The sequence below is a fragment of the Crassostrea angulata genome, chromosome 10, assembly GCF_025612915.1.
Source record: "Crassostrea angulata isolate pt1a10 chromosome 10, ASM2561291v2, whole genome shotgun sequence".
NCBI lineage: Eukaryota > Metazoa > Mollusca > Bivalvia > Ostreida > Ostreidae > Magallana > Magallana angulata.
Genome location: NC_069120.1, coordinates 18,443,504 through 18,498,479, shown reverse-complemented (window position 1 = coordinate 18,498,479; position 54,976 = coordinate 18,443,504). Strand labels below are relative to the sequence as shown.

General features: G+C 34.1%; 2 protein-coding genes across 2 annotated transcripts in view; both read right to left on the bottom strand.

Moving 5' to 3' along the window:
* Positions 1-5,814: 5,814 nt before the first annotated feature.
* Positions 5,815-12,162, bottom strand: LOC128164978 (uncharacterized). The gene has a single exon (XM_052829111.1). It carries the CDS (start codon positions 12,160-12,162, stop codon positions 5,815-5,817), a length of 6,348 nt encoding a protein of 2,115 aa, XP_052685071.1.
* A 29,246-nt stretch (positions 12,163-41,408) lies between these two features.
* Positions 41,409-54,976, bottom strand: part of LOC128167382 (relaxin receptor 1-like) — a 19,500-nt gene continuing 5,932 nt past the window's right edge. Inside the window, exons 3-13 of the mRNA XM_052833080.1 lie at positions 51,937-52,020; positions 51,397-51,641; positions 51,222-51,306; positions 51,030-51,128; positions 50,751-50,912; positions 50,197-50,295; positions 47,054-47,325; positions 46,538-46,622; positions 44,373-46,391; positions 44,098-44,225; positions 41,409-42,179 (exon numbers count right to left, since the gene is read on the bottom strand). Coding sequence (XP_052689040.1) covers positions 42,150-42,179; positions 44,098-44,225; positions 44,373-46,391; positions 46,538-46,622; positions 47,054-47,325; positions 50,197-50,295; positions 50,751-50,912; positions 51,030-51,128; positions 51,222-51,306; positions 51,397-51,641; positions 51,937-52,020 — 3,308 coding nt within the window. The 3' untranslated portion in view covers positions 41,409-42,149. The remainder of the gene's footprint in view (positions 42,180-44,097; positions 44,226-44,372; positions 46,392-46,537; positions 46,623-47,053; positions 47,326-50,196; positions 50,296-50,750; positions 50,913-51,029; positions 51,129-51,221; positions 51,307-51,396; positions 51,642-51,936; positions 52,021-54,976) is intronic.

The following is a 54,976-nucleotide window of genomic DNA, read 5'->3' as shown; positions in this document are numbered from 1 at the left end:
CTTAATTACGTAACACATGAGAAAATCGATATACTGCTTGGCTTCATAACTGTAAGATAAACATATTTGCTTCTATAATTTATTACAAAATATCCCTCAGTAAAGAACTATAGTAAAAAGACTTTAGAGCCCTCTAGGTCCCTAATATTAGAGGCCAGCCCCTTTTTCTTGGTATCAAATGAAAGGTCATTTGATTATAAAGACATTTTGTTCAACAAGTGTTCAGAAATTCGTTACCATTCTTGAGATATCTGAGAAAGAATGTTTTAGCGGCCGGTCCCTTATCTCCTTATTGGGGCCGCTGAACCTAATTTGTTAGGTTGCATGGTGTTAAGTACATCATTTTGAGCACCTTTTCTTTTATACTGCATTTCAAAATATTTTTCCGTTTTGAGATATAGGTGGTCAAAGTTTTGGACTTCTGACCCCTAAAAACCCCTGATTACGTAACATATGAGAAAATCGTTACACTGCTTGGCTTCATATTTGTAAGATAAACATATTTGCTTCTATAATTTATTACAAAATATCCCTCGGTAAAGAGTTATGGGTAAAAGACTTTAGAGCCCTTTAGGTCCCTTATTTGAGGGGCCAGCCCCTTTTTCCTGATATCAGCAGAAAGGTATTGTAAATATAAACTTTTTTTACATTACATGTTTTAACAAAATATTTTCCAGAAAAGAGATAAAGAGAGAAAAGCACAAAAAATTACGACGCTTTTTTAATGTCAATTTTCGAGCCATAGCGAGCTTTGGCGCCAGTAGTGCTAAACATACAAAACAACAATCATGCAAAACTTCAATCTTTCGTTTACCAACCGTAGAAATTTGAGCTCAAAATCTCTTATAGTTTAGGAGAACGGCCGCAGACAAAATACCCATATAAAAAATAAAAAAATCTCAATATCTCCAAAACGGATGTGACGTCATCAGTGCAAAAAAATTGCTATCAACTACAGACCACTATCTATCACATCTGAAAATTTGATGGAGATCAGTTGAGCCGTTTCTGAGAAATCGCGTGCACAAAAATGGGAAGAAAAAAAAAGAATAAAAACTAGACACGATCTCGTTGCGAGCAACGAGGAGGTCTTCCGTCTGATTTTAGAAATTGAGATTAATGTTCGATCTTGATTTTGCTATTTAACAGCTATACATGATTTAAAACAGGAAAAGAGGATCTTCATTTTAAGTGATACTATTTTGTTTCAGGTGTAAGAGTTTTGTTCAACAAGTGTTTAGAAATTCGTCACCGTTCTTGAGATATCTCAGAAAGAATATTTTAGGGGCCGGACCTTATCTCCTTATTGGGGCCGCTGAACAAAAATTGTAAGGTTGCATGTTATTAGGTACATTATTTTGAGCATCTATTCTTTTATACTGCATTTCAAAATATTTTTTCTTTTTGAGATATAGGTTATCACATTTTTGGACTTTTGACCCCTAAAATCCTTAATTACGTAACACATGAGAAAAATCATTATAATGTTAAGCTACATAACTGTTAGATAAACATATTTGCTTCTATAATCTATTACGAAATACCCCTCGGTAAAGAACTATAGGAAAAAGACTTTAGAGCCCTCTAGGTCCCTACCGTTAGGGGCCAGCCCCTTTTTCTTGGTATCAGATGAAAGGTCATTTGATTATAAAGACATTTTGTTCAACAAGTGTTCAGAAATTCGTTACCATTCTTGAGATATCTGAGAAAGAATGTTTTAGGGGTCGGTCCCTTATCTCCTTATTGGGGCCGCTGAACCAAATTTTTTAGGTTGCATGTTGTTAAGTACATCATTTTGAGCATCTTTTCTTTTTATACTGCATTTCAAAATATTTTTCCGTTTTGAGATATAGGTGATCAAAGTTTTGGACTTTTGACCCCTAAAAATCCCTGATTACGTAAGATATGAGAAAATCGTTATGCTGCTTGGCTTTATAACTGTAAGATAAACATATTTGCTTCTATAATTTATTACAAAATATCCCTCAGTAAAGAACTATAGTAAAAAGACTTTAGAGCACTCTAGGTCCCTAATATTAGGGGCCAGCCCCTTTTTCTTGGTATCAAATGAAAGGTCATTTAATTATAAAGACAGTTTGTTCAACAAGTGTTCAGAAATTCGTTACCATTCTTGAGATATATCAGAAAGAATGTTTTAGGGGCCGGTCCCTTATCTCCTTATTGGGGCCGCTGAACCAAATTTTTTAGGTTGCATGGTGTTAAGTACATCATTTTGAGCATCTTTTCTTTTATACTGCATTTCAAAATATTTTTCCGTTTTGAGATATAGGTGGTCAAAGTTTTGGACTTCTGACCCCTAAAAATCCCTAATTACGTAACATATGAGAAAATCGTTATACTGCTTGGCTTTATATCTGTGAGATAAACATATTTGCTTATATAATTTATTACAAAATATCCCTTGGTAAAGAGTTATGGGTAAAAGACTTTAGAGCCCTCTAGGTCCCTTATTTGAGGGGCCAGCCCCTTTTTCCTGATATCAGCAGAAAGGTCTTGTAAATATAAACTTTTTTTACATTACATGTTTTAACAAAATATTTTCCAGAAAAGAGATAAAAAAAGAAAAGCACAAAAATTCACGACGCTTTTTTAATGTCAATTTTCGAGCCATAGCGAGCTTTTGCGCCAGTAGTGCTAAACATACAAAACAACAATCATGCAAAACTTCAATCTTTCGTTTACCAACCGTAGAAATTTGAGCTCAATATCTCTTATAGTTTAGGAGAACAACAGAAGACAAAATACCCATATAAAAATTAGAAAAATCTCAATATCTCAAAAACGGATGTGACGTCATCAATACAAAAAATTTCCAATCAAGTTCAGACCACTATCTATCACATCCTAAAATTTGATTGAGATCGGCCGAGCCGTTTCTGAGAAATCGCGTGCACAAAAAAAGGAAGAAAAAAAATAATAATAACTAGACACGATCTCGTTGCGAGCAACGAGGAGGTCTTCCGTGCGATTTTTTGAAGGTTATATGACCTTGACTTTGATATTTGACCCTTTATCTCCTTATCGGGGCAACAATAAAAAAATTGAAGGTTGAATTTTGTTAGGAACATCATTCTCAGCATTTTATTCTATATTGATTTTCAAAATGATGCTTTTTAAAACATTTGTTCTGTTTGAGGTATGTTACAGACCCTGAAACGTACTACTACACCAAAAAAGCGTGCGACTTTCGTGCGAGAAACGTTTCGTGTAAACCGTTTAGCGTTTCGTGTAAACCGTTTAGCGTTTCGTGTGAATCGTGAAGCGTTTCGTGTAAACCGTTTAGCGTTTCGGGCAAAGCGTGCAGCGTTTCGGGCAAAGCGTGTAAATCGTTTCGGGCAAAGCGTGCGAGAACCGTGTGAAACGTTCATCAGATTTCATTCGGAACTCTCTGATAATTTAATTGTTTCAAAATAGCGCTCGTGTTAAACATTACTTAAAACTGTTTGTGATTGGCAAAACTCCTTAGTAGATATTCTCGTGAAAAAAATCTATAAGAAATGATATACATGTACTTATCTTTTTACAAAATTGAATTAATTCTAAACAAACAAAAGAAAAGTACGCGTATTGAAAGAAAACTAGTTACTGAGACTATTCGGCTGTGTACAACCAGCACACATAACCTCGGACATCGGGTAAGACCTGCACCTGGCTGAACCTGTCAATCAAACTCTGTGTATTCGTTTTCATTGGATGGTCACGCGTGTCTTTTTTTGTCATTAGCCAATGAAAATTTAATGACTTCAAGGTAATCGGAATCAGTATTTGATGATGCACACAATTGATATGATAGATTATTTAACATTAATTTGAACAAAGATAAATGTAAACATAGAAAGAAACTAGACACGATCTCGTTGCGAGCAACGAGGAGGTCTTCCGTCCGATTTTTAGAAGGAAATAAGACATCATCGATATGGAAAAAGGAGTGAAGTAATACTGCTTTATTGTATCGTTTTTATAAGTTCTCTTACATTGCTTTTTTAAATATTTGCATTTCTTCCAATTAAGATAGAAAAGATTAAACTTGTTTACCTCTGGTCCCTAAAAACGCTAATTGGGTAACGCAAGAGAAAATCATTATATTGTTAGGATATATAAACGTATTATACCTAATTTAGCTTTAACAACCTTTCACAAAATGACTCATTAAAGGGCTACAGATAAAATATTTTATAGTCCTTTGGTCCCCTAATTTAAGGGTCCAGCCCCTTTTTCTTGATATCAAATGAAAGGACATTTAATGCTAAACAAATTTGGTCAACAAGTGTTTAGAAATTCCTTACCGTTCTGGAGATATATGAGAAAGAAGGTTTTAGGGACCGATCCCTTATCTCCTTAAAGGGGCCGTTTGGCGAAATTTTGAAGGTTTGCATATTGTTAAGAACATCATTTTGAACAACTTATCTTCTGTACTGCATTTTTAATTTTTTTTTCTTTCTGTGATATGAGTGATCAAAATGTTGGACTTTTGGTCCCTAAAAACCCTCATATTTGGTTCTAAAAGATTTCAAAAAATATCTCTCTGTAAAGGGCTTCAGATAAAAGACATTAGAGCCCTTTGGTTCCCTAATATGATAGACCAGCCTCTTTTTCTTGATATCAAATGAGATATAAACTTTTGTTATATTACATGTCTTAACAAAATATTCAATCTAAAACTGTGTATCAATGTTTAAAACAAATAAAAAGAAAGACAAATAAGCCGGAAAAATATATGTACTGGTATATTGAACCTATGTAAACAAAAACCGGGCACGAGCCTTGTTTACATGACAAAGAATTGCAAGCCCTGTATCTTGATAATAACTCTACGAATGACTCTCAAATTTTATATGATCATTAGAAATACATGTCTATAGCATTGTAAATAATGAAAACATAAAAATAGAATTTGACCAAAATCGTGACCATGCCCCTTTAATCTCAATTTTTGGGTCCAAGCGAGCATCGACCCCTTTCAAGTCAGATCAAAATGAAAATAAAATTACAAATCCCTGATCTTTTGTCTTCTATAGCTGAGAGTTTGAACTCAATATCCAGGGACAAACCACCCTTCTAGAAATCGCTAAAACGTCAATTTCTTAATAAAGGAAATGATGATATCAATATAACCACTATCTATTAGGTCTAAATGTTTCATAAAAATCATTCGAGCCGTTTCTGACATATCGCGTGCACAAAATATATAAGGAAACAAATGAACCTTTCTCTCTTGGTCGCTTGTTTGAGGAACCATTCCTTTTTTCTTGATACTGAATAAAGGGTTTATAATTCTAAACACAATTTGTTCATCAAGTCTTTAGAAATTCGTTCTTGAGAAATCTGGTATATATTTGGGCTCTTTTAGGTCTTAAATTGTAATCTCAATTGAATCTTTTTTAGCATAAGAAGTTCAAAAGTTTGTCAAACAATTCATTTTTATACATGATTTCATAAATAATCCGAAATACTGTTTTGAACCACATTTTTTAGTCGTAAATGTTAATTTTTTGTTATACAATACAGATGAGAAAATTATAACATATGTAAATATCATTTGCAAGATCTCGAGATGATGGTGGGCGTTAAATTTATCAATTTTAAAATTATATGCAGATGTTTGCAAATCGGATGTCGACAATTGTGAATTTAATTAGAATGCTTGGTAAACATTACTAGTACCTTCCTGAATTGGGCTTTTACTTGCAGTGGGTATTTACATTTAGAATGAATGCCCACAATATTTAAGACTTAATTGCTGTCAAAATCTTTATTTTTTGGCGCAAAAAGGAGTTGAAACACAGTTAATATTTATTTTCTGGAATTGATGTTCAGAATTAATGCATCGTGGTAGCTGTAGTATGTTGACATTTTTACCACTTCTGCCTTTAAAGATGTTGACACATATACATGGTCTAAAATAGTAGCTCCCTCTGTTGTTTTGAAATCAACAATCTGCTTACAACCTTTATTAATCATAAAATTCTGAATAGGGCCTGCAGACGTTGCATCTTCGTTGAAATCTCCAAGACAAACAAAGTATTTACATTGAGATCTGTAATACGCAATCACTTTTTCGAGTTTCGCTAAAAACTGAGGAACACCCACAGAGTTCGGGCGATAGACAACGATAACTGCTATATCTTCTGGCAAACATTTTACACAGATACCCTCTACATTCTTTACAGGAAGGAAACTGACAACTTTGTTTACTGTGGTTTGGTTAATGTAAACAGCTACTCCACCACCTTTTGAGGCACGTAATTTTGAAACTTGGGTATTGGTATCGTCATAAGAATCTTGCCTATTTGTTGGATAGAAATTGAAACCGTTGATATCAAACATATTGACATTTTGTCCAGATCTTAGCCAAGTCTCTGTTAGGCAGATAATATCTGCATCTTTGCATCGGCTTTCCTTTAAGAGATCTCCGAAATGTTTACCGAGACTTTGAATGTTGTGAAGATAAATTTTAATGCCAGTCTGAGATGTTTCAAAGTTTGGTAGTTTTAATTTCGGCATTCTCTGCAATGCTACGTTGACTTCTGGATCAGCGTATATCTTTTTTTGCAATATTTCTGGTTTGTTCGATTCAATGAATAATCCCTGCTTTGACGTTACTCTACTCAACGCAACATAACCCTGTCCTGGTGAAAAAGTTCGGTCTAAATTAACTACCACCTTGTCAACTGTCATTCCTTGTACTTTGTGAGCTGTACAAGCCCAAGCCAATCGTAATGGAAACTGATGTCGAACAACATTTTTTGTTTTTTGCTCAGGAATATCCTCTTGGACTTTTTCAATAAGAACAAGGTTTCCATTTTTACTTCTCTGTCCAGTTTTCTTCCCAACATTTATATTTTCAAACAGTACTCCCACTGCAACAACAGTATTTTGTGCATGTCTTTGACCATAAACAAATTTTGCTACAGTGCCCATAACTCCATTTACAAGGCCATCATCTACATTGCTGTTTCTTGTGAGCATGACCTTTGCACCGAGACCCAACAATAAGGTGCTTGGAAGACTATCTGTTCTAGACCTACTGATAGGTTTGCTTCTGAGGATGAGTTCGCCAGTAGTTCTATCTTTTGTGAAGTCTTGAGCATTTATTTCAACAAGGTCTTCACATTTCCTCCTGAGCATTGACAAGTTATAGGCATTGACTTCATCATTTGTTGAGTAGACGTGGAGAACATCTTCAGGTCCCTGTCGTACACATTCATTTAGGATAACGTTGGTTGGTTCTTCCAATTGTTCTTTTAATTCTCTAGTTCGAAGTGTATTCAATGCATTTGCAAACGGGATGTCTTCACGTTGTCTCATAATTTCTTTTAACTCCACAAGTTTGAAAAGGTCTACCCAATAATCAAAAGGATAAAGAGCGTTGTCTTTATAAAGTCTTTCATCTTTGCGCTGCTTCACAGGTGGAAGTTGATAGAAATCGCCCACAGCTATCACTGACACTCCTCCAAATGGTTCCTTGCATTTCTTTATCTGTACTAATCTTTCATGAACATAGTATAATAGTTTTTTGTACACCATTGAAATTTCATCAATAACCAAAATTTGCAGATCACCAAGTTGAACTCTCATTTCACTTAGACTCTGCTCTCTCAGTGGTTGATAAGGCAAAGACATATGTTTTGGCAGTGAAAATAAATGGTGAATTGTATTGCCTCCAATGTTAAATGCAGCCGTTCCTGTAAATGCTGCAAGAAGCACTGAAACACTGTCAGGAGTAGGCATTGTTTTTCCAAGTAAACGTGATGCCTCATAATGTATGGCTTTAATTAAATGACTTTTGCCTGTTCCCGCTCCACCAGTTATGAAAATGTGCATTAATTCAGGTTTTTGTCCGAAACTTTTCTTCAAACACCACTCACGCACCAAGTAAAATACTTTCATTTGAGTGTCGTTCAAATTTTGAAGAATATTTGTCATTTCTTCTTTTGACTGTGTATCCTGTTGTATGTTGTAGAGAATATCAAAATTAGTTTCTGGTTGCATGTCTGGCAATTCTTCAGCAACATCCAAATTCAGATCAGTTCTCTCTGCAGAACATTCGTGTCTCATTAATTCTGTCTCAGGACAGAGGTTAGCCCAAGCATCTTCTGGATCTCCAATGTTTTCAAAATTATCCTCTGCTTCTGCTATTGCATCTTCATTCTTCGCATACCGTAGTCTGTTCATGTCAACAATTGACTTGACCGATTGTAACTTTTGCTTTCCTGAGATTCGAACATGTCCATTTTCGTAAAATGTCTCATACAATTCGAAACCTGGAGGTTTCAATTGATTAATACACCAGTGAGGCAAGAACAGCTGTAACAAAGACTGGTAATATTTCTCTGACATTTTATCTGGGTTAAACCTTGGGTATCTTATTATTGCTGGTTTTGTACGTGTTCTCTTTTGAATGAAACCTTTCGAATTTTGCAGTTCAAATACATTTTCATTGTGAGTCTTTGGAACCTGGGATTTAGCGAGTACTCTAAATTCTGAGCAAAATTCTGCCAGGCACATTTTTTGAAACAATGGTTCATTTGGCCGGCTTTCATATCTTTCAACAATATTTGTCATCCAGATATCTTCTTCATCGTTGTCTTCGTCAAGATTCCCTTCATTTACCTTGTTCTGCTTTTTTTTAAGTTGAGACAATGGTTTTGTCAGCCTAGTAGGATTGTCTCCTATTGGTACAAATACTACTTTCCTTGAACATTCTTTCATTTTCAAGTTACATACGCGATAGACAGCCTCCTGTGCGCTGACTTCTCTATGATTCAAATAAGCAGAACCAACTTTCTTCAGGGTTGTACGAGCACTTTCATTACCTTCTTCTGCCTCTATTTTGGTTTGTTTCAACACCATTCCCATTTCTCTCTCCGACTTTGATATGTAAGAGATAATGTAAACGATGCAACTAAACGGATCTAAGACAAACTGTATGTCCATATTGGCATCCCAGCATTTTAAAAGGCACGGATTGTACTGATTGATCCAAAGTTCACGTGGGTTTCTTTTAAGAACAACTGACCTCTTTTTTGCTAATTGTCTGTGTGCGTCTATGTACTGTTCTTGTGTCAAATCTATTCGTTTAAAAATATCTTCTGTATTTTCAGATTCGTTTGATCCATCTTGTACTTCACTCCAAACTCGCAATAATATTTCTTTAGCATTTGATTGCTCCTGTTTTAAATCCGTAGCTTCTGCATCATCTTGCAAGTTGTCTTCATCATTTGGAGAATTTATAAAGGTACATACAGATGGAGGTCTAGGAAAGTTAAATCTACAATCTGTCCCTCTTTTCCTGCAAGACTTTGAGTGTTTTCTGCTGTGTTGTTGTACAGCTAATATCACATCTCTTAGATCCAAATCTTCATTCTCAGAGGGCACTGCGCAGCTAACATATTTGTCAATAAATTCACAAACCGCATCTTCTCCATCTTCATCGAGTTTCGGGGCATTTTCTACCCAATATAAACAATGCATGTGAGGTGACCCTCTTTGCTGAAATTCGACTCTTTGGAAAAAATCTGATATTTTCCCAATTGGCTCTGATGGTGAAAAAATCACTTCTGTCTGAAAAACGTGAAATCTATGCTCAAACATTCTTGCAACGGTAACGGGATTGCTTCTTAGCACCTCATTTTTTTCAGACCAGTCCAAAACACACGGATCTCTTAAATCATTGTGTTGTCTCAATATTGTTGCAACTGCATCATTCCATCTGTGTTCTGCAGCTGAAAACGAGCAAAACCAAGTTGGTATTCCTAACTGTCTTAGCATAGCAAATAGATCTTTTTGAGCAGCTGACCAATATGCTGGCGTTCCCCGTATCGGTTGCATGAATCGCAAAGCCTCATCATTTTTCATCAACTTTGAAAGTAATTCAGGGTTTTGTACCATATCTGCTGTCATATTGTGACCACTAAGAATGCCTTTGACCGATTTTCTGATTGATATTTGCGTTTTCTCTATTACTTGATTCAAATCAGACATATACTGACTGAAGAAAATATAACTGCTGTCTTTTGCAAATCTGTCATCTGAATTCATAAGGCGGTTGTTAAAATATCTTGACAGTGTTATTCTTGTGTCTCTCTTGTCATTCCACGAGAAGTGTCCACTAGGGAAATGGTATGGAAATGTCTTTGCCTCATTGCCTTGTGTTTGCAACATCCTTACTGGATTGTTTCCTTCTGCTGGAGCGATATTATAAATATCATCAAAGTAATGATCAAGAACTTCTTGTGCGATATCAACTGGTTGTAAACAGGTATCTGTTGCAATGTGTTCTTCATCATCTTTTGATAAGATATCAGCACTTTCGACCATTTCCTGACAACTGTCATCGGATTGTTTCCAGTTTGTGTCAATTGTTACATTTTCATACCATTCATTGTTCCGTTTCAAAAATTCTAATGCCTCTGATACGTGATTTGGGTTAACGAATTGATATTCGATGTAACCTTTGTAGTTCAATTTTCTCTTTAGTTTGACTTTCAGCAGCAGATCTTCTCCAGGTTTCAATGGTAAACTTGTAACTTTTCTTAGATCTGATGGTACACAAACAACTGGCCCATGAATGTTTTTTTGACTCCCGTGTGGTAAAGCCATAACTTTCATAAACGGAATGTGTATTCCAATCAGATGTCTCTCAAGGCTATTTAGTCGTTTTAATTCCTCTGGGATTTCTTCAAGCGCCATTTTGTTAACTGCTGCTTCTGCTGGAATGTTACCACTTAAGATTTTCCTGTGACATGTAAAACAAATCCATAACTTAGACTTGATGCAATTTTCTGGACATGTTTCTATGCATGTGTGGCAATGTTTATCCTGAATACATAATTCAGCAACATTTCTTGCTTGGTCATTTTTGGCATATGAGTGTCGATTACATCTCTGGACTTGATTATGAAACATGAGCCGATCACAACAGCAACACGAATAATCAATGCCTTGCATAGCCTTTTCTTTAAATGCTTTCACAATTCCTTTTTCATTTTTCAATTTAGAATGTTTGGCACTTCTCTGATTTTTTACACTCTCCTTTTTTAGTGCTTTAACTCTTGGATTGGAATCATATTGAATTCTGCTAGAAACTTTTGTTTTTGACCTATATATCTCATCTTTTTCGTATCTTTTAGCTGCAGTTTTAAGTTTTTTTTCTCTAAAGTTTTCATTTGTCCTGTATCTCTTTGAACTCTCAGAAATAACTTGCTCTCTGTATAGTTCATCTGACTTATACTTTTGCTTAATTTGGCTCTTAACATTTTCTCTGTGTTTAGCATCCGATTCATATTTTCGAATACTTCTCAATTTAGTGTCAGTTCTGTATTTTTCATCAGAAGCATATCTTTCCAAACTGTTTCTCTTAAAAGCTTCCTTATACTCCTCGTCTGCTGCATATCTATCAGTAATACTTTTATTGCTTCTGATTTTCGTTTTGTTTTGATACTCAATATCATTATGGTATCTTTGTTTGCTTAGCAGTTTCAAATTAGCTTGGAATTTTTCACTGTTTAAATATTTTTCAGAACACGATTTCAGTTTCTTGTCTCTATATTTTAAATCTTCCTGGTATCTTTTCCTTAAAGATTGTTTTCGTTTCTCCACATATCTAGTCTTGTTCTCCGTTTCTGGTAATGTTTGTCTGATTCCTCGTAAACGCATTCGACTTCGGTATCGCTTTTCATACTCATTTACAATTTCATCATTTTGCTTTTGTGTCATGTCTGACTCATGCCCATTTACTGAAAGGACGACATTGTAATGATTTTGCTGGTGGTGGTTTAAATAAATTGCACCAGTTTTGCTTTGCTCTGAAGGTTCTACATCACTGACTGAAAATCTGATCCAACGCCCTCCAGAGAGTGTATATATATCAACATTCAGTAAGTGAGCTGTAGCAAATATTTCAACCTGAGTAGCCCACGTTCCCGTTTGTGACATGTTGGATGATTTAAGATGATTATCAATAGACTGTTCACCATTTGTGAATGGTTCAAATAACTCTTTGTTTTCAATGATATGCTGACAGACAGCACTGCGCATTACGTTGTAAAAATCCTCCGAATTTGTAAGGCAGAAAGAGACAGCTCTAAAAAAGCAGTTGCCATCACCTAAAATCTCTTTTTCCTGTCTTGGTGTTGTCATAGTTGATATAGAAAACTGTATTGCAGCAGAATCGCTAATGTAAGGTACATTCACCTTTTGACAAAGGTTTTTTTTAAGCTGGTAGTCAGAGGGGTAAAACTGAACTGTATCTGATCTTGGGCGATAAAAATCAAATCATCTTTTCCATCATCAGTTTCAAAAGAACTTTCAACCGGTATATTTGTCTGTTCAAAATGTGTAACGACATCTCCTGTCTTATGCAAACTGCTGTCATTTCCTATGTAGTTCATTTTGCAGGAAACACCAGTCAAATTACATTCCACACTTTTTGAATATCCCATTGAAAGTGCTAGATTTTGAATATGTGAAAATACTTCTTCTACACTCTGAAGCAAAACTCTTGTGCTCTTTCCAAATATACTTAACATTCCTTCAGTAGACCTTGAGTGGGAGTCAAAAGAAAAGAAGCCATTTTGTAATTTTCCTATTAGCAAAGTATTTCCACCAAAGCAGACAAAAAAGCCGTCAGTGTCTGTAAGAGCAATCTGAATTGCTTCATCAAGTGGTAATGCATTAAATGCTGCATAGTTTATCCCATCATCAGCCATTATAACACTTGCAAGTGACTCATTTGCATGAAATTCATACGACTGGTTGAAACATTCAAAGAGGTGTGGCAATTCTTCGACAAGCAAGTACCTATCACTGATGGATGAGCTTCGTTGCAAAAATGTGTACAATTCATCTCCAGTCATCAAAACTCTATCCATATCCATTGTTGTCCAATTTTTTGCATTTTTAAGTTTGTGATATGCCAATCCTGCCAGACAATTTGCAACACATTGTGTTCCAGAGTTTTCAAGAAATAATGGATCAGCCTGATGAAATGAACCTTGAACAGAACAACTTATTTGATTGTTTCTTACATTTAATGTCTCCAAACACTGACCTGCATTTGTTTTATCCATGTTACCTTCAACATAGTTCTCTGCATTTGGTCCCACCAATTTGTCTTCAAAGTCACCTTCAGAAATTGATAGTGTTTCAGTCATATCATTCTCATATTCTATTTCATTGTTTTTCATATATATCATTGTTTTCCTTTCAGTTTCCTTTTTGTTTACCGTCAAGTAGCCCTCATCTTTTGTTTTCCTGCTGGTCCCTCCATACATAGAGGTTTCCAGCTGCGCCTGACCTGCTGGTCCAGACACGTGCACGGTGTCCGGTCCAGGTGCCCTCGGTGGAGCACAAACCCTTTCTAGGGAGTCAGGGGACGGTGCCTTGTCCTGCTCACGGACAAACAGACTTCCCCGAGGAGATGGCAACCTCGGGGCAGGTGAATGCATTTTCACTCGAGGCGAGGCCTGCACCCTGGCCAGGGGTTTTTCCTCTTTAGGTGGAAACCCCATAGAACCAAACCCCGGAAGATTACCGGGAGAAGCTGTGATAGCTCCATCCTCTGTCCCGCAGGGGACAGAGGACTCTGACATTATCTGCACTTCTGAGACATCTTGAGGAGCTTGTTTGGTTTGTCTCTGCTGTCTTTTCTTGTCTCTGTCTTTTTCTCGTTGCTTTCTAGCATTTACAGCCCTCTTTCTTTTAGGCATCTATAATTAAAAAAAAAAAATTAATACATACTTCTAAATGTTATTGGAACATAAACCCTCACTTGTCATTTTGAAGAACACCAATTGATCACACATATGTAATAGATGATGAGGACGTCATGAACATTTGAAAGAATTAGACAGATAAAAGAAGATTTTTTTCCAGTGTTTTCCTTTTTGCATTGCGATACCGACATGCATTGAAGATCACATACCATGTCATGCATGACACAGTGCCGCCACGTATCCTTATTTAAATCTTTAATCCATCTCTCAATGCTGAATTGATGAACATTACCTATCACAAGAAATGGGGTACTCTATATGCAATACTTTAATACCCAAACAATTACTTAAATCAACAGCTGGTATTTCTTGAATAAATCATTAGAAATCAAATCCTAAGATATTGTACACCTCTGATATATTTCTAATTGATCTGCAAAAGAACAAATTCCCATCTTGAAAAGTGTAGGAGGACTTATCAGTTCAATAGCGGTACTCTCTATGCAATATCTTGACAAAAAATTTACCAATTTCAACAGCTAGTATTTTTTAAATAAATCATTAGAAATATAACTCCTAGCAATAGGCACACCTCTGATATATGTCCATTCGCTAAAGTACAAATTCCTAACTTAACAAGAGGCCCAGGGGCCACATCGCTCACCTGAGCAACAATTGCCTTAATTGTGATCAATTTAGCATTTCAGTATCAAAATATCTTGACAACTAAGTACATTAGATCTTGCTAAAAAAATTAAAAATCTGTCAATTTTTATCCACCTCTTTTTTTTGGGTAAATACCAAGCCTATATTTGTTGTTGTACCTGTAAAAAGATTTTTACCCCCCCCCCCCCATTTCATGGCCCCACTTTTCTCTAGGGAATCATGGTTTCATCGAACTTAAATCTGCATAACCTGTGCTTTCACACCAAGTACTGAGTTTTGGACCGAAAACTTTCCCAGAATATTTTTAAAGATTTTCTCTGTATATTCCTATGTAAAAATTCAAACCGCCATCACGCCCCCCCCCCCCCCCCCCCCAGGGACTGTGATTTTGCAAACTTGAATTTACACTACCCGAGGATGTCTCTATAGAAGTTTAAGCTTTTCTGGCCAAATAGTCTTTAAAAAGAAGATTTTTAAAGATTTTTTCTATATATTCCTATGTAAAAATGCATCCCCCCTTGTGGCCTCACCGTACCCCTGGACTATCATTTAAACAAACTTGAATCTATACGGTCTAGGGATGCTTCCATTCAAATTTGGGCTTTCTTGGCCTAATAGTTTTGAGAAGATTTTTAAAGGTTTTCTCTATATATAAACATTTATCCCCCATTATGGCCCCGCCCTACCCACAGGGACCATGATTTGAACAAACTTGAATGTACATTATCTGAGGATGGTTACACGCCAATTTGAGCTTTCTTGGCTAAATAGTTTTAAAAAGATTTTCACCATATATTCCTGAATAAAAATTTATCCCCCAATTGTGGCCTCACCCTACCACCGGGGACCATGATTTGAACAAACTTGAATCTACACTATCTGAGGATGCTTCCACTCAAATTTGAGCTTTCCTGGCCTAATAGTTTTTGAGAAGAAGATTTTTAAAGATTTTCTCTATATATTCCTATGTAAAATTGATCCCCTCATTGTGGCCCCTCCCTACCCCCGGGGACCATGATTTGAACAAACTGGAATCTACACTATCTGAGGATGGTTCCACTCAAATTTGAGCTTTCCTGGCCTAATAGTTTGTGAGAAGAAGATTTTTAAAGATTTTCTCTATATTCTCTATATATTCCTACGTAAAACTTGATCCCCCCATTGTGGCCCCACCCTACCCCTAGGGACTATGATTTGAACAAACTTGAATCTACACTACCTGTGGATGCTCCCATTTCAATTTGAGCTTTTCTGGCCTAATACTGTAGATTGGCAAATAATCACAATGGTTTTAATTTCACTATTTGCGATTCATCATTTCTCGCAAAATTAAACCCACCGTGATTACAACCATTAGTTTTTAATGCTTATGTTCTGATTAATTGATTTTCTATCAGCATGAAATTAAAATCATCGCGATTGGTACTAAATTAGAAATCATGAAATTTTAACACCGTGGAATTAAAATGACTTACAGTAGTTGTTGAGAAGAAGATTTTTAAAGATTTTCTCTATATATTCCTATGTAAAACTTTATCCCCCTATTGTGGCCCAACCCTAACCCCGGGGACCATGATTTGAACAAACTGGAATCTACACTATCTGAGGATGCTTCCACTCAAATTTGAGCTTTCCTGGCCTAATAGTTTGTGAGAAGATTTTTAAAGGTTTTCTCTATACATTGCTATTTAAAACTTGATCCCCCTCTGGGGCCTCTCCTTAACCCAAGGGACCATGATTTGAACAAACTTGAATCTACACTACCTGTGGATGCCTCCACACAAGTTTAAGCTTTTCAGGCAGAATAGTTTTTGAGAAGAAGATTTTTGAAAAATACCAACAAATTTTCAATAATCCTCAATTATCTCCCCTTTAAAGAGGGCGTCGCCCTTCATTTGAACAAACTTGAATCCCCTTCACCTAGTGATGCTTTGTGCCAAATTTGGTTGAAATCTACCTAGTGGTTCTTGAGAAGAAGATGAAAATGTGAAAAGTTTACAACGACGACAGTTCCCCACGATGTATCAATAATTTCCTCGGGAAAACACTGCATTTACATATCACATGAGTTCATTTATCGCTGAATCTCTCACAATTTGAGGGAATAGTTTATAAATAGAATTATTATATTTTCATGTTAAATACTAAAATCTGATTGGTTTAGACGCAGTTGGTAATCCGTTCTATTACCCTCAGCGTTATCAACACACTTGGTAACAGGTAACACAACGAATTGTTACATGCACGTAAATTATGCGCGTAAGGTTCTCCGTAGAATTCACTTTATTTCTATATAAAAGCAGTAAAATAGACCATTCAGTAAAATAAAAAAAATAGTGCCTGTTTTGGAGGGTAACTATTGAAATTGACACCCCTCGAAAACCATTGTCAACCTCATACCTCCCGAAAAGGGACTATTTATATAATATAACCCTTTGGCACCTAATACAACTTACAAATAATATATTTGCATAAAAAATTAGATGACATTTTAAGTCACATCAAACATGCTTACTGATATCTATGTCACATGATATGCTTAGTATATACAAGGAGCATTATGGAAGGTAAAGAGAGTTCAAACGCGGTAAATATTATCACTTATTATGTGAAGGACCACTGGACTTTTGAATTCTTTTAGAAGTTAATTATGTGTGTAGTTAATTACATTTGCTGTCCTTTCAAATGTAGATTTTGACAAAATAGTTATACATTAACTAGCTATACAGGAGCCACAATTAATAACATATTACAAAGCTTACCAAGACACAGCATTACTTTCATTAAGCCACATTTGTCATATTATATCAAAATAGTAGTTAATTAATGAAAACTTTATATAAGATAGACACCAAATCATGTAAACATGTATTATGATACATGATTACATGTTATGTTTATCATATGTATCAAGATGTAATTATAATCGGGACAATTATAAAGTATCCCAAACGAATGAGGCCATCATTGGGAGTAGGGATGACCCATATGGTCAAATTTTACAGACAAAAAGAGTTACAACTTGATTATTTCTATTTCTGAAGTTTCATGATGTTCCCCAGGTGTCCTTTATTATACATCAGGTGAACCAACATGACCCAAGGAACAAGAAGACATGTGGTTAGGGGTGTCGATCTTAACCGTTTTCAAGATATTTGGGCACTTCCTGTTTGAGGATGGTGAGGACCACCCCCAGGGCCAATGACCTACATACCATTTGTTGCCCCTTGACACCTGGAAGAAGAATACATATGGTTCAGAAGTGGGAATCTAAACCGTTTCCAAATTATTTGTGCACTTTCTGTTTGAGGAGGGTTAGGACCACCCCCGGGCCCATGGCCTACATACCATTTGATTCCCTTTAACACAAGGAACAAGAATATATATGCTTAGGGGAGAGGATATTGACAGTTTTCAAGATATTTGTGCACTTCCTGTTGAGGGGGGTCAGAACCAATCCCAGGGCCCATGACCTACAAATTATTTGATGGCCCTTAACACATGTAACAAGAATATATATGGTTTAGGGGTGGGGATCTTAACCGTTTCAAGATATTTGGGCACTTCCTGTTAGAGAGGGGTCAGGACCACCCCTTGGGCCCATGACCTACATACCATTTGATGCCCCTTGACTCGAGGAACAATAATAAATACGGTTTAGGGGTGGGGATCTTAACCATTTTCAAGTTATTTGTGCACTTCCTGTTTGAGGGGGGGGGGGCGGGGGTCAGGACCACCCCCAGGGCTCATGACCTACGTACCATTTGATGCCCTTTAAGACATGGAACAAGGATTTATATGGTTTAGGCATCAGGATTTTAACAGTTTCTGAGATATATGGTCATTTCCAATTTCAGAGGGGGGGGGGGGGGGGATGGGATGAGCCCAGGGGTAAGATCTAATAAACCCTTTATACTGCTTCTAACAGTCAATTTATGATCTAAAAACTTTGTCCGTTTTCAAGTAAAACCATTTACAATAAAGTCCAAGATTTTTCCAATAAGGTTCAACCCCAAATGAGAACAAGAGGCCCATGGGCCACATCGCTCACCTGAGGAACAAGAGGTATGATAAAATCAGCTCAATGGAGTCATAATACAAACTATCTGGACAATGTACAATAATTCATGTAAATCCTGTATAAATAAAATCCATTTTCCCTTGGATATTCTTATGTTTATAATCATTAGTCCCTTTTCTAACAGGATGATTTTATAGTCATATCATATGTTGAGTATTGCAGATCTAAAAAAGATCCCTAACAATAGTTTATATATGGGATATAAACGTATACATCAAACTCTGAACCTTCTCGTGAGGCCAAAGAATTGTCCTGGGGCCAAAATCTTAACAATTATAAAGAATCATCTGGCTGATTAGTTTCTGAGAAGATTTTTAAAGATTTACCCTAAATATTCCTTTGTTAAACTTTGACCCCCCCCCCCATTGTGGCCCCACCCTACCCCTGGGGATCATTATTTTCACAACTTTGAATCTACACTATCTGAGGATGCTTTCACACAAGTTTCAGCTTTCCTGGCTGATTAGTTTCTGAGAAGAAGATTTTTAAAGAATAACTCTGTTTATTCCTATGTAAAACATCGACCTCCCATTGTGGCCCAAACCTACCCCCAGGGGTCATGATTTTCACAAATTTGAATCTACACTACCTGAGTATGCTTCCACACAAGTTCCAGCTTTGCCGGCGAATTAGTTTCTGAGAAGAAGATTTTTAAAAATTTACTGTATATAATCATATGTTAAACTTCGATCCCCCATTGTGGCCCCAACCTACCCCCAGGGGTCATGATTTTCACAACTTTGAATCTACACTACCTGAGGATGCTTCCACACAAGTTCCAGCTTTGCCGGCGAATTAGTTTCTGAGAAGAAGATTTTTAAAAATTTACTGTATATAATCATATGTTAAACTTCGATCCCCCATTGTGGCCCCAACCTACCCCCAGAGGTCATGATTTTCACAACTTTAAAATTTACACTACCTGAGGATGCATCCACACAAGTGTCAGCTTTCCTGTCTGATAAGTTTCTGAGAAGAAGATTTTTAAAAATTTACTGTATATATTCCTATGTAAAACGTCGACCCCCTATTGTGGCCCCTCCCTACCCTCGGGGGTCATGATTTTCACAAATTTGAATCTTCACTACCTAAGGATGCATCCACACAAGTGTCAGCTTTCCTGGCCGATTAGTTTCTGAGAAGAAGATTTTTAAAGATTTACTTTTTATATTCATATGTTAAACTTCGACCCTCCATTGTGGCCCCACCCTACCCCCAGGGGTCATGATTTTCACATCTTTGAATCTACACTACCTGAAGATGCTTCCACACAAGTTTCAGCTTTCCTGGCCGATTAGTTTCTGAGAAGAAGATTTCTTAAGAGTTACTCTATATATTCATGTTAAACTTCGACCCCCCATTGTGGCCCCATCCTCAGGTGAGCTAAAAAGATTTAGTTTACAATTCAATAAGTGGGTTTCTGGAAGAACAGATTTTGAAAATTTTCGTAATAAATATTGACAATTTTTTATACTTTTTTAAACTTTAGCTTTTAAGATCTGTGTACAAACATAGAATTGTGAGCAAATCTCTGTATCTTGCTTATAATTCGAAGCTTAACACTCAAATATGGTTAGTAAATAGAAATTGTAAACAACATGCACTACATGTATAACAAATAAAGAACACAATTTATTTTTTCGAAATGAATCATATATATATACATGGATATACCTACATATTTCCGTAAGCGATATCAAACTCTATTTAAACTGAATAAACTAGAGAAAATGCCGAGCATCTCAACAAAACCTATTGCAGTAATCTACCATTACGCAAAAGATAATGCCGAATTACCGATAGAATGAATTGTATTTCAGTACCCCTACATCAGACTTTGCTTAATATGCGCAGGTAAACAGTTAACGTAACTGTTTGATTTACCGAAGTCTCTGATTGATTTGATACGAAAAATCACGAAATACAGACGATAGTTTCCAGGTTACAAAGCATAAATAATGAAAACGAAACGAAACTCAGAACAAGCTAACACCAACGTCATGTGTGAAAACTGTCAACGCATTGAATTATTTAGCCTCAATTTACTTCACAAAATCGGCACCAATATATTTTTCATGTTTCAAAACTTCCCTTCATACGCGAACTGTTGCACAACAAGCAAATTCATCATAGTCAGATCGACCCTTTTTCGTATAATGTCATGGCTGCTTTAAACAAAGAACCTCGTTTTAGAAGTATGGAATACGAGTCTTGGTAAAATGGGTATGCAAACCCGGGCCGTGGCAAAATAAATGCCGGGGCAGATCGGCAATCGTCAATTCCAAATACGCATTATTTTGCAGCAATATCTACAGCAAATACAAATATACTAATCCATCAAATATCCTGAAATTTTAATGAGATTGGCCGATTAATAACTGCCAATCTTTTGTTTTGCCCAGGCCAAGTCTTGCCTACCCATTTTACCGGATGCCGAGCCCGATTGAAATACGCCTTTCCTTTATCATTATTTTCGTAATAACTTCGATTTGAAACAAAATTACCCCTTAATTTTTGCAATTTATATTTTCCTTCCCATAAGGTAAATTTATGCTAAACTACGTTGAATTTGCCTCGGTAGTTCTTGAGAAGAAGATTTTTAAAAATACACCCCCCTTTTTCTACAGTTTCAAGGTTTTCTCCGCTTTGAATACAGATCGGACTTTAATTTTTGCAATTTATATTCGCCCTCCCATAAGGATGCTTTGTGCCAAATTTGGTTGAAATTGGATAAGCAGTTTTAGAGAAGAAGTTCAAAATGTAAAAAGTTTACAGACGGACAGACGGACAGACGGACAGACGGACGGACGGACAGACGGACAGACGGACAGACGGACGACGGACAAAATGTGATCAGAATAGCTCACTTGAGCTTTCAGCTCAGGTGAGCTAAAAATCAAACCAGCGTGCACATCTAGATATGCAGGTCTATCGTATTCTAGGGTTTTGTACAATTCTATTCAGCTATCTTTGAGAAATGCGACGAACAATTTCAGAGTGGGAAAGAAGCAAAAGGGGAAGAAACCGTACAAAATCAATTAGTCTCCAAACTTTATTTAGGAGACTTAAATATCATTCTGTATTATATGATACAATATTTATCAATATATTATTATGAAATAAAAGTGTATCCTATGATACTATATAATACTGTGTCATATGATATTTTATGATACAATATAGTAATGTATGACATTGAGTCATAATATTTCACCACATCAAGATATTGTTTTATATCGAATAATACAAATTGGATTTGTAAATTAATACTATATTGTATCACATGATGACATCATATGTCTATCTACTGGCTATGAGGGCGATACCAAGTTCATTGTCCCCTTTGAAAAGGAAAATGGTGAACAGCTGCTGTCTTAGGGGACAATAAACTTGCTATCGTCCTCATTGGCATAACCAGTAAATAGGTTGATAATGTTGTAAAATATGATACTTGTACAACAAAATATGATACAACATTGTATTTAATTCATTCTTTAACCAGGAGCAGGAGCTTTTCTCAACTTGAATTGTTCCAAAATCTTAAAGCTGCATAATGTGATCTTTTGGTTAATACAATATCAATTTTTTTTCGTACAAACCAATTATCATAGAAAGTTAGACATTCGCCTATATAATATACACCAACAGAATCAGTCTATTTTAGTCACCCAAATGATTGGGTTTATACAACATGCTCCAAACACCTTAACCTAATCCAGCATTCAAATTCTATAGCTAAGATTTAGCATTCAAGCCTGTAGTTCATAAGTATCATAAAACAAATAGCAATCCAAGTATGATGAATTTTGGAGCAGTAGAAACTTTAATATGGTCATCAAAGGGCACCTGCTCCAAATCTTTAATCAGCTCAAGCAACTAAAATTTATGGACCAGTTCAGCTTTTCATAATAAGGTCAAGGGAAAAAAGCTGTATCTCACATATCCAATGCTCCCCCATTACTTTACAATGCTACATATAATAAATCGCAGAATATGCAATGAATCTACATAATAAATTGAAAAAGAGAATAACTTACAAAAAATAAGATAAAAAATTTATGCAAATATGCACATTATTCTATTCCTTGTCTGCCACAAAATTCTAAATTCCAAACATCCAAATTCCCAGAGAAAACAGAAAACGGAATTTTTTCTTCCTACTTTAGATATCTAGATAATATAGAAAACAGTAAAAAAAATTCCTAACTTAGATATTGTGTCCTAAATACCTATAGAATTTCAACAGATTCCTTGCAGTCAATATGGAAGACTTGCAAACTGTTCATCTACTAATTATTTGGACCAATTAGAGGTACTGTGAGCCAGTGCAAGAGTTAAAAGATGATACCTAGACACCCACCCCCTGTGAAGTTGACCAAATGAACTCCGTCAAAATCTTGACACACCGTCGTGTAAAATCAATCTTTGTTTGAAGTACAACTTCTTTAGTTTTTTGAGAGATACAGAACAAATATTATTCTTGAAGTTTTTTCTACCAGTGACCTTGAACTTGCCCACATGACCTTAGATCAAAATTAAGACTCATCTGGTGATAAAGTTCTGATAAGCAGCCTTTGTGTGAAGTAAGAAGCCCATGAGTTTTAACTTTCTCTTTATAAATCATCTTTTTAAGATTAAATTATAATTTAATTATGATTAAATCATAATTTAATTTTTACATAAAATTTATTGCACAAAAGTACCTAAAACAAACAATTTTCATAACATCATACCCCCTATAGACTCAACAAAACTTCTTCTAAGTGTTCACCCTGATAAGGACATCAAAACTTTATTCTACGTTTAATGTCAATTCAAAATATCAAACCTATGACAATGTATGAGGAAGGATGATAAAATAAAGAGAAACAACATTTTCAAACAAACAATTTCAATCCAGTGATTATTCAACTCAAGCTTAAAGTATAGTAGGCTCACCTCACCTAACCTCTTCATGCCTGCTTGCACATAAGGCCCGACATGTAGGCTACTCTTATGATAATCATCTTTCCCGACAATCCAATTGAGTATCTGATATAATTATATATACCGATAGTCTACAATGTGCTCTAAACATTTCAAATTTCTACTGATTACAGTATTTTAGTAAAATAAACTTGATGAGATTAAATTAAAGTAGATTTTTTTCCCCCTTGAACCCAGTTTCTTCATAACCTAAGCACAGCTTTTATCAAACATAGAATAATGGACAATAATTATGGAAGACCTAATTTAAAAAATGTGTAATGAAATAATATGAAATTTTGAAGATTTGTATCAAATATTTCTTCTCCACGAAGGCACAAAAAACACTGATTGAAATCAATATACCATGATGAAACGACTACACAAGGAATTAATGTTTTTTGAAAGTGTGTCATATTACTGGCATCTTTTTGCAATTGCCATCACTACCCTTGAATAACAGATTTCAACAAGCATTCTGAGAGTATTGCATAAGCAATACATGTCCCCTACCGGTAACCCCTTTGATTGAGAATGGCAAAAGTTTGAGACCCTGTATATCAAATATCCCCTATCATAAATGTAGTAATTGTAAAGTATGAAATTATGAAAAATGATTATAATTAACAGCAAACAATCTCAAAAATCCATTAAAAAAGTACATATTTGAAGGAAAGCAAACACAGAAGTCTAGTCTATCATTCAACAGCCCAAACTGATAACGAACCCGATAGTAATAATAATAATGATAAAACCCTGACGTTAAAATTTACACAATACTTGACACCATTTTACAGAACTTATTTGTTTGTTATTAGAAATGATAAATGTAATAAAACAAATAATGCACGATATTATTTATTATTTTACTGACCACATAATGTCCTCGTTCATTTAGTACACACCGAGCCCGATAACGAACCCGATCATTAAAAAATTTGGAGTGAAAAAAATTAAATTTCTGGAAATTGTGTTGACTATACGCTACAAAAGTATAAACTTGGTCTGCTGTTTGATATTTTGAAGCTGCTCCGCAAGTTTCACATCATTCGTCAAACGCATGAAGAAAAAAACAACGGAATACTGAAGTGGGACAGACAGACGGACGGACGGACAGACGGACTGACAGACGCAGAGGAAAGCTATAGTCCCCTCCGGTGAAACAGGTAGGGGACTAATAAACAAGAGGCCAATAAACTTTAACGGTCACCTGAGTATCATAGCCCTTACACAAACTTGTCAAGTCTCATACACATATGCATTTAATTAAGTTTCATTATGGAGTAAAAAAATTATAATATTGTAATGACGACCACCTTCTTTCCTGAAATCTGTCAAAAATGACTATGAAACCTATAATTTTAGCAAAAAACTTCTAAAGATCATAATAAAGTGCATGACAATTTTGAAAAGGTACAAGAAAATAGTTGAAAATAAATTTCCCACATTTGTTAACTTGTTTTAATTGTATATGTTTTCATAGATAAACTAAAACAAAGGTGGCTAGTAAACATGTTTTATTTAAAACAACCTCCCATCTTGCATCGGCAGGGGCAGACAGATTGTCTCCCTGTGCGCATTTAAACAAAAAACTTATTAGAGAACAGCATAAAAAATTTTAAATGTAGACTCATACCTCTGATCCATTTTCCAATTTTCTGCATATAACACTATTTGGACACCATCTGATATTTATACCAAAATCATTCTATATGTACTGTTTATCAGTGATTTTGGTTAGCCAATTATTACTTTATTATTAATGAGTCTATTTGTTTATCTAAAGACTCCCAAAATTGTTTTTTTAAATAAATATAAATACTTGCATATGTTTTTTGATCATACAACTTCTTAATTACATTATATTTAATGATTATTAATTCCATTATGAACAAGCAAGGAGAGATAACTCCATGATGAAGAAGCTTTATACAGAGCTCTTTTTATATAGAGCTCTTCTTCATTAAAAGATCAATAAACAGACTAAAATTGTCCATAACCATCAATCCTCTTATACATAATTCTACAATGCTATAAGTGTGTCTTCATCTCAATCAACAACCAACAACAATCCAAAATGGGGGAGAATCAACCAAACCAGAAGAGCTCATGTTATGAACAAAACCCAGGATGGTTCGCACCTATTCTGTTTCGCGCTGACATGATTCGCACCTCGATGTTTCATACCTTCCTCAGAGCGAAACATCTCACTGTATCAAGTTATTTTTCTCGTGTTATTATTGCTCTGAATTTATTAACAAAAAACATTGAAACGCTGTTTACATTTATACATGGGCCACTAGTATAATGTTTTTCCTTCGTTTTTGTTGTTTTTTATGAGGTTTTTAAAGGCATGGCGTTATCATATAGGTTCAGAACAAGAGGTATTAATTGTGTTGTGATAACAATTATAGCATGTCTTTCACTTAAGATTTACCTGTAGTTTTATGAAATATTGTACCCGTCAAAGCTGATGTTTATTACAAAGGTCAACCAAAAAGGCTTGTCATTATCTTTTTGTCCTTAAACTTTTTGAAAACCTGCTCTTATCCAGTCTAGACGAGCTCCCAAAACGGAGTCAACAGTATTTTTTTCGTATTGTGTTACAATTTAGTCACCAAACTCACAAATTGATAAGTACATAAACAAAAGAGCCCCGGTTACTAACAAAAACTTGCTGCTCTAGCAATGATTAAAAACGTCTCATTTGTATTGTAAAAATAGGATTGATTGTTTTAGAACTTAGAAAATCAAACAAATTGTCACTCTAGATACAGCAACTCTTTAAATTAAACAGATAATTATCATGAAAACAATTATAATCGCTTGCAGCGATCCCGAAGTTAGAAAACCTTGTTAAATACATAACTATTCAACGTTACACAATTAAATGATTAAGCCTGAAAATGAAGTAAATGAAACTTGACTTTAAAAAAAAAAGATAAATGATCATATCATACCATATAATTTATTTTTGAACAGTTACTGGCGTGCAACCAGTTCTCGCCAAGTACCATTTCTCGCCCGTACATTGTGACGTCATTTTACCAATATAATTTTATGTGTTGATAAAATGACGTCACAATGTACTGGCGAGAAATGGTACTCAGTGAGAACTGGTCGCATGCCAGTATAGTATTGAGTGATCGAAGATATAGGTGAAATTTCATTTTAAAAATTTATCTTACATAATTTACAAGTAAGCAGTTATGAACATGACACATACACGTTCAGAAATGTTTATGAAAGTTTAAAATTAATTTTTGTTGTGTTTTTGGCCAAGTTAAGAGATTCAGGGGTTGAAATATATTGGTAACCCGACGCCCGGGGCGATCAGTTTAAAACTCGGGCATGCTAATTTTTACCAACTGATAGTCCATCGGGCCAGCAAATCAGGGGATTCAGAACTGTATTACGATGATGTGAATGAAGTTTAAACATAATATGTATTATCTCTGAGAAGAATTTATTTCAAAATGAATTAAACAGCTGTAATTGTGTTCTACATGTATTTTTATTTTGCATCTTAAAATGGTTGGGCTAGCTGATTTGAGCTTTGGGCTAGTGATTTTTTACTTACTAGTAACCTCTGGGCTAGTGAGTTTTCCTGAAATATTTCAACCCCTGAGATTTATTTAGAACTAGGGGCATAACTCATAAGTTGTTTACATAAGGAACGCCATTTTACCGCAATGCATTATGGAGCCAAAGACTACGTTTTGGGAGTCCCGTGTAGACTGTTACTAAACTTTACGAAATTGCTGTTTGATTTGTGTATTATAAACAAAAATAAAAAAAAACTTAAATCACAAAAAATCGTATCAGTTCCCTGTGGGTCGACCTTTGCCTTCTGAACGTCAACATGATCAAACAAATTCATATGGCTTACAGTAATATGGCGTGAATTTCATAATCATCGCGTCGTAGGTTTAACTTACACTGTGCACTTCGTCAGATGTGTACTGTACGAAAATCAATAAGACAAACTTAAGCTTGGGTAAATGCTTCTACTTCTTGTGATGTCCAAGTGTCTATAGCATTCAACTTTGATTGCCGAATAAAAATCTCTGCTAGTGATCTTTTAACTGCGTAGTTTCTTCTACCAACACCAGCTGTGCTAATATTAGATATATACATCACGTCCAATCGTAACTCCTCGGTCATTTCCCTAACCATAAATTACTCCGTTGGGAAAAATATGAGTTAATCCGAATTAAATCATTTTAATCTTGTTAACTCGTTCAAAGATATTTCGCTTTGCAAGCATCCTCTCCCGACCGCCGACTGATTTTATCATTAGAATCTTTATCATTTATTCACATATTTTTCCTCCTCAAATTTATAGGATTAGCCAGACAGAATCATTTCCTGGGTTGAATTTCATTACAAGAATGCAAAAAGTATTACAATACTACGTGCATGTAAATGTAAGTGTATGATATCCTGATTTTCTATTGCCACATAGCCAAATGACATAAATTTATGCAGATCAGCTGATGAAATAAAGCAGTACTCGCGATTCGTGCTTTTTGAATAAAACTAAATTATTTGAGCATATTGCGTTCTTGCTTTCAAATTTAGATAAATTTATACATCGAGTAAATTTTGAAGATATATATATATTCAATGAAGTATAAAACAAATACTTTAATAATTGAATAATGACTTCAGAGCCTTTATGGCCCCTAAATATAAAAAGATAGGTATTTTGATATTAAACATATTTTGTTCAATAAGTGTTTAGAAATTCTTTGTCGTTTTTGAGCCATTTTCTAAAGACCGTTTTAGGGACTGATCCCTTATCTCCTTATTGGGGCCATATGACAAAATATCGATGGTTGAATATTGACAAGCGCATCATTATTCAATAATAATCGTTTATTATTCAATATTGCTTTTCAAAATATTTCTCAGTAAAGTGCTATGGAAGAAAGACTTTAGAGCCCTTTTGGCCCCCAAATTGAAGGACCAGCCCCTTTTTCTTGACATCATATGAAAGGTCTTTTAATATTAAACAAATTTTGTTCAACAAGCGTTTATAAATTCTTTGCCGTTTTTTGAGCTATCTGGGATAGTACGTTTTAGGGGCCGACCCCTTATCTCCTTATTGGGACCACATAATGAAACTTTTATGATTGAATATTGTTTAAAACATCATTCTAAGCATCTTTTATTATATATTACTTTTCAAAATATTTGTCCTTTTTGAGATATATTCGATCGCAGTTTTGGACTTCTGGCCCCTTAAAACCCCTAATTACGTAACGCATAATAAAATTTTTATAATGTATAGTTTTATTAGTGAAAGATGAACATTTTTGCTTCTTAAACATATTACACAATATTTCACAGTAAAGTGCTATGGAATAAAGACTTTAGAGCCCTTTTGGCCCCCAAATTGAAGGGCCAACCCCTTTTCTTGGCATCATACGAAAGGTCTTTTGATATGAAACATATTTTGTTCAACAAGTGTTTAGAAATTCTTTGCCGTTTTAGAGCTATCTGGGATAGGATGTTTTAGGGGCCGACCCCTAATCTCCTTATTGGGGCCAGATAACGATTCTTTTATGATTGAATATTGTTTAAAACATCATTCTAAGCATCTTTTATTCTATATTGCTTTTCAAAATATTTGTCCTTTTTGAGATATATTCGATCGCAGTTTTGGACTTCTGGCCCCTTAAAACCCCTTATTACGTAACGCATAATAAAATTTTTATAATGTATAGTTTTATTAGTGAAAGATGAACATTTTTGCTTCTTAAACATATTACAAAATATTTCTCAGTAAAGTGCTATGAAGGAAAGACTTTAGAGCCCTTTTGGCCCCTAATTTGAAGGACCAGCCCCTTTTTCTTGTTATCAAACGAAAGATCTTGTTAATATAAATTTTATTTGCTCTATATATAATGTTAAAATATTTTCAGGGAAGGAGATAAAGAACGAAAACCATTAAAAATTACGTCGTTTTTTCAAACTCGATTTTCGGGTCCAGGCGAGCTTCGACGCTTTTGAAGCCAGACAACCATAAATGCCTTTAAACACATCTACAATCTTTTGTCTACAATCCCTGAAAATTTAAATTCAATATCTTTTTTCGTTTAGGAGGAGATAGCAGGACAAAATGACCCTCTAAAAATCACTAAAACGTCAATATCTCCCGAACGGAAATGACGTCATTAAAATAAAAAATTATATATAAGGTTTTTAACAATATTTACAAGATCTGAAATTTTCACGGAAATCGGTCAAGTCGTTTTCAAGAAATCGCTTGTACAAAAAAGCGTAAGAAAAAAAAAAAAAACTAGACACGATCTCGTTGCGAGCAACGAGGAGGTCTTCCGTCCGATTTTTAGAAGGAAATTTTACATCATCGACTTTGATTTCCGAGAAAAAAACATGATATGGAAAAAAGAGTGGAGAACAAATGCTTTATTGTATCACATTTTATAACTTCTCTTTTATTGCTTTTTTAAATGCTTGCATTTCTTCAAATTAAGATAGAAAAGATTAAACTTGTTTACCTCTGGCTCCTAAAGAACCCTTAATACGTAATGCAAGAGAAAATCAATATATTGTTAGGATATATAAACGTATTATACCTAAATCAGCTTAAATAACCTTTCACAAAATAGCTCTTAGTAAAGGGCTATAGATTAAAGAATTTAGAGCCCTTTGATCCCCTTATTTAAGGAGCCAGCCCCTTGTTCTTGAAATCAAATGGAAGGTCATTTCATTCTGAACACATTTTGTCAACAAATGTTTAGAAATTCGTTACCGTTCTTAAGATATATGGGAAAGAAGGTATTAGGGGCCGATCCCTTATCTCCTTATAGGGGCTCTTTAACGAAATTTTAAGGTTGCATATTGTTAAAAACATCATTTTGAACAACTTTTCTTCTGTGCTGCATTTCAAAATATTTTTCCTTTCTGAGATATGGGTGATCAATTTTTGGACTTTTGACCCCTAAATATCCCTAATTACATAACACATGATAAAATTATTACATTGCTTAGAAACATAACTGTGAGATAAACATATTTGCTTCTATAACATTTTATAAAATATCCCTCAGTAAAGGGCTATAGATAAAAGACTTTAGAGCCCTTTGGTTCCCTAATTTAAGGGGCCAGCCCCTTTTTCTTGATATCAAATAAAAGGTCACTTAATTCTAACCACATTTTGTTCAACAAGTGTTTAGAAATTTGTTACCGTTCTGGAGATATATAAGAAAAAAGGTTTTAGGGGCCGATCCCTTATCTCCTTATAGGGGCCGTTTAACGAAATTTTGAGGGTTGCATATTGTTAAGAACATCAATTTGAATAACTTTTCCTCTGTACTGCATTTCAAAATATTTTCCTTTCTGAGATATGGGTGATCAAAATTTTGGACTTTTGGCCCTCACAAACCCCTAATTACGTAACACATGATAAAATTATTACATTGCTTGGATACATAACTGTGAGATAAACATATTTGCTTCTATAACATTTTACAAAATATCCCTCAGTAAAGGGCTATAGATAAAAGACTTTAGAGCCCTTTGGTTCCCTAATTTGAGGGGCCAGCCCCTTTTTCTTGATATCAAATAAAAGGTCACTTAATTCTAACCACATTTTGTTCAACAAGTGTTTAGAAATTTGTTACCGTTCTGGAGATATATAAGAAAAAAAGTTTTAGGGGCCGATCCTTTATCTCCTTATAGGGGCCGTTTAACGAAATTTTGAGGGTTGCATATTGTTAAAAACATCAGTTTGAACAACTTTTCCTCTGTTCTGCATTTCAAAATATTTTTCCTTTCTGAGATATGGGTGATCAAAATTTTGGACTTTTGGCCCCTAAAAACCCTTAATTACGTAACACATGGAAAAATCATTACATTCCTTGGATACATAACTGTGACATAAACATATTTGCTTCTATAACATGTTAAAAAATATCGTTCAGTAATGGGCTACAGATTAAAGACTTTAGAGCCCTTTGGTCCCCTAATTTGAGGGGCCAGCCCCTTTTTCTTTATTTTAAAAGAAAGGTCTTGTAAATAGAAACTATTTTTACATTACATGTCTTAACAAAATATTTTTCAGAAAAGAGATAATTAAAGAGAACCACAAAAAATTACGACGTTTTTTTTATCCCAATTTTCGGGTCCCGGCGAGCTTCGACACCTTTAGCGATCGAAATGATTTTAAACCTTCATGCACAATTTCAGTCTTCCGTCTACCATCGCTGAAAATTTCAAGTTTATATCTGCTATAGTTTAAGAGGAGTACTGCCGACAAAATACCCCTCTGAAAATCGATAAAACGACTATATCTCAAAACCGGAAGTGACGTCATCAATAAAAAAAATTTGCAATACGGTTTATATCATCTTCTATTAGATCCCAAAAATTCATGAAAATCAATTGAGTAGTTTTCGAGATCTCGCGTGCACAAAATTTGTAAGAAAAAAAAATAATAATAATATAGAAGAATAGGGAAAAAGAAACAAAGCAATAACAATAAGGTCTTCCGTTGGAAACGGAAGACCTTAATAATAATAACAACTAGACACGATCTCGTTGCGAGCAACGAGGAGGTCTTCCGTGCGATTTTTTGAAGGTAATATGACCTTGACTTTGATATTTGACCCTTTATCTCCTTATCGGGGCAACAAAAAAAAAATGGTGGTTGAATTTTGTTTGGGTCATCATTCTCAGCATTTTATTCTGTATTGATTTTCAAAATGATGCTTTTTAAAATATTTGTTCTGTTTGAGGTATGTTATCAAAGTTTTGTACTTCTGGCTCTTTAAAACCCATTAAAACCCCTTAATACGGAACACATGATAAAATAATTATAATATATTGTTAAATAAATGTGAGATGAACATTATTGCTTCCTAAACATATAACAAAATATTTTTCAGTAAAGTGCTATGGAAGAAAGACTTTAGAGCCCTTTTGGCCCCTAAAAATAAAAAAGATAGGTCTTTTGATATTAAACATATTTAGTTCAACAGGTGTTTAGAAATTTTTTGCCATTTTTGAGCTATCAGGGATATGACGTTTTAGGGGCCGACCCCTAATCTCCTTATTTGGGCCAGATAACGAGATTTTTATGACTGAATATTGTTTAAAACATCATTCTAAGCATCTTTTATTCTATATTGCTTTTCAAAATATTTGTCCTTTTTGAGATATATTCGATCAAAGTTTTGGATTTTTGGCCCCTTAAAACCCCTAATTACGTAACGCATTATAAAATTTTTATAATGTTTAGTTTTATTAGTGAAAGATGAACATTTTTGCTTCTTAAACATATTACAAAATATTTCTCAGTAAAGTGCTATGGAAAAAAGACTTTAGAGCCGTTTTGGCCCCTAAATTGAAGGGCCAGCCCCTTTTTCTTGGCATCATACGAAAGTTCCTTTGATATTAAACATATTTTGTTCAACAAGTGTTTAGAAAATCTTTGCCGTTTTAGAGCTATCTGGGATAGGACATTTTAGGGGCTGACCCCTAATCTCCTTATTGGGGCCAGATAACGAGATTTTTATGATTGAATATTGTTTAAAACATCATTCTAAGCATCTTTTATTCTATGTTGCTTTTCAAAATATTTGTCCTTTTTGAGATATATTCGATCAAAGTTTTGGACTTTTGGCCCCTTAAAACCCCTAATTACGTAACGCATTATAAAATTTTATAATGTATAGTTTTATAAGTGAAAGATGAACATTTTTGCTTCTTAAACATATTACAAAATATTTCTCAGTAAAGTGCTATGGAAGAAAGACTTTAGAGCCCTTTTGGCCCCTAATTTGAGGGACCAGCCCCTTTTTCTTGTTATCAAACGAAAGCTCTTGTAAATATAAATTTTATTTGCTCTATATATAATGTTAAAATATTTTCAGGAAAGGAGATAAAGAACGAAAACCATTAAAAATTACGTCGTTTTTTCAAACTCGATTTTCGGGTCCAGGCGAGCTTCGACGCCTTTGAAGCCAGACAACCATAAATGCCTTTAAACACATCTACAATCTTTTGTGTACAATCCCTGAAAATTTTAATTCAATATCTTTTTTCGTTTAGGAGGAGATAGCCAGACAAAATGACCCTCTAAAAATCACTAAAACGTCAATATCTCCCGAACGGAAATGACGTCATCAAAATAAAAAATTATATATAAGGTTTTTATCAATATCTACAAGATCTGAAATTTTCACGGAAATCGGTCAAGTCGTTTTCAAGAAATCGCTTGTACAAAAATGCGTAAGAAAAAAAAAAAAAAACTAGACACGATCTCGTTGCGAGCAACGAGGAGGTCTTCCGTGCGGTTTTTTGAAGGTTATATGACCTTGACTTTGATATTTGACCCTTTATCTCCTTATCGGGGCAACAATAAAAAAAATTGATGGTTGAATTTTGTTAGGAATATCATTCTCAGCATTATATTCTATATTGATTTTCAAAATGATGCCTTTTAAAATATTTGTTCTGTTTGAGGTATGTTATCAACGTTTTGTACTTCTGGCCCCTTAAAACCCATTAAAAACCCCTTAATACGGAGCACATGATAAAATAATTATAATATATTGTTAAATAAATGTGAGATGAATATATTGCTTCCTAAACATTTAACAAAATATTTTTCAGTAAAGTGCTATGGAAGAAAGACTTTAGAGCCCTTTTGGTCCCTAAATTGAAGGGCCAGCCCCTTTTTCTTGGCATCATACGAAAGTTCTTTTGATATTAAACATATTTTGTTCAACAAGTGTTTAGAAATTCTTTGCCGTTTTTGAGCTATCTGGGATAGGACGTTTTAGGGGCCGACCCCTAATCTCCTTCATGGGGCCAGATAACGAAACATTCTATGATTGAATATTGTTTAAAACATCATTCTAAGCATCTTTTATTCTATATTGCTTTTCAAAATATTTGTCCTTTTTGAGATATATTCGATCGAAGTTTTGGACTTCTGGCCCCTTGAAACCCCTAATTACGTAACGCATAATAAAAATTTTATAAAGTATAGTTTTATTAGTCAAAGATAAACATGTTTGCTTTTTAAACATATTACAAAATATTTCTCAGTAAAGTGCTATGAAAGAAAGACTTTAGAGCCCTTTTGGCCCCTAAATTGAAGTGCCAGCCCCTTTTTCTTGGCATCATACGAAAGTTCCTTTGATATTAAACATATTTTGTTCAACATGTGTTTAGGAATTCTTTGCCGTTTTAGAGCTTTCTGGGATAGGAAATTTTAGGGGCTGACCCCTAATCTCCTTATTGGGGCCAGATAACGAAACTTTTATGATTGAATATTGTTTAAAACATCATTCTAAGCATCTTTTATTCTATATTGCTTTTCAAAATATTTGTCCTTTTTGAGATATATTCGATCGAAGTTTTGGACTTCTGGCCCCTTGAAACCCCTAATTACGTAACGCATAATAAAAATGTTATAATGTATAGTTTTATTAGTGAAAGATGAACATTTTTGCTTCTTTAACATATTACAAAATATTTCTCAGTAAAGGGCTATGGAAGAAAGACTTTAGAGCCCTTTTGGCCCCTAAATTGAGGGACCAGCCCCTTTTTCTTGTTATCAAACGAAAGCTCTTGTAAATATACATTTTATTTGCTCTATATGTTATAGTAAAATATTTTCAGGAAAGGAGATAAAGAACGAAAACCATTAAAAATTACGGCGTTTTTTCAAACTCGATTTTCGGGTTCAGGCGAGCTTCGACGCCTTTGAAGCCAGACAACCACAAATGCCTTTAAACACATTTACAATCTTTTGTCTACAATCCCTGAAAATTTAAATTCAATATCTTTTTTCGTTTAGGAGGAGATAGCAGGACAAAATGACCCTCTAAAAACGTCTAAAACGTCAATATCTCCCGAACGGAAATGACGTCATTAAAATAAAAAATTATATATAAGGTTTTTATCAATATCTACAAGATCTGAAATTTTCACGAAAATCGGTCAAGCCGTTTTCAAAAAATCGCTTGTACAAAAAAGCGTAAGAAAAAAAAAAAAAAATAAAAGGGAAAAAGAAACAAAGCAATAACAATAAGGTCTTCCGTTGGAAACGGAAGACCTTAATAAAAGGGAAAAAGAAACAAAGCAATAACAATAAGGTCTTCCGTTGGAAACGGAAGACCTTAATAAAAGGGAAAAAGAAACAAAGCAATAACAATAAGGTCTTCCGTTGGAAACGGAAGACCTTAAATATACTGTTCATTTCTATTAAATGCAGGAAGTAAATTCTTCTGAATCCCGATTAAAAATATATCTACAAGTTATTATTTTAATTATTTTAACACTGATAACGGAAAACAACAAGTAATTAACACACTGAAATTTTCCTAAAATGTACACATGCTATTGATTATTATGGGAGTCTATATGCATGGTACTTAATTCAAATAGATTATGATAGATATATTGTACGCCGTTATGCGGGGTGCCGGTTATGTATACGAATATTGAGACAAAAATTTAAATCAGTTTTATTTTTTGTTCTTTCCGAAATCCGATATAATTATGACAACTTTCTTTATTGTTTAATCGATTGATTTTTTTCTCTGATTTTATGTACGGAACATTTATTTACGCGAATGATACGACATAATAAAAAAAATAATCGGTTGTTTTATAGCATTTTTCTAACTTATGTGACTAATCTTATTTTACTTAACTTTCAAAATTATCAATGTAAATAATTAAAGGTTTATTTATTGTATTTTTACATCGTATTCTCTGAAACCAATAAGAATACTAATGTGAGAAGAAAAAACAAATCCCGCCAAATACTGAAAAACCGATTTCAGTTTGTAATTTTTGCTATTGAATATTGTGTTACGGTAACTTTTAACTTTATGGAATTTGTATTAATTACGGCATAATAAGAATCATGGATATTTCTTTTGAGCAATAAATATATTTATAGAAGTAGTATTTTTTGCTAATCTGTGAATAAATAATTTTTTGCTTTAAATAAAAGTACCAAATTAATTTAATTAATCAATTCAATACCTAAGTACATATATGTTTCTAATATCAGTATTTCTATTATTTCGTGTTGTCTTAAAATTAATTACTAATATATTCAAGGTAAATATCCGAGAGGACCCGAATCGATCAGGATAAAAGCGGGTCCAAAGCGTGTGAAAAGCGAGCAAATCGTTTCGTGCGAGAATCGTTTCGTGTAAACCGTTCAGCGTTTCGTGTAAATCGTTTAGCGTTTCGGGCAAAGCGTGCAGCGTTTCGTGTAAACCGTTCAGCGTTTCGTGTGAACCGTTTAGCGAGCGTGTAGCGAGCGTGCAGCGAGCGTGTGGTGTAGTAGTACGTTTCAGGGTCTGTATCAACTTTTTGTACTTCTGGCCCCTTAAAACCCATTAAAAACCCCTTAATACGGAGCACATGATGAAAATAATTATAATATATTGTTAAATAAATGTGAGATGAATATATTGCTTCCTAAACATATAACAAAATATTTTTCAGTGAAGTGCTATGGAAGGAAGACTTTAGAGCCCTTTTGGTCCCTAAATTGAAGGGCCAGCCCCTTTTTCTTGGCATCATACGAAAGTTCTTTTGATATTAAACATATTTTGTTCAACAAGTGTTTAGAAATTCTTTGCCGTTTTTGAGCTATCTGGGATAGGACGTTTTAGGGGCCGACCCCTAATCTCCTTATTGGGGCCAGATAACGAAACTTTTATGATTGAATATTGTTTAAAACATCATTCTAAGCATCTTTTATTCTATATTGCTTTTCAAAATATTTGTCCTTTTTGAGATATATTCGATCGAAGTTTTGGACTTCTGGCCCCTTAAAACCCCTAATTACGTAACGCATGATACAAATTTTATAATGTATAGTTTTATTAGTGAAAGATGAACATTTTTGCTTCTTAAACATATTACAAAACATTTCTCAGTGAAGTGCTATGGAAGAAAGACTTTAGAGCCCTTTTGGCCCCTAAATTGAAGGGCCAGCCCCTTTTTCTTGGCATCATACGAAAGTTCTTTTGATATTAAACATATTTTGTTCCACATGTGTTTAGAAATTCTTTGCCGTTTTAGAGCTTTCTGGGATAGGACATTTTAGGGGCCGACCCCTAATCTCCTTATTGGGGCCAGATAACGAAACTTTTATGATTGAATATTGTTTAAAACATCATTCTAAGCATCTTTTATTCTATATTGCTTTTCAAAATATTTGTCCTTTTTGAGATATATTCGATCGAAGTTTTGGACTTCTGGCCCCTTAAAACCCCTAATTACGTAACGCAGAATAAAAATTTTATAATGTATAGTTTTATTAGTGAAAGATGAACATTTTTGCTTCTTTAACATATAACAAAATATTTCTCATTAAAGGGCTATGGAAGAAAGACTTTAGAGCCCTTTTGGCCCCTAAATTGAGGGACCAGCCCCTTTTTCTTGTTATCAAACGAAAGCTCTTGTAAATATAAATTTTATTTGCTCTATATGTTATAGTAAAATATTTTCAGGAAAGGAGATAAAGAACGAAAACCATTAAAAATTAAGTCGTTTTTTCAAACTCGATTTTCGGGTCCAGGCGAGCTTCGACGCCTTTGAACCCAGACAACCATAAATGCCTTTAAACACATCTACAATCTTTTGTCTACAATCCCTGAAAATTTAAATTCAATATCTTTTTTCGTTTAGGAGGAGATAGCAGGACAAAATGACCCTCTAAAAATCACTAAAACGTCAATATCTCCCGAACGGAAATGACGTCATTAAAATAAAAAATTATATATAAGGTTTTTATCAATATCTACAAGATCTGAAATTTTCACGAAAATCGGTCAAGCCGTTTTCAAGAAATCGCTTGTACAAAAAAGCGTAAGAAAAAAAAAAAATAACTAGATACGACCTCGTTACGAGTAACGAGTAGGTCTTCCGTCCCATTTTTTTTTTTTTGGTTTAAATGATACCATGAAATATCGATACAATTTCAAAATTACCCCCCCCCCCCAATTTGAAGATAAAGAATAAAAACCCTAATTACGTCAAACATGGGCCTGACGATGACTTTTTCAAACCGATAATGTAGATATCAACAACTTTGATTTTATAATGCATAACAAAATATTTATCGTTTTCAAGTTATTCGTAATAGACTTTACGATTCTCTTGGTCCCTAATTAAAGGGGCCAGCCCCTTTTTATTGATTTTATTATATCGAACTTTTGATTCTCTACTGCTTTTGTTCTATATGTCTTAACAAAATATCAACTGTTAAAAAGATACTGATCAAAACATATGAACATTTTGATTCGAAAGCTGTACCCCATTTTCGTGCCTAAGCGAGCTCCAAGGAATAGCGCCACTGGTAGAAAACAACTAAATAGTGCACAACTTCAAACCATGCTCTACCTATCCTGAAAATTTCAAAATCATATCGCTTATAGTTTCTTAGATCAGCTCTGCACAAAATTGGTCGTAAAAAATTACTAAATCGACCGTAAATCCGGACCGGAAGTGACGACGACAAAAAATTCAAAAAAAAATATAATTCAGATAATGTCTCATCATCTGTGAAAAAATGTTTGAGATCGGTTGAGTAGTTTTCGAGAAATCGCGTGCACAAAATTTGAAAAAAAAAATAATAATAAACAATACGAAAACAATAAGGTCCTCCGTTGGAAACGGAAGACCTTAATAAGAAACAGTACGAAAACTATAAGGTCTTCCGTTGGAAACGGAAGACCTTAATAATAAGAAATCGTACGAAAACGGAAGACCTTAATAAAAAACAGTTTGAATTCACGCGTTTTTCGTTTTCTCGTACAGTTTAAAAGTGAAGCTTTCGATATTTCATCTATATAATGATTAACGTAATGCGCAGACCTAGAAAGGGTCTTGTATATGAAACTGCCAAAAATTAAGGGTTGTGAGGGGACCAACCCCCCCCCCCCCCCCCCCCCAAATTTGTAACTTTTATACTTTTCATCTGATTTTTGAAATCTTTTCGGTTTATTGTACAGAGGAGAGAGTACAATTTAAAAAATGTGGTCCGAGGGGCTACTTTTTGACACCTTTTAGGGGTTTTAGAAACTAAAAATGACTATTGAATCTTCAGTTGCCGTATATGGCTTGTTCTGAATGGACGTAAAAATTGGAACTCCCGATTCTTTCACTCAATTCTTATAAACACTCATCTAAATGTACATCGGACCTCATTCTCATTGTCGGCCAAATCTTAAGCAGAATGAACAATTTATAGTTAAAATCCTGAAATCAAACAGCACATAGTGATTGTACGGGGAATCAAAAATGAGTGCACGGGATGTAAGCAAACGTATCACTATTCAGATGCATGATATTTTTTTGTATTCTGTTAAATCTAGACCTCAAAAAGCATATGCATTATTTCTGAATGTTGGAACTTTGAAAATTACAGTCATCGATTTTATACTGAATAAATTCACATGTTACGTGTTTCGTCATTTCTTCATTTATCAAGCATATATCAATCCCATTTAATTCAAACAGTAGACTTTTCTTGTAAAGGACGTGACAAAAACTTTTAAGGCAGAAATACATGTGCAGAATGCATAACTAATTGTTTATGGACTTCCTTGCGTTGGTGTAAACTAAACCCGCGATTTGTACTTTCGGTTTGTTTTCCGATCGCATCTTTTGAAACTTACATTTTCCCCACTATTCAAGCGATTTCAAACATTATTTGGACCTGGCCTTTCTATTTATGTACTTAACGTAGCATCAACACACTCTCACGTCCACGAATTAAGTGTTTTCGATGGCACTCTCTGAATTCGTACGCCCGATCCGCGAACCCAAAGGTGCGTTCCAATCCCACCTCAGACAACATTATTTAACTTATTGTCTACCACTCTTCAACGCCATGCACATAACGATTTCTGCAGAAGATTGTGCAGTATTTAGTATCACTAGATACGACCTCGTTACGAGTAACGAGTAGGTCTTCCGTCCGATTTTATTTTGTTATTTTAAATGATACCATGAAATATTGATACAATTTCATATTTAACACCCCCCCCCCCCAAAAAAAAAAAAGAAATTAAAATATTGGATAAAAATCCCTAATTACGTCAAACATGGGCCTGACGATGAGTATTTTTTTCAAACCGATGATGTAGTGTTCAACAACTTTGATTCTATAATGCATAACAAAATATTTATCGTTTTTAAGTTATTCGTAATAGACTTTACGAGTCTCTTGGTCCCTAATTAAAGGGGCCAGCCCCTTTTTCTTGATTTTATTGGAAAGAACTTTTGATTATCTACCACTTTTGTTATATATTATTTAACAAAATGTCAACTGATAAAAAGATACAGATCAAATCGTATGACGATTTTGAATGAAAATTCGTACCCAATTTTTGTGCCTAGGCGAGCTCCATGAAATGGCGCCACTGGCGTAAAACAATATAATAGTGCACAACTTCAAACTATAGACTACCTCTCCTGAAAATTTCGTATTCATATCTTTAATAGTTTCTGAGATCAGCTCTGCACAAAATAGGTCGTAAAAAGATAGAAAATCCGCCGTAACTCGGTACCGGAAGTGACGATTTCAAAATTTCAAAAAACGTCTAGAATTATGACCTCTGGCAATCATCGGTGAAAAAATGGTCAAAATCGGCTGAATAGTTTCTGAGAAATCGCGTGCACAAAATTTGTGGAAAAAAATAATAATAAGAAACAGTACGAAAACAATAAGGTCTTCCGTTGGAAACGGAAGACCTTAATAAAAGGGAAAAAGAAACAAAGCAATAACAATAAGGTCTTCCGTTGGAAACGGAAGACCTTAATAATAGGGAAAAAGAAACCGAAGAATAACAAGAAGGTCTTCCGTTGGAAACGGAAGACCTTAATAATAGGGAAAAAGAAACCGAAGAATAACAATAAGGTCTTCCGTTGGAAACGGAAGACCTTAATAATAATAAAGATAAGAACCGTTCAAATAACAACAAGTTTTCAAACTGCATACCCCGTGCAAAAACATCTTTGCGGTGTATCTTACACATCTATGATAATATATTTCGGGCAAAAATGATTTTTGTTTTCGTTTAAGGTCAAGATCTAGTAAATGAAAGGTGCCTACAGGTTAATACAATTTAAAATATAAATTCTTTTCATGATAATTCATAACAATAGATTTGTTTCATAGGGTGTACCGGGGCTAAAATGTTTGGTAAACACAATGAAAAATCAGGTTTTAAACTGTCATTATCAATGGAATATGAAGAAATTGAGGAACAAAATTAGTTTTGTCCATTTTTGACTAATAAAATATATCTAGAATGCCTACAGTCTTACCAAAAACGAAATTAAACAAGCTTTTGACTTCCTCTTTAAAATGATGTCAAATTGAATATAGGTATTGGGATTTCTTTTCCCATGATTTAACATAGAATGTCAAGAAATTGTTAAATATTCTACATAATTCCTTTTAAGTCGTAAAGTACGGGAAAAAGATTCTTCAAATCAATTATGACGTCATAATGGTTCTTGCACCAAAAAGACTATCTGGAATCATTTACTAGATCTTGACCTTAATTTATTGTAGGGAATTCAAATATGAATTAATTAGCTCAAGGATTATCAAGCATGCAATAAAACGCATGTTTCTCCTTTTATCTTATTTAGATTTGATTATTGAAAGAAAATATTTTCTTCTCTCTCTATGTGCTCTTCGAATGAGACTGCTTTGTCTGAAAAGGAAATAAAAGAACATTATCGATTGATAATGACGAAATGTCAATGAATCATAAAGTTATTTGAAGTATTCATTCCATATTTACACTTTTGATAGTTTTTCCCTTGATATGAACTTTTTTATACCTATTTTGATCATATGTACATTCACTAAAAATTATATAAGACGATTTTAGGTTACGATTAAAACTGCTACTAACGTATTTTATTTTTTCATAGAATCCAATCGAATATCAACCGTATGATTAAATTGCAATTATTTAAAATGAATAAAATCTAATTCCTAAAAATTGCTTCTCTATAACACTTATGAAACATCATTTATTAATAAGACGCTCTTTCAATACGTAATGGGAAAGGAGGAAAATTGAAAACATTTGGCTGGATCTGGAATCGAACCCGGGACCCTGTAACTCTAGTCAGCTCTACCACTAAGCTATCCAAGCCGATATCCACTGTCCAAATTACCCCAACTACTATATTCCTCCCTCCTTAAATGATCTTCGCCTTCGAAGATCAACCCATGTTTTCCCCTGGCAGGAGTTAACTTGTCAGTTCCAGGGGTACGTCACGGCACCAAATGTAATAGGAGAGGATGAATATTGAAAACATTTGGCTTGACCGGGAATCCAACCCGGGACCCATGTAACTCTAATCAGGAGCTCTACCACTAAGCTATCCAAGGCGATATTCACGGTCTATATTGCCCCAGCTACTACAAACATATCACTGTGTTAAAAATTTAAATGAAAAATATCAAAGAATGAACATGGCAAACTGTTTTTGCATGTATTAGGGTTGTTAGAAAAGTTCAAGGACAAATTCGATTGAGAGCGGACTATTTGCATGATACCAGCTTAACTTTTCATATTTAATCATGACGTATATTCTAAGAATATATAAAGATTTTTTTATTTTAAATGTACCTTAAAATGTACAGATAAATCATTTTAATAAGATATGCTTCAAGGAGCATGTCGGTTTTTAATTGTTTCATTTTTTGTACGCATTTATCCTTATTAAGGAAATGTAAAGATCACAATTAGTTATGAATGTAATTTTGTAAACGTTTCAATTAAATTGAAGAATTTCTGGCCGTTTTGTCTCCAAATATGGACGACCAACCAACGCTAGACAAATGAGTCAAAACGTTAACGTAAATGGATACCAACGCTAGAAAAATGAGTCAAAAACGTTAACGTAAATGGATACCTTGGAACACTTGGCCTTCATTAAATTTTGTGTGCACGCAGAAAATTCTCCTATAGAGACCAAATGGTTCTTAAATGCTGCTATCTTTATAAAAGAAAGGTGTACAATTGGAACCACAATTGGAATTGAATGTTAGAAAATGAAAATACTGATATATTGAGCTCTTGCAGCACCCCGATCCCCCATACAGCCCGGATATTGCACACACGGATTTCGCTTTATTTCCTTATCTGAAGTCAAAACTGCGTGGACAGAGATTTTTGGACCTAAATGATCTATGATGTGACACAAAAGACATTATACAGACATTTGACAAATAATTGTGTAATACGTTTTACAAACGGGGTAATGGTATAAAAAGTGTGGGAACGAAAAGGTGCTTACTTTGAAAAAGAGTGATAGGTTTGAATTGTCTTTCAGTAGTTTGACGTCACCTGACGTCGTAAAAGTATTAAATAGTACTCTGTAAATCTAATTCATGCAAAATAAATATCGATGTATCTTTTGAAAACAACTTCAAAATCAAATGATTTTTTGCATACTTATTTTCAATTGGTAGTCATTAAATAAAACATACGTCATCCTACAAAGTACACAGTAAATTTGTCGTAAATCACTGTGTCCGCGAACTTTTCTAAAAACCCTCGTTGATACATATTAAAATACATACATTCAAAAGTGTTAACATTTATTCCACAGTACCTTGTTCTTGTTCATTATACTTAATGTGTAGATGAATGGGTTTAACGCAGAGTTTATCGGCAGAACGACAACGACAATCCAAGCGTAAACGTCTGATGAAATATTGACGCCTCCCAATGCCAATAGTCCTTACAAACAAAACATTAGAGAAATAACAAAGTTAAAATGGTAACAAAATTTTAGCATATGAATTTATGCTGTATTAAAAAGCGGCTTTCCTTTTCTTAATAAAAGTAAAATCAGAATGTTTATTTAATTTAAAAAAAGAAGTATACCTATTATTACAATTGGTATCCAGCAAAATGCGTCTGATAACACTACATAGGACAATGACTTGAAGACAGCAATCTCTCTCTTTGTTGTATCATTCGTTACATTACTTCCAATGCGTTTTACTTCAGCAAAAATAAGTATTTGTCCAAGAACAACAGCAATGAAAACTAATAGGTTAAATACAATAAAAACCAATGTAGAATATTCCCAACCGGAGAACATATCTGTTGTTAAAGGCAACGATATGCAAACCGTAGACCTGCTATAGAAATCCGAGTAGAAAAACAAGGGAGCTGTTGCAATACCAACAGCAAATAGCCATACAGTGATTGCTGCACATGTGCCACATTTCTGGGTTTTAAGGTTTGCACTTGAAAATGGATATTTAAATGCTATAAATCTTTCTGCAGTTATCAAGAAAACGAAAAGAACGGAGGCCTCGCTAGAAATTGTTGCCAATAATCCAGCTGCAGTACATATGTTACTGAATCGCCACTTACTGTCGTTCAATCCATACTTATTTCGGTATTCTAAGTCCGCTACTGCGATAATGAACAAATATATTCCCATCAATAAATCTGAAATGCTTAGATTCAAAATTAATAAGGTTTGTGACGTCGCGCTTCCCTTGAAGTAAATTTTCAGTCGGTAATAAATAACGAAAATATTACCACCGAAGGAAAATAGTGCCATATACCAGATCATCTGTGCCAAAACCCCAACACTTATCAATTGTTCACATGTCGATATACGATCACGAGGAGAGATGCATTTCTCAACGTCAACTGTCGAAGGTCTAACACAACAGATGATGTACGAATCTGTCCGCAACCTTTCCAAATTACACAAGCCTTCAAACATCGATTTGGAGACAACTAACTCATTTCCATGAATGTATAGAGACTTCAGTTCCCCCAGACTTTCAAAAGCATTGCGCTCAAGCGTCTTCATTGCATTCTCAGATAAATCAAGAATTTGGAGATGTTTTAAAGCAGCGAAAAGAGATGCACCTAGGTGTACTATTTTGTTTCCAGTAAGATTAAGTTTTTTTAGGGAACTTAAATTTTCCATCGCTAATCTGTGTATTGTACGTACATTGTTGAAAGCTAAATTTAATGTATGTAAAGAAGGAAGAGAGAAAAAGGTAAAAGGATCAAGTTGTTCTATTTTATTGTGCTCCATGTTTAGCTCTATTAGTCTGTTTAAACCCTTAAACATGTCTAAAGATAACTTTTCTATTGAATTATAGCCCAAATCAAGATACGTTATTATTTTCATGGATTTTGAGAAATAGTTATTTGTATTTGAAATGTTGTTATCCCTCAAATCTAGTTTAATCAATGCTTTCAAAAAATAAAGAGATCCAGGCTGAATACTTCGTATCTCGTTACCCGTTAGATCCAAGAGAGCAAGATTGGTTTCATTGGAATCATCATAATATTTGTTGTCATAAAAATACATTTCGTTTATTTTATTATTTTTCAGATTTAAAAAGCGAAGGGTTGGAATTTGTTTCAGAAAACTAAGGTCTAAATAATGAATCATGTTGTTTGATACGTTAAAATACAATAAATTTGGAAGGTTTTTAAAGGAAATGTCTGCTGTTATGAAAGTTATATAATTAAATGAGATGTCTAATTTTTGCAAATGTCTGGAACCTAAGTGTTCTAAAATATCCCTTAGAGAAGTATTTTTGTCAAGAGATGCAGATAAATTCAGATTGACAAGATATCTGAACGCTTCCAAACGTTGAATGTCAAAGTTGTGAAAACTTAATATTTCAAGTGACCTTGCCTCATCAGTAACGTCTATGATGGAACTACATTTGAAGATCAAATCATGGCATTGGCAATGAGCCGGACATACATGTACAATTGGGACTCCTATGATAAAACTTTTTTGTTTGCAAAACGTTTCATCTTCATCCTCAGGACAATTGCTGATATTGTTGCAAAGCTTTTGACTCGAAATACAACTTCCATCAATGCACTGGAACTGGGAAAGATCACATGGGTCTTTATCTGAGTAAAAAGTATAAACTAGGTATGAAGTATATCTTTTCGTTTAAAAATGTATAACATTACAAAAACATATGAACAACATAAATATCTCTGGAAAATTCAATTGTGATACTAAAATTAAAAAACAAAACACCAAATTTTACAACCTTTGCAAATTCCGATTTCTTGGAATATGGTGTGGATTTTTAGAACGCTATCCGATTTAGATGTGTAGTTTGCTTGTATCATAACCTGTAAAGAAATTCTCATTAAACTCTAAGTAAGAAATACGAGTTAAAAATATTGTAGGAAAAATAAAACGCATTGCCAGCAATTCGTCAATTCAAATAGTTTTTATTTCAAGATCAAAAGGTTTCAGATGACGTAAATTACAGTACTGTTGTAATTTAAAAACGATTCAGAAAATTTGGATCTTTCATAACTTTTGCAGGGACATGATTACGGTTTACATTTTGAACAATTTGGGCAGGCATTCCACAATCCTTGTTTGGTCTTTTGCAACAATTTTGGCAGGCATTCCGCAATTCTTGTTTGTTATTTAATTTCTATTTTTGTCTAAATCTATAGTTTTTATCCTTTTAAAAATTTTAAGCTAAAATACTTCTTTGCATGTAAAAAATCAGTTTACAGCTACTTATTGATACAATGAAGGGCTGTCCTACCATGAACGCGGTGTCTATGGGTGTCTGGAAAGTGGTGGACTTAACATCGTCTGAGTCTATGTGCAGATGTTGAAATACCGGTACTTTCCTCTCTTTCGATAACATCGTTCCTTTAGTAATAAACGCTTCAATGTGACTATTTCTTCCAGAGTACGATATACTAAGGCAACTGTATTCCGTTGATGGTGGCTGGGGTGCACTATATAGAATTGATATGTCTTCCGAACTCCAGTTCACGTCAATTGTTTTATCAGGAAACACAAATGCTTTTCCTTAAAAGTAAAAATTAAGTAATTAAATAGTACTTTTAATACGTATAATCTATACATTATTTCATATAGAAAATAAAAATAGAAAATATTATGTGTTATATGACATAAAGAAATCATGAAAGTTATTTTTTACTGTCACATGAAAACATGTTCTGAAAAAAAATTTGATATGACTTGCAGGTACGTGGATGTTTAACTTTCTTAAGGTAAATGTAATTCAACAATATAAGTTGTGAAATGCAGTTTCATCTAACATACATGTCCAAAGCCAACTTTGTTTATGATATCGTCGATATCGCATACAAAATGACGATATCGACAACGATATTGACATTTATAAAAAGCAGGCCAATTATGATGTCGACATCAACAATATCGTATACAACTTGACGATATCGACATCGTAATCGACATTTATAAAATGCAGTACCAATTATGATGTCGATATTGATTATATCAAACAAAAAATGGGGATATCGATATCGTCATACACTAATAAAGTTGCTGAATACTGAAAGCTTTAGATTAAATTTGGCAAATCAGTATTGACACAATATCGTCGAAATCGACACCACAAAAAGCAACAGAAATACGTAAATAACGTCAATACGATGTAATTTTACTATTTGAAGATGATATCGAAACTATTTCGTCAATATGGACAAAAAGTATAGATAAGCCTAGTACCAAAGAGAATGTAATTGATTACCTTAAGCACATATGCGAATCGATACGATATCGTCGATATGAGCTATATCGACGTTAAATATAAACAGCTTTAGTTGTGTACAATAAAAAATCGATATCGACGATATCAACGTTTAATATGGACAGCTTACGTTGTGGACAAAGTGAAATCGATATCGACGTTATATATTGACAACTGCAGTTATGGACAAAAGAAAATCGGAACTGATACAATGTTGTCGATATTGACAACAAGGTAAAACAGCAGAAATGTCAAATAACGTATAAATGTTGGCATTGATCGTTTGGAAAACGTTATATATACTTGCGGAAAAAAGAAACCGTGCATTATAAAATTTAGTATAATTTTTCTATATCTATTGTTTGTATTTATAAAATTTAAACAATTGATAATGGTAATATTTTTGACAATATCGGATGGTAACCGTCCGGGTGCACGGACCTTTTCATGGTTAGTAAGCACCTGTTGTTTATTGAAGAATTTGTACGCACTACTTTTACGAGCCAATACTGTTTTGAATAAGAGTTGTAAAGGATTTTTTTTTGTTAAGGCAATCACTTTAGTTTTAACAAAATTTACCCTTATGCCATGCCACGACTCAACGAAAACCAACGTAATAGTGCTGTTGGGATGCTGCAAGCTGGAATGGCACAAAATACTGTAGCAAGACACTTTGGAGTTCATCGAAACACCATCCAGTCATTATGGAGACGTTTTCGACAATCTGGCATCACTCTGGGCGACCTCGTGTGACGTCACGTCAACAGGACAACCACATTAGATTTGTGCATCTGAGAAATCGTTTCCAGACAGCAAGTTTGACTGCCCGTAGCATTCCAGGGCTTCGACCAGTTAGTTCAAGAACTGTGCGGTATCGTCTGCGCCAGCAAACATCAGACCGAGACGTCCAGCGGTGCACCCAATACTGCTTCAACGTCATCGTATCGCCAGACTAGCGTGGTGCACACGACATCTGCGATTCAGAATACAGGATTGGGCCAATATTCTGTTCACTGATGAATCCAGATTTTATTTAGATAGCAGTGACGGCCGTTGTAGGGTGTATCGTCGCGTTGGGTAGCGTTACCAGGACGCTTGTGTTGTGCAACGTCGACAATTTGGTGGAGGTAGCGTTATGGTATGGGGTGGAATATCATCACGTGGAAGGACCCCTCTACAAATTGTCAATGGAAATCTCACCGGCGTACGCTATCGAGATGAAATTATCCAGCGTCATGCGATACCCTTCATACAGAGACATCAAAATCACATAACTCTGCAGCAAAAAAACGCAAGGCTACACGTTGCACGTGTAGTCAGGGACTTGTTTGTTCAACAGAATGTTGATGTCTTGCCTTGGCCAGCTGTTTCCTCCGATTTGTCGCCGATCGAGCACGTCTGGGATGAAATGGAAAGACGTTTACATCGTTTACCAAATCAGCCAGTGATTTTGGCTGATTTAGGCCAGGCTTTAACCAACATCTGGAACAACATCCCTCAAGCATTTCTGAACACTTTAGTGGCATCAATGAGGCGTCGCTGTCAAGCATGCGCGAACGCAAATGGTGGTCACACGCGTTATTAATTTTGTTAATTCAATTTCAAATAACAGTGACTTTCGAGTGTGCTGAAATTGACGTTACTTGACGTTGACATTAATGTGTTATGAGATGTTGTTACGAATACATGTGTTAACAGTATCACAAAAAATAAAATTTGTTCATTGTAATTTTTAAATGTTTTTTCATATATTAAATAATGCACAGTTTCTCTTTTCCGATAGTATATAGTAATAATGCGATATCGATACAATAAAGTGCTCAGTAAAGATATGCATTTGAGTACATACTATTGAAATTAGTGAATTGACATGGTTATAATATCATCGATATTAATACTACAATACTTCATCGTGTCTTTGATATGACTCTCATCTAATGAAGGAAAGAGACAGTAAATTGATAAAACTTGACCGCAAACATACATTTTATTAAGTATTCAATAGAAAAATTCACATCTTTGTTTAAATATAGAAATTACTTTCAATTGTGTATGCTTCTGCCATTTCAGTAAGCAAGTTTACGTGACATTAAATATTCAAGATTATGTACCTTGGGTTTGAATTATTAGAAAAAACTTTTAAGAAATAGAGGTTGTATTACCAGTGTTTTTATTAACTTTTCGACTCCACTTTAAGCCGTTCTTCCATGGTTTCCACCCACACGTATTGTCAACAAATGTGCACGTCAAATTCCCACGTTCTGTAAACATTGATAAACTATTATGCTTTGTACAGAGTAAAAATAATCCAATGAATATACTTGACATAAACAATAGATACAACATAACCTATTTTTTATTGATCTTATACGCTTACAAAAAAGATTAAATTTTGGAAATCTTTAAACAAAGGGTGAGATACAAGCTGGAAGTTTAAATTCAAAGAAAAAAGTTCAATTGTTAAATAGCAAAAACTGTCCTGTTTTCATGAACATACATGTAGAAATAAAACTCATTTACAACTTAAAGTTTTTCTTTCGGGGGACTTTTTTTGGTTCATTTTCGGCAATTGATAACCTTATATCAAAATTGAAGTGAAATAATTTAACTCGTATAGTTTTTAATTTTGAGACCGTCAATTGAACTTAATCTCTAGACTTCGATAATTTACACGACGGCAAGGATAACTCGTTATATCTTTTTTGAAGTATCATACCACATTCATCAAGATTACAAAGCTTCCATTTATTTTCAACAACACATCCTGGTTTAGCGTAGCGTTCTTTGTGGAAACTACATTTTCCATTTGTGCAGGGATCAAATGAAATTGTTTCATTTCGAAACCCGGCGTAGTAGTTATGAAAAAAACATTCCAGGGCTGCAATGAACAATATAAACAACCATAGATTACCATAAAATTATACTGCTTTTAAATTGATTGGATTTTTACAATTTTTCCCAACTCCATGAAAGAATATTTGAGTTTGAAACCTACCACAATTCCTTTCGTCTGAAAAATCAGGACAGTCTATATTCACATCACAAAATCCGGATTTGTTAACACACAAGCCGTCATTGAAACAAGGAAAACAACCTAGAACCACAAATTAGAATTATCGAGTACCATTAGTGTTTTCAAATTCAGTAAGATATAAGACTTACACAATTGACAATTACTGAATTTTACCTTGACAGGATCCTTCTCGAACACGAATGTATTTTACTTCTGCAAATTTTGAAAAGGCTGGTAAGGAAACAGAAGAAATTGAAACCTAAATTCAAGGGAGAAAAAAAGATTTGTATCCTGTATATTTTATATTGTAACTCTTTTAAAACCAAAGCTGTCCAAATTGATTTCAAACCTGATACTCTTTTGCTTCTGGGCGAATATTTACGTTCACAAACTTCCATTCATTGCTTTCAGAAAGAAGAGTCAAAGTCTGGGACGCTGTTTTTAATTCTAACTTTAGGTTCTTGGTACGATATTCAAGCTGTAAACAACTTCCGGTAGACACAGGTCGTAGATAAGGGAGCTTTAAACTAGCTTCTATTGACGAGGTATTTGGTAAAAGAGGCTCAATCCTTAGAATGTAGTTATTTTCTGAACCTTTGATTAAAGAGAAGTACATTGGCTTTATTGGCTGACTGAACAACATTTCCTACTTTTATATTAGTAACTTTCTTTACTGTTTTATGTTGTTTATGTTTATGAAATGAAAAAAAAATCATGTCTAACTAAACAAGATAACTTCAATTTAAATTTAACAAATTATTGTTTAACATTATTTAGAACATTAATCATTAAACTAGTATATTTTTTACACATACTTGATTTAAATTACCTTTAAAGTGTTCTAAAAATACGTTATTTAAAATTTAAAAAATGCAAAATTTACGTTTACCTGTTTTGTTGTTATTTATCATTTTTGTACTATTACTTAATTGAATTCCAAACGTTTTATTTTCCCCATTCCACTCAAAGGATGCTGAAATAAAGTGTAAAATGTATTAAATGTGTTGATTTATAAGTTTGCCATCAATTGCATTTGACATTCAAATTATCTTTAAACATTATTAGCTGTTGTACATCACTACGATTACGGCCAACAACATCAAAAGGCCCGTAGGCCACATCGCTCACCTGAGCAACAATAGCCATAATGAAATTTGATTTTTGGGGTTATATATAATATATCTGACAATGTAGTAGAATAAAAATAAACGATTTTTGAATTGTTCTTCAGATATTATTATGTTGAACAGTGAGCCACTTTTGAACAGGATGATTTCAAAGCCATGTCACATAAGAGTATTACAGTTATCAAGAAGACTTAAATTAATCAAACATCTATAAACCTACACCAAACTTTGAGACCCTAATGGGGCCAACAATTGTCCAGGTTCTAAGCAATTGGGAATCAATAACATCTCAAGATTCTCGCATTTTAGCAAATCTATGTTTTTATAACATTAAGTTTACAAGAATAATTCAATTTTTGCCTATGTAAAAATTGTCCCTTCCCACATTGTGGCCCCACCCTACCACTGGAGGTCATAATTAAAACTAATCCCTATTGTTGCCCTACCGCCCCCCCCCCCCCCCCCCGGGATCATGGTTTGAACAAATTTGAATCCAAACTACCTGAGGATGCTTCCACACAAGTTAAAGCTTTCCAGCCAACTGGTTTTTGACAAGAATATTTTTAAAGATTTTTCTCTATTAATCTATTTTTATAATTAAAGACATCTCACCAATAAACAACAAAACGCCTGCATCAGAGTAACTGCCTATAGTTTTGGTATTTGAACGCGTGTGAGATGATGTCCGTAGACTATAACTGAATTTCATCTGATAAATAATTATTGCAAAGTAAATTAAAAATCTACTTTCATTTTCAATAAACAAGCCCGAAATAGCAAAAAATGATAGTAATTAAGGTGGTGAACACGCTTTGGCGGATCCAAATCAATGGAAGTTTGAATTGAAATATATGTTTGCAATGAAATAACAATTAATGATTACGTAAAGAGTAAATGTACATGTATTTACTGGAAACTTATTTAGGGTACACATATAAATTAAGACTTGAAAGATATTGAAATAATATAATGAATAAATTCGTTTCTTTAGTGTGCGATTTTAGTTCTGATGGATAGACGCTTATAAAAGAAGCACGACCTCTGGTGAGAAAATCAGATAAACTGTTAAGAATAAGATACCCAAGGACGCGGGTTGACAGGACAAGTCATCACAGTCTGATACCTTGAATCAGCAATTTATGGTTACTAGTAATTTTTAAAAGTGGTTAATTTGATACGATATTAGTTTAAGTACATTTTATTCAGAACGAGTGCTGAGGAACGCGATTAGACTAATAAGCGCCATAGCGGAAAACGATGGCGTATTAACCATTGGGTAGATACTTTATGTTTGACAACTTTGGTTTAAAATATGCAAATAGATATGCATATACTGGTGTTTTATTTATTTCATACATTTTTTAAAACGACAGAGTGGTAGTAAACCTTAAACATTATGTGTATACAATGAACAAAGGGCAAGAGCATACAATGCCTTGCAAATCCTTCGCACCAAAAATGTTCAAATGACTAACGTACATAAAAAAGAATTTTACATTTGAAATGGTACATTAGTACATGTATAATATAAAAGTCAGATCATTCTCTGAAAAATTAACAAATATACATTTATAATTTGTACTTATCTCATTTAAAGGGACATGGTCACGATTTTGATCAAATTCATTTTTCTATTTTTAGTGTATAGGCTGATTTAGAATTGCATATCTAAAGATTTACCAAGCAAAATACAGTGCTTCCAAATACTTTTCATGTAGACAAGGCTCGTGCCTTGTTTTTGTTTACATTTGTTCAATATACCGGTAAAGTTTTATTCAAGCTGATTTCTCTCTGTTTTAATTCGTTTTAGGCATAAATTAATAGTTCCAAGCGTTTATCATATTCATTTGGGTCTAAAACTGGAATTTTTCACTAATCGTCACTTTGTTACATTATAATGAATTGTGAGCTCTGAATCTCCTTTACAATAGGACGGCTGACACTCAAATTTTGGTTGATCATTATAAATACCTCACTAAAGCAATGTAAACAATAAAAACGGGATAATTATTTTGACAAAAATTGTGACCATGTCCTTTTAAATATGTTTTATTAGTTTATTTTCTAAACATTAACACCATGACCTCATATTTGTGTAAGCGCTATTTTTATGCGACATTGTGTGTACAGAACATTGCGTATTTTTTATCGTTATCTAGAGCCTATTAGATATTCTTTTTAAAAAAAATCTTATATAAAAATGATTTACCTAAAACCACAGTTATATAGAAATAAAATGACGGCTAAGATGCGAACACCCTCTTATCCGATAAGGATAGTCTACAATCTTTCACCAAACTCACTGAGCTACGGGCATACAATACCAGTACTGTGAATAAGTTTGATTGTTTGAAAGTTATTAATAATTTAATAAAAGTGCATTGTTTCTGGTGAAAACCACGAATTTTGAGCCATTATTGACTCCATTTTAATAAATCAATAATAAAAATGAATAAAAACTTATTCTTTGAATAAAAGTACCTTTAAGATTGAGTCAAGACCCATCCATACCTAAAATTTGCAATTTAGAAGAGTAAAGATTTTGGCATAAAACGCTGTATAAATTTGGAAACCCATATCTGTCGTGTTTAAAGAATGAAAGCATATGTTTGACTCACGCCATGTCATTTATACTGTAAACAATGCTTACGAGCCAAAAATTAATATTTTGACTGAAATTGAAAATAGTTCGTCTTTATTGCTCCGAGTGGGGGATATACAACGCCTTGTACGCCCCTGTCCTTTTCTTGTTTACGTCTATATTGGTAAATGATGTATGCATATGACGGGGAAGTGGAATAG

Coding starts and splice junctions, on each gene's coding strand:
- LOC128164978 (XM_052829111.1), bottom strand. CDS start 12,162: ATGACAACACCAAGACAGGAAAAAGAGATTTTAGGTGATGGCAACTGC.